The sequence below is a fragment of the Ischnura elegans genome, chromosome 4, assembly GCF_921293095.1.
Source record: "Ischnura elegans chromosome 4, ioIscEleg1.1, whole genome shotgun sequence".
Taxonomy (NCBI): Eukaryota; Metazoa; Arthropoda; class Insecta; order Odonata; family Coenagrionidae; genus Ischnura; species Ischnura elegans.
In genome coordinates this window covers 118,694,867-118,766,955 of record NC_060249.1, presented here as the reverse complement: position 1 = coordinate 118,766,955, position 72,089 = coordinate 118,694,867, and the positions used below count along the sequence as shown (strand labels likewise).

The following is a 72,089-nucleotide window of genomic DNA, read 5'->3' as shown; positions in this document are numbered from 1 at the left end:
GACAAAATGTTTTTAATTGAATTTCAAACTTTTGCTAAGTTGCTATAGAGTTACAACGCTAAGAGGTTATGTGTATTTGTCAAATATAAATTCATTTTTATTCCATATAAATGTTTTTCAATGTAAGTGTAAAGCATGCATTAATATGTATAAGTGTAATAGGGTAGTTTCCTTCATCAAAGAAAACGAAATGCATAAATTGCGATTAGTGTATTCATAATACACAAATTATTTTATTTTAGAAATCATTGAGAAAGATTATGTTGATGTTCAGAACATCTCCTATAAAAAGTGAAAAAATATTATTACAAATACGGATTCGAACCCTACCAGAACCTTACCGAGTTATGGGAGGGACTGAGTTATGAGCCATCCTCACAAGTTTTCACCACCCGGCCCCATCAGTTAACTGGGACTCCTGGGTGTCTACATACATTTGGAAACGATAGTACATCATATCGGGCAAAGTTTTTGTTTGAGTAGAGTAGGGCTCGCGAATGGACACAGGAGACTTCGTACCGCATTTGCTTTCCTTCTACACCTGAATTGTACATGTAGCACGATTATGCCCGTTCGTTGTGCACGCGAGTATCATAATGGGAGAAATCGTTCTTTGGATGGTCATTGCATTTCATTGATAATCAAATGCCATCCGATAATTGTATTTAATTTTACCTGAAAACAATTTTACCTGGCGCGTAGTTGCGGCAAGTGGGAGCTGACGTGTGTACGAAGGCGCAGTCAAAATCAGTGGCGGCTCGGTAGCCAAATGCTGGGAGGGGCTCACTCCACCGGGGGGACAACATTTTTGAAAATTTTGCGTATTTTAGTGAGTTTTTCAGGCAATCTAGAGACCACTAACACACAAAACAATCTCTAACTTGATTAACTCAACTACAACTAGGCCTATTCACATTTAAACAATTTACACATAATAAGTCAATTGGTCACCAATACCAGGTATTCTGCAACACCAAGATTATACGGCCTCCGGGCGGCGCGGCGATGTCAACTCACTAGATACGTCGTTCTGCGCATGCTCGGGCGGCGTCCCAAGACTTCCATAAGGCACAATCTTAGACGCGTCATAGCACAAGCAGCACCCACCACTACCACTCTTCACATAAATGCATGGTGAAGAATCGGGACGTTCTGGCCAGCGCCACGCGGCTACAAATGCGAAATTCTCGCGCTATTTTTGCGTGTTTTTCCTACATTTTCGATGTAAGCGATTGAAAAAACACCTTGGTTAAAAGATGTATGATTATTATTGAATGAGTACTTAATTTTTTCCTTTTTCAAATCTTTGGGATGGGCGGCGGCGTCCGAGAGTCCATATGGGCAAGCCGCCACTGTGGTTCGCGCGGGGAAATGAAAATAGTAATGATGCTCATAAGACATCAAAAAGGGATAAAAAATAGGACGTTCAGGAAGCGAAACGTTTTGGGCTATTTCTGGGTACCGTCTATTATAGGAGTTCGTGATTCGTTGATTGATCGATAAGTTAAAATTACGGTACCATGATTAACAAAATTTAATAATGCCAATCCTACATTTCCGACGACGACAACTCTCCAGACAGAGTATAATGACTGCAGCACCTCCCGGCGAGAATTAGCATAATAGATTACGTTATCAAACATCGAAAAGTAATACAACACTTTCCCCATAACTTCACCGTAATACGAGTACTTTATCATAATATTACCTATTGGCGAAGTGAAGTACTTAGCCTTGAACTGCCTCCATTTTATATTTTAGTTGTTTGTTATTGTTATTTCAAAGACTCCGCAGACGACGCATTCTCGGACAGAGATGTGTCGAAGGATTTCTTTGGCTCTTCAGATTTCTCAGTGATACCAACCACGCGCGCTCGTGCCTATATGATTCGCACGATGACGGTGGCTTACATGATCGCATGATAGAGCGGAATGTGATAGGAGAACGTGAAGGTCATCTATCGCCGTCGTCGCTGTCACATTTACATAATCGAGGTGCAGATGTCGTTCCTACATTACGTTGAGTAGCGCCGGCTCTCCTCTCCCCGGATGGCTCGGCCCGGAGCCCGTAGTCTCCCACCACGCACTGTAGAAACGCCAAAGACTTAATTTGCAGTCTGGTCTAGATAAGCGACATTCACCCCTAGTGTAGACCAAATGTAGACGTATGCATTTGATGAATGGGAAACAATTAGGTTTGCTGTGTACTGGATATAGACACCTACATTTGGTTTTAATTAGGTATAATGCTAACTTAGTGCTCTCAGGGGCGGTTATTATATGCATGGTAAAATACTCACTTCCGACTAGATACAGTTAAGGAAGATCGAAGAATATCTTAAAAAGTAGATTCCAACAAAATATTTAAAAAAACGCTCATTTGGAATGACTGTTTCGCGGCTTTAATATAGGTGTACTTTTAGTGGAATACTCATGTCACATTAGCGACAAAATTGTGTTGCAGAAGTCAACTTAAATATTACCTCTCAACAACACATGAATTGGGCATAATCGCCGTATAAATCCTACAATGAAACATCGTACGTTAAAGTCGGTCCGAAGCTTCCTGTGTCCATTCGCGAGCCCCCCCCCCCCCTAAAAACGGAATGGCTTCTAAATGTCCGAACTGACGTACGTCCAGTGAATTCTGCATGGTACCTCTTCTGCATGGAGGCAACTACGACCGTCATTTTGAGTCAAACTACTCTTCATATATCCAAGGTAATTTTCGAGGGAATTAACCCATTTTACCTTTTATCTTGTAATGTACTCCGACAGAAATACTATTTATTTTGAGAAATTTCAATGATGAAAAGCTTATGAATTTAAAAATTTATTATTGATTGCATTGCAAATTTTCACACGAAAAGGTTAACATTTTTTCAATTGCTATTTGTTGTAATTGGTCCGTAACATTTTTTGTGCAGTTTTTTAAGCATTGGTGAAAAATTATAAACCATATTTTTAAGCACAATTTAAAAAATAATGTTACTCTTATATTTTATGATCATTTTAAACGGTATCTTCTGCAATTCTTGAAAGTCTTTTAGATATCCACCGATTTTTTTTTCTGGTTATAGGGGGCGCCCTAGCGTTTGAATTTTCCAATTTAACGGCTCACGAAGGCCTCTAGCCGCAGCGCCGGGATATGGAGACGGAAGCCGAAGCGCCTCGAGGGAGAGAAAGAGGGGGGGGGAAGGCAACTACCCTCCCAACTTCACCCGCGACGACTCCGAGGAGAAATTTGATACTCAGGATAAACTTGATACGGGTCGTTGGAACAGGGTTCGCAGTCGGAGTTGATATGTGACACCTAAGTGGCGGCGAGCCAATTAAAAATATTAGAAGCCAACTTCTGGTTCCTCTCTCATGAGCTGAAAAAATAGGCCTGTGAATGCGAAGGTCCTTTTGAGTTAGCGCCTTTTCCGAAATTGTTGGCGATGTTATCTTCATTACGTGAACAGGCATGTCGTCAACGTAACACCGCCGACCTCGGTGTCGGCTGGGTAATGGCCTGCCAAACAAGAAATCGCGGGTTCGAGTCCCGCCTGGGTAGGCTTCCCCTATCCAGGGCTTGGTTGTTCGTGTAAATAATTGTTAAACTTTTTGAATACTCAATACAAAATGGCTCAATTTGAGCTATATTCGGTGGTTTTGGAATAAAAAAATTAAAAAAAAATAAAATTTCAACATTGAATTGTGGTTTATGATGTTATTTTAACGAAATGTAGAGTCATTTTACGTAATGAAGACATCATCGCTCGCAGTTTTCGAAACGGAAAGGAAATACGGTGGCAAACGAAAAGTGGAGAGGTTTCTCATTTGATATATACTTATGTGAAATATATTCAACTAACATAAACAATTATTAATAAAATGTAACAATATATGTCAGATAGCTTGCTTGAAAATCACACTTGGATGCGAAAAGCAATGGTTAATTAAGTTCGAGCTAGAAATATTTTTTTATTAACACCGATGAAAAGAAGCAATAAAACAGAACATGATGAAAAAAACTCGGTGGGAGAGCCGAAACCTGCATTTCAAGACAAAAGTAGTACTTAAACAATAGTTGAACTTTGTGTCATCCTTTTTTTCTGATATAGCATTCATTAGAAATCACCTCGCAAACATTTTATATTTTGAAAATGCAATGGAAAACATGAAATTATATATCAGCCATTATAAATTAACAAAAGTATTTAAATCATAAGAAAACATGAAGAATAAGTTCACCAGCTCCACAACTAGTTTTCATTTGCATTCAAGGGAAAAGTTGACCCCGTAATCATAACTGAATTTTGGCATTGATGCTATGATGGGCGAGCCTGTGTGGTTCAGAAGCCCTTGAAGGTCCACTTTAAATTTTTTTCTTCCACTGATGTCCCCTCTGGGTATGAAGATTTTTTTTCGTCTAACCCTTACATAACTAGGATAAAGCTGATACCCACGGATCTTGGCAGTCTTACGAATAATTTTGGATAGAAATTTAGTCAAATTGCCATCAACAGTCAGCGAAATAGCTTCTTCTGTCGTCAGTTCATTTTGAATTATAGGTATTTACCTCCATTCCTGTAATATCCGTTTCCCTTGGGTGGGGGTGGTCGTGATCATTTCCGTGATTATCTTCGCTGCCGCATCATACCCTTGCGAGCGCAGTGTCACAGATGTGGCTAGCGATAGCTCAGCTGCTGTTGCTTTCTCAAACCAGTCACTTTTCTGCTCTTATTGTTAGACCTATCACTAGACCTCTTAAAGTCTTTCTTAGGCCTTTCTTTGCTGCTTTACCCATAAAAACCAGGATTTAGATATCAATAGTGACATAAAACCGCCTAGGAGGAAAGTAAAGCCAATACGAATATGTTAAACGATAATAGGTTACAAACTGTGCAAGGAGTTTCAAGGAGATTATTATGCATGTCAGGTGAGTATACCCTTCTCTAACCAACATCGACGTTTTATTTCAAACCTGTCGCTGGTTCTCTTGCATTCGTCCCATTTCTGGAAATACGTATTGAAAAAGTATTTGTTCATGACATTCTGCATTACTTCCTTCGTCTTCACTTCCTGCTCCCAGTTAAACTTATTGAGAAGATATTGAACGGCAAATTTACGTTTTGAGGACAACGAATTTCCACTTCCATTAACAATAAGTAACGTCATGTATTTCTTTCCGTGTTACTTTAATTCGCTCAATTTTTCGTATCCGAAATATCAACAATCTGAATCATCAAAGATGAAAATCGAAATTAGAATATTATACCCTGCATAATACAACACACGAAATCAGTGAGATATTTATCTTGGAAAACATAGCAACCTTTTTATCGTTGCGAGATATCCTCCAGTAGTGGTAGTTCGTCCTCAATGCTGAAATCTCACGCTCTAGGGAAAATAGACCTTGGCCCCTCGCTTCCATAGCACAAGCAGTGGCGGATACAGAAAAAACTCAAGGGGGGGGGCGCAACATATCTTGAATTGTCTTTAATTTAATCGTAATAAAAGATGATCAAGTCACAGGCAGAGTATATGAAAATTTTATTTAAAGTGATTATAAACATGTAAAAGACAATGCCATCTTATGATATAAAAAAGTTACAATTGTGGTTTTGCAATTTTCGGCAATACATGTGGACCCGCAAGGGGGTGGGGGGGGGCCCCTGCGCCCCCATCTGTATCCGCCACTGAGCACAAGCACTGATATCCTTTGACACATACTAGTAACAGTTGACTAATTTGCTCGGTAAAATAGCAAAAGGAATGTTTTTTAATCAATGGGGAAGAAGCATTTGTGGAAAACTCCGGGCTAGCCACCTCGTAGAAATCACCTGTATCGAAGATAAGCGGTCCTAAAAATGGCAAAAACCCTTCATATCACGAGGCAATGAAGCAGTTAGCGGCATTTCTACAAACGGAGAGCTATGCTTTTAGTAGAAAACTTTTTAAATGCTAGATAAAAATTGTAAGACTGAGGTAGGGTTTACGGTCACAATAGGGGTTACCGCGTTGGCCCGCCGCCACTCTTGAGCCCTTTCCAATGTTTGAGCTGATGGGAGCTATGAAAGACCCAGGAGAATGTGGTTAGCAAAATGCGGGAGCATTGCGGTAAGATATGGGTTCTCCAAGAATAAGAAACTATTTCCTTGCAGCCGCTCCCAATCCGAGACAAGCTTCTGACTTGCCAGCGCAATCGTCGAGTTCGTAACATATATCTCATGAATAAAATCGTAATTTGTACATTAAAAAATCAAAAAATAACACATATGGAATTTATAATGTATGCAAGTGTAGAAAACTGTAATGTAGTCTCATCTTTAGCGAAATATCCTCAACTATAACTAATGCTGAACAAATTTCCGCATCTAATCATCGGGTCTGGTGGTTTGGATACTCAGACACATAACTTGATAGGAGAGGTGGGGTGGCAGGTTGGTGCAAGATTTCTCTTTTGAGAATCAAAGTTGATAATTTTTTTGTTATGCGGTGTAAGATTTTATGCGTAGCAATGTGAATAAACATGAAGTTTTTCTCTCACCATGTTATCACGACGTAAAAAATAAACCAATTTCATCGTTTCATACAAAATAATAGAAACTATCAATAGAACAGAAATTTTCACTACTACGGAATCTAACCATATTCATACTTGCTATGGCATTCTTAAAAATTACTCATTTTTAAACAAAACGCAACTGTAGACTTACACTTCTGATAATTTTATCAAAAGATAAGAAAACATTATTGAGATCCATTAATGTGAATTTGACAGAAGTCTCTGTTTCCTCCTTTTCCAAGGCTTCCATTCTTTTCGACGGCATCGTTTCCCTTGGGGCTTGCTAGACACTTCCATCGCTCCACAAAAAGAAATACGCAAAACGAAAGAACGACGATGCGACCTCAAAATCAAGCAGCTAAGAAAACGGGCCGCCTGCCGGTGTTGCTGTTGAGGGGAGGGCCTGCGCGCCTCGGAAGGGAGGGCCAGGAGGGGAGGCAAAGAAGTGAAGGATGACTCGCGGAAGGAGGAAAGGTGTTTAGGATGACTCGAAACGACTGCGCGTTATCGAAAAACTGGCTGCAAGGTCTCACAATTTCCCAAATTGTAGCTTTGATCTACGACGTGTGGCGTACGTGCAGTCCTTGCTTGTAGTTGAAGGATTATATTATGCTTTGGGTGGTTGAATTTTCTTTACGCGATTTAGCGACGTGGTGATAGTCATTAAAAAAATCGAAATTCGTGAAATTAAGCGTCAATTATCTCCAGTAGGAAACCTGGTAAAAGACCCGTCTTTGTCTCAAGGCACAGATTTAAGCTTTGAAATATTCTGAGTCGATAAACCGCTATGTACCTATAATGAGCGAAGCACAAACTGGTTAATAGAAAGGGTCTGCATCGTCTTCCGCGACCGTGCTAGGGCGCCCCCTTAAGTAGCTGGCACAAATCTGAAAAAATAGTTTGTTTTTTTTAATCTCATTGCCATTTATTCCAAATAAAGATTTTCTTTGGTCTTAAATTTTTTTTATACTTTCTTTGACATATATTATTATTATTATTATTATTTTCATTTTTCCCTCTTGCTATCTTACAAGGATTTTTCACAGTGAACGGACCAAGTCAAGTTCAGCTGTGTTTTGTTATTACTTCCGTAATTATTCTATTGAAAGGAACCGTCGGACAATATGACAGGTGTCCAGGATGACTGACTTTTGTATTTTTGGTAGAGTTTTCTCCAAGTTTAGCTTTTTTAGCTGGTGTAGAACTTCGCACGGTGTGATTCCTGTTGTTGTTATCACTATTGGGCATATATCTACTGACTGCATCTTCCACAAGGCTTTGATCTCTGCTGCAAGTTCTGCATATTTGTTAATTTTGGTGGATTGTGCTTTCTGTACATTATGGTTTAAGGAAATTGTCACGTCTATGAGGGTAGTGTGCCGTTTTATTTTGTCTATTATAACTATGTCCGGTCTATTGCTTTTAATTGCTCGGTCAGTTTTTATTTCATCATTCCAGTATAGTTTGCACTCATTGTTTTCCAAAACATCAGGTGGATGGTATTTGTAGTATGGTTCATTGGTGTCCAGGATTCTATTTTTTCTTGCCAGTTCTTGGTGCATGATTTTAGCTACATTGTCATGTCTACTGGTATATTCATTTGCTGCTAGAGCCGTGCAACTTCCCATTATATGCTCTATTGTCTCAGATTGGTTCTTGCATCTTCTGCACTGATCGCTGTTTATGTTTTCTTTTAATATGAACTTTCTGTAGTTCCTCGTCAATATTATGCGATCTTGAATGGCCCTCATAAATCCGATTGTTTCCCCATATATATTCCCTTGTTTCAACCATATATTTGAAGCCTCTTTATCTATGTGTGGCATGTTTAACTGATGAGGATGGTGCCCATGAAGCTCTTTACTTTTCCATTGATTGATTAGTTGTTCTGTAGTTTGATTCGGGATGTCTAGTTCACGGTTGCTTAGATGTAGTGGTGTGTAGTGAGTGTCTGTTTTACATACTATTTCGAAAAGTTTGCATTTGACTCCTTTGCCATAGAAGTATTGTCTTAGATCAGCAATTTGCTTATAGTGAAGCTGTACAGCATCAAGAATACCAAGTCCTCCTTCATGTGTGGGAAGTATTACTCTTTCTGTGGAGCTCTTTGGGTGGTGTAAACGGTGTTTTGTAAGAAGGGTTCTCACAATTCTGTTTATTTCATTAAGATCGGTCAAGGTCCATTTGATAATTCCAAAGGTATAGAGAAGGATTGGTATTGCAAAAGTATTGATGGCTTTTACTTTATTCCGCCCGTGAAGTTCCGTTTTCAGGATATTTTCTATTCTGCTGCTAAGTTCTTTCTTTATGTTGTCTTTTAACTGTGTATGGGGTATGCCCATTAGTTGGGCAATGCCTAGATATCGGTAACTTTCGGTTTTTTTAAGGTTTTCTATTAAAGTGTTTTCATCGAGGGTATAACCATCTGTGGCTGTTAGTTTTCCCCTCTGTAGATGAATGGATTTGCATTTGTCTATACCGAATTCCATTCTGACGCCTTTAGTAAAATTGTTAGTTATGGTTAGCAGTTTTTGTAACTGCATGGGCGTGTTCCCGTACAGCTTCAAGTCATCCATGTATAACAGATGATTTAGGGTGTAGTTGTTGTTTTTCGGGCTTGTGGCTATCTTAAACCCATAACCTGTATGGTTCAGTGTTTTACTTAGAGGGTTTAGACACATACAAAACCATAGAGCACTGAGGGAGTCGCCTTGGAATATCCCTTTGCGGAAGTATATTGTTCTAGACTGCTGCGTTCCATTTGTTGTGTTCAATTTAATTGTTGTTGACCATTTTTGCATTATCAGTTCAAGGAAGGCTAATATATTTGGGGCAATTTTATATATTTTAAGTACCTCCTGTAAGTAAGAGTGAGGTATCGAGTCAAAAGCTTTTTTATAGTCTATGTAAGTTATGCTTAAGTTTCGCTGTTTCTTCAGGGCCTGTTGCGTTACTATGGAGTCTATTATTAATTGGTCTTTGCATCCTTTTGAAAATTTGTAGCAGCCTTTTTGCTCTTCTGTCATTATTTTTTGCGCATCGAGGTGAGCTTGGATTTTATTGGTGAGTATTGAAGTAAGTAGTTTGTACATGGTTGGTAGGCAGGTTATTGGTCGGTAGTTTGCAGGATCTGTATTTGCATCGTTTTTGGGAAGGAGAAAAGTGCATCCTCTAACCAAAAACTCAGGAGTATCTATTGGTTTCTGTAATATATGGCAAAATATTCTTGCTATGGTGGCATGCAAAGCAGTGAATTTTTTAATCCAGAAGTTCTGAAGTTTGTCCGGGCCAGGTGATTTCCAGTTTAGTGTTTTTCTAATGGCCTCCTGAACGTCGTGTTCTGTTATTCTGACTGATGGCATATCTTTTACATCAGCGACCCTGTTTCGTTCTTCACAGAGTGTCTCGGTGTTGTTGTCGTGTGTATCTGTTTTTTCCCATAAATTAGACCAATATTCTGTTAAGTGTGCTATGGGGGGATATTCGGTTTGCGTTTTACTTTTTGCGTTCATTAAATTTCTATAGAATTGCTTTTCGTTCTTTTGGAAGAGATTATTTTGGCGCTTCCGCTCTGTACATTTTTTGTATCTCCTTAGCCTTTTAGAGTAGACGGCCAGTTGCTGCGAGTACTTATCAATTACCTCTGTGATCTTCTGAGCAGAAAGATCTTCCTCACGAGCAGGATAAATTATCTGTTTGACTTTTTTGAGCAGTTTTCTTGTATGTGTTCCTCTTTTATATTGTGTTAGCTGGCCCAGTATCTTCCGTATGTTTTCAATCCGATTCGTTAATCTTTTCTCCCATGGGGGAGCTGACTCAGTCTTCGGCTTACGTCTTCCATTGAAAGTGTCCACCTTCATGTTTAGTGATGTGACTGTGCATATTGCAGCACAGTACAAAAGCAGTTGAAGTTCTTCTATGCTATTGCAGTTCGAAGCTTGATTTGGAAGTATGTTATTATTGATGTATTCCATTATTCGAATCGCTTTATTAGATGTTGTGATCTTTGGAATGTAGGGTCTAAGTGTGGGATCGGTTCCAAAGTATTTCTCCTTTGTTTCATAAAAATTGCGCAAGATAATTTTTTCTTCCTCATTATCACTTCCCTTATCCTGTAATGTAACTGGATCCATCTCTGGAGTTATTTCTCTTTCTTGTTCGATCAAGGTGTTGATACCTTCTGTTGTGCTCACGTTTTCCTGGTTCGCGTTATCACTTTCGATTTGTGCTTCGATTCTATTCAGCTCAAGATTGGAGAGAAGGTTGCGCGTGACTATTGCTCTTCTCCCATCTGCAAGGTTCTGTTCCGAGATTCTACCGGCCAATTCAGAGTGTGCATTTATAAATAACTGTAGCATCCTGGGTCTATATCTTATCAAATCGGTCTCCATTTTAGTACTGATGTAGTAGCAACGCATGACTTCTTCATTGAGGCTAGTAGTCCATTCAATACGTTGCCTCGGTCTACCTGCTTTTGTGGTTGCTTGAGTTCTATCAGGCAAAGCACGTTCAGCAGGAGAGGTAAGTGGTTGTTGGTTTCCCTCAATTTCGGTGGCAGTAGTATTTTCGGGTGTCCCGATGAGTGCCTGCCACAGCGCATTCTCATCACTGGTGGTCCGTATGCTGTCAGGTCCAGCACCAGCTCCAGACCTGCCCTGGCGATCCCCAGGCAGCGACCCTTTCCGAGGCAAATTAATATTCTCCATATCCAAAATGTATGGGTGTAGCTTTTTATACCTACAGCCAGGTTTATAATGCAGCCGGTCCTCACATGGACAACAGACGCTGACCAGGACGCCGCCCAATGTGGGAACAGACACGCCTGGATTTTGGGTTCCGTTTTGGTCCGCGGGTGGTATTTTATTTCCCACCTACCCTGCATATCTGCCGAGCATTCCCCTATCCGCCACCTGGGGACGCGCCCGATGGGGGACGGAAAACCCCACACGGGTTATTATTATTATTTTCATTTTTCCCTCTTGCTATCTTACAAGGATTTTTCACAGTGAACGGACCAAGTCAAGTTCAGCTGTGTTTTGTTATTACTTCCGTAATTATTCTATTGAAAGGAACCGTCGGACAATATGACAGGTGTCCAGGATGACTGACTTTTGTATTTTTGGTAGAGTTTTCTCCAAGTTTAGCTTTTTTAGCTGGTGTAGAACTTCGCACGGTGTGATTCCTGTTGTTGTTATCACTATTGGGCATATATCTACTGACTGCATCTTCCACAAGGCTTTGATCTCTGCTGCAAGTTCTGCATATTTGTTAATTTTGGTGGATTGTGCTTTCTGTACATTATGGTTTAAGGGAATTGTCACGTCTATGAGGGTAGTGTGCCGTTTTATTTTGTCTATTATAACTATGTCCGGTCTATTGTTTTTAATTGCTCGGTCAGTTTTTATTTCTGCATTCCAGTATAGTTTGCACTCATTGTTTTCCATAACATCAGGTGGATGGTATTTGTAGTATGGTTCCTCGGTGTCCAGGATTCTATTTTTTCTTGCCAGTTCTTGGTGCATGATTTTAGCTACATTGTCATGTCTACTGGTATATTCATTTGCTGCTAGAGCCGTGCAACTTCCCATTATATGCTCTATTGTCTCAGATTGGTTCTTGCATCTTCTGCACTGATCGCTGTTTATGTTTTCTTTTAATATGAACTTTCTGTAGTTCCTCGTCAATATTATGCGATCTTGAATGGCCCTCATAAATCCGATTGTTTCCCCATATATATTCCCTTGTTTCAACCATATATTTGAAGCCTCTTTATCTATGTGCGGCATGTTTAACTGATGAGGATGGTTCCCATGAAGCTCTTTACTTTTCCATTGATTGATAAGTTGTTCTGTAGTTTGATTCGGGATGTCTAGTTCACGGTTGCTTAGATGTAGTGGTGTGTAGTGACTGTCTGTTTTACATACTATTTCGAAAAGTTTGCATTTGACTCCTTTGCCATAGAAGTATTGTCTTAGATCAGCAATTTGCTTATAGTGAAGCTGTACAGCATCAAGAATACCAAGTCCTCCTTCATGTGTGGGAAGTATTACTCTTTCTGTGGAGCTCTTTGGGTGGTGTAAACGGTGTTTTGTAAGAAGGGTTCTCACAATTCTGTTTATTTCATTAAGATCGGTCAAGGTCCATTTGATAATTCCAAAGGTATAGAGAAGGATTGGTATTGCAAAAGTATTGATGGCTTTTACTTTATTCCGCCCGTGAAGTTCCGTTTTCAGGATATTTTCTATTCTGCTGCTAAGTTCTTTCTTTATGTTGTCTTTTAACTGTGTATGGGGTATGCCCATTAGTTGGGCAATGCCTAGATATCGGTAACTTTCGGTTTTTTTAAGGTTTTCTATTAAAGTGTTTTCATCGAGGGTATAACCATCTGTGGCTGTTAGTTTTCCCCTCTGTAGATGAATGGATTTGCATTTGTCTATACCGAATTCCATTCTGACGCCTTTAGTAAAATTGTTAGTTATGGTTAGCAGTTTTTGTAACTGCATGGGCGTGTTCCCGTACAGCTTCAAGTCATCCATGTATAACAGATGATTTAGGGTGTAGTTGTTGTTTTTCGGGCTTGTGGCTATCTTAAACCCATAACCTGTATGGTTCAGTGTTTTACTTAGAGGGTTTAGACACATACAAAACCATAGAGCACTGAGGGAGTCGCCTTGGAATATCCCTTTGCGGAAGTATATTGTTCTAGACTGCTGCGTTCCATTTGTTGTGTTCAATTTAATTGTTGTTGACCATTTTTGCATTATCAGTTCAAGGAAGGCTAATATATTTGGGGCAATTTTATATATTTTAAGTACCTCCAGTAAGTAAGAGTGAGGTATCGAGTCAAAAGCTTTTTTATAGTCTATGTAAGTTATGCTTAAGTTTCGCTGTTTCTTCAGGGCCTGTTGCGTTACTATGGAGTCTATTATTAATTGGTCTTTGCATCCTTTTGAAAATTTGTAGCAGCCTTTTTGCTCTTCTGTCATTATTTTTTGCGCATCGAGGTGAGCTTGGATTTTATTGGTGAGTATTGAAGTAAGTAGTTTGTACATGGTTGGTAGGCAGGTTATTGGTCGGTAGTTTGCAGGATCTGTATTTGCATCGTTTTTGGGAAGGAGAAAAGTGCATCCTCTAACCAAAAACTCAGGAGTATCTATTGGTTTCTGTAATATATGGCAAAATATTCTTGCTATGGTGGCATGCAAAGCAGTGAATTTTTTAATCCAGAAGTTCTGAAGTTTGTCCGGGCCAGGTGATTTCCAGTTTAGTGTTTTTCTAATGGCCTCCTGAACGTCGTGTTCTGTTATTCTGACTGATGGCATATCTTTTACATCAGCGACCCTGTTTCGTTCTTCACAGAGTGTCTCGGTGTTGTTGTCGTGTGTATCTGTTTTTTCCCATAAATTAGACCAATATTCTGTTAAGTGTGCTATGGGGGGATATTCGGTTTGCGTTTTACTTTTTGCGTTCATTAAATTTCTATAGAATTGCTTTTCGTTCTTTTGGAAGAGATTATTTTGGCGCTTCCGCTCTGTACATTTTTTGTATCTCCTTAGCCTTTTAGAGTAGACGGCCAGTTGCTGCGAGTACTTATCAATTACCTCTGTGATCTTCTGAGCAGAAAGATCTTCCTCACGAGCAGGATAAATTATCTGTTTGACTTTTTTGAGCAGTTTTCTTGTATGTGTTCCTCTTTTATATTGTGTTAGCTGGCCCAGTATCTTCCGTATGTTTTCAATCCGATTCGTTAATCTTTTCTCCCATGGGGGAGCTGACTCAGTCTTCGGCTTACGTCTTCCATTGAAAGTGTCCACCTTCATGTTTAGTGATGTGACTGTGCATATTGCAGCACAGTACAAAAGCAGTTGAAGTTCTTCTATGCTATTGCAGTTCGAAGCTTGATTTGGAAGTATGTTATTATTGATGTATTCCATTATTCGAATCGCTTTATTAGATGTTGTGATCTTTGGAATGTAGGGTCTAAGTGTGGGATCGGTTCCAAAGTATTTCTCCTTTGTTTCATAAAAATTGCGCAAGATAATTTTTTCTTCCTCATTATCACTTCCCTTATCCTGTAATGTAACTGGATCCATCTCTGGAGTTATTTCTCTTTCTTGTTCGATCAAGGTGTTGATACCTTCTGTTGTGCTCACGTTTTCCTGGTTCGCGTTATCACTTTCGATTTGTGCTTCGATTCTATTCAGCTCAAGATTGGAGAGAAGGTTGCGCGTGACTATTGCTCTTCTCCCATCTGCAAGGTTCTGTTCCGAGATTCTACCGGCCAATTCAGAGTGTGCATTTATAAATAACTGTAGCATCCTGGGTCTATATCTTATCAAATCGGTCTCCATTTTAGTACTGATGTAGTAGCAACGCATGACTTCTTCATTGAGGCTAGTAGTCCATTCAATACGTTGCCTCGGTCTACCTGCTTTTGTGGTTGCTTGAGTTCTATCAGGCAAAGCACGTTCAGCAGGAGAGGTAAGTGGTTGTTGGTTTCCCTCAATTTCGGTGGCAGTAGTATTTTCGGGTGTCCCGATGAGTGCCTGCCACAGCGCATTCTCATCACTGGTGGTCCGTATGCTGTCAGGTCCAGCACCAGCTCCAGACCTGCCCTGGCGATCCCCAGGCAGCGACCCTTTCCGAGGCAAATTAATATTCTCCATATCCAAAATGTATGGGTGTAGCTTTTTATACCTACAGCCAGGTTTATAATGCAGCCGGTCCTCACATGGACAACAGACGCTGACCAGGACGCCGCCCAATGTGGGAACAGACACGCCTGGATTTTGGGTTCCGTTTTGGTCCGCGGGTGGTATTTTATTTCCCACCTACCCTGCATATCTGCCGAGCATTCCCCTATCCGCCACCTGGGGACGCGCCCGATGGGGGACGGAAAACCCCACACGGGGTTATTATTATTATTATTATTATTATTTTCTTCTTTATTCCACAAGATTTACTTGGAGGTCTGCCAGCGTCGGGCCTTGCCAAGACGCTGCCTCAAGTTACAATTCATTTAAATACAATCTAACTGTTCTACATGTATCCAGTATTACAGATTTTTGAATGTTATATATTGTGTTTCTTTTAATTTTTAATTGTTCAATTCCAAAATTTAGTGATGAATGTATTATTCCTGTTGATGATATTACTATGGGGATGATGGTGACCACGTCCTGTTTCCAGATAGTTTTTATTTGCCTTGCGAGGTCTTGATATTTTTGTTTCTTTTCCTCGTATTTCTTCTTAAGGTTGTGGTCAGCCGGAACTGCTATTTCAATTATAAAGGTCTGCTTTTCTTTTTTTTTAATCCATATTATATTATTATTATTATTATTATTATTATTATTAAAATCTAACAGCATCTTTATACCGGTTTAAAAAAAAATTATTAACACTAGTTTAGAAAATTCCATTGTTCCTGTTGAATTGAAAACAGCTATTGTTCGTCCGATTTACAAAAGTGGAAATCACCTTCAAACACAGAACTATAGGCCCATATCTATCTTACCTTGTATGAGTAAAACATTAGAAAAATATGTGGCAGATATGCTGTTAAATTTTTTGGACAAAAATAGAGCAATTTTTGAGCATCAATACGGTTTTCAACAAAAGAAAGGATCAAAGGATGCCTTAGAATACTTTTCAGAGAATATTCGAAATAATTTAGATAGAGGAAAGAATGTTGTAATAACTTACATTGATTATAAAAAGGCTTTCGATATGGTTGATCACACATTGTTGCTTAAAAAGTTATTCAATATTGGAGTGAGAGGGTTGTTGCTTGATTGGTTTAAAGATTATTTATTCAATAGAAAGATGGTAGTGAAAGTTCAAAACGTTGTTAGTGATATTACCAGCATAAAAATGGGAGTGCCCCAAGGATCGATTCTGGGGCCAATTTTGTATTTAATTTATGTTAATGATATGCTTGAATGTATTAAAAAATGTAATTTACTTTTGTATGCTGACGACACAGTCTTGATATCTAGTCATGTCAAATTCAAAAATACCGTCAATAATATGCAGAATGATATCAATAATATGTTAAAATGGTCCCATGACAATAATTTAATTTTAAATGAAAAAAATTTAAAACAATGCACATCACTTATCTTGCTTCTAATATTAAATCAATACATATTAAATCTCACGGTCATGAATGTCTACATTCCAACATGATAACTTGTAACTGTAATATTTTAGAACAAGTGAACGAATATAAATATTTGGGTTTGATAGTTGATTGTAATTTCACTTTTAATTCTCATGTATCAAAATTGAACCAAAAGCTCAGATGCATTATGTACAAATTTTATTATCTGAAGGACAGCGTCACGAAAAATGTACTCAAAATGATGTATCACGGTCTTTTTGAGAGCCTTCTCAAATATGGCCTTACTGTGTGGGGATCATGTGGTGTGACTAATATGAAAAGATTGAAGTCCAACCAAAAAAGGATTTTTAAAATGATTCATCAAACAAACTTTGAGGAAGATGGTGGATATTCAGGTGACTCGTATTTTAAAGACATTGGTACATTACCACTTGATAAATTGTATCATTAGGTACATATTAATAATTGATAATTATTTTAATAATAGATACAAAAGGAAAAGAAATAATTATAGTAATATCGATTTGAGGGCTTTAGGAAACTATGAGATTCCGCGATGTTATACGCATAAGGGTTGCAGGCAAATGAAAGTTGTTGTACCTCAACTGTTTAATAATTTGAAGAGTTAAAAACGTTGAGTGAAGTAAAAAGAAAAATTAAGACTTGGTTATTGACTGGTTGTTTATAATGGAATGTAAAAGTATTTTATATAATGATATGCTTATTTGCTATTAAGAATGTTTTTGTTGAAATGTTTAATTTGTTTGTTAATGAAATTGTTAATTTAGTAATTTTTACAAGACACAAATTGTAATGCTTAAGTTGGCACCTGCTGACAAGCCAATTTCGGCTTAGCGGGACCAGAATGTTTGTTTTCATTTGAAAATTTAAACTGTTGAATAAACATTATTTCTTGTATGTACATACTTATAAAATGAATAAATGAGTAAAAAAATTATTGTTATTATTATTAATATTATCATTATTTGAGTTTATGCACTTTCTCAGCTGATTAAAACCAGCTGGAAATATTCACCTATCCCAAGGTCAATTTAGGATTAGGCTCGGATGCTAAGGAAGAGAATTCACCCTATCCTACACTGTCCGATCATGCCCGACCCAGGAATCTTCTCACGATCTGGCAGGTCTGTTGTAAAACAGCTTTTTGCCCGAGGTTAATCAGTTGTTTTTTAATTCCCAGGTCTTCGACTTCTTTTTTGAATCTTTTAGACAAGACTCCCTCCGCAGAGATTATCAGTGGGTGTATGCTGACGTCTTTCAACTTCCAAATATTTTTTATTTCACCGGCCAAATTCTGATATTTTTGCATTTTCTCTCTTTCCGTAGACTCAACATTGTGATTTAGTGACACTGCTACATCAACTATGTATGCTCTTTGCTGTAATTTGTGGATCAATAAAATATCAGGCCTATTGTAATCTATGGTTTTATCTGTAAGTATCGGTCTATCCCAGTATAAAATGTGCGTATCTGTCTCTAGTACGGCGGGTGGATGGTATTTGTAATATGGTGGAGTATTTTTTTAAAGTCCATAAGTAGTTGCTAGGTTTTGGTGGATAATTTTGGCCAACTGGTTGTGCCTATTGAGATAGTCACTACCAGCAAGAGCTGAGCACCCCGAAGTTGTGTGTTCAATGGATTCACCCGTTTTCCCACATTTTCTACATTTATCTGCAATTTCAAGTTTAAATATATTTTTTTCATAGTTGTGAGTTCGTATAACTCTGTCTTGAATTGCCATCACAAACCCTTCAATCTCCGGGTATATATAGCCATCTTGGAGCCATTTCAGAGAGGCGTTTCTGTCAACCCAATCCTCCTGTATGACTATTGGGAACTTTCCATGCAAGATTTTAGACTTCCATTCCTGCTTTTGTTGGTTTAGGTCTGGTATTTGAATCCAATCTTGGTTCTCTCCAAAATTCAACGGTGTGTATCCCACGTCAGCCTTTATTACCTCTTTCATTAATGCATCTTTTGACGATTTTAAGGAGGATTTCATTGACTGTTCCTGAGATCGGCATTGTCGGAGAATATTTATTAGGCCTCTACCTCCTTCCTTTCTTGGGATATATAACCTGATTACCGAAGCCTTATCATGTAAACATCGGAATTTATTCAAAAGTCGTCTAGTCAGTCGGTCCAGCTCATTTAGATCCGTGTCAGACCATTTTAAAATTCCGAAGGAGTAAGCCAGCACAGGCACTGCCCAGGTATTTATAGCCGTTATCATGTTCCTTCCAGATAGCTTTGTGTTCAGGATCTTCGTCACCCGACTTTTATATGCATTTGCTCGGGCTTTCTTTAATTCAGTATGGTCTATCCGATGATTTTGATAAAAGCCTAAGTATTTATATGACCCATCTACTGGAAGTATCTCTATATCGTCTATACATTCCAGTGGTGTCTGAGGTTTTCCTTTATTTAAGTGAACACTGGCACATTTATCCAGTCCAAATTCCATACATATATCCTCACTAAACGTTTTCGCAGTTCTGATGAGTACCTGAAGTTTTACTTTGGATTCGGCGTACAGTTTCAGATCATCCATGAACATTAAATGATTGACTCTAGTATCATTGCTACGATTTAACCAATATCCGTTGTTACATTTCTTTAGTAGAGTTGACAGTGGGTTTATTGCTAAACAGAACCATAGTGGTGACAGTGAGTCACCTTGAAACATTCCCCTTCGGATGTTTAGGATGTTTTGTTTGTAACACATTTTCTGGTTTTGGAGGTGCAAATTGATTCTCCAGGTTTTCATCATCTCAGCCAGTAGTTCCCGTACTTTCGGATCTATTTTATGTATTTCCATTGTTTTTAACAGCCAATCATGGGGTACTGAGTCGAAAGCCTTTGCATAGTCAATATATCCTACATGGAGGTTTCTATGGTTTCGCTGAGCTTGCTTCAGAATTACAGCATCTATTGTTAATTGATGCTTGCAACCAAGTGAATCTCTTATACATCCTTTCTGTTCTTCTCCTATGAGGTGGTTGGTATCACAGTGTAGGTAGATACTTTCAGAGATTAATGCAGTTAAAAGTTTATAAATAACAGACAAGCATGTAATGGGTCTGTAGTTTTTTGGATGACATGGATCTCCTTTTTTAAATAAGGTATATGTGTTTCCTTCAGTTTTATTATTATTATTATCACTATTACTGCTATTTGAAATTTTATGACAATATATTACAGATGCAAATTATTTATGAAAAAATAGTGAAATTCACTAATAAATAGCGCTGATTTCGTATGGTGGAGTTTGAAGCAGTCTGGTAGGCGAAAGGCGACAATGTATTCTTCACACTCCCACCTGGTTTCGCCCTTCATTTCTTTGGATTCACACCGTAAACGTTTACGTGATGGTTTTTTTATTACTAGATTTGGCGGGATATGAATCGGGAAAGGACCCCAGTTCATGAGAGGTCTGGCCTAGTCGGTTCGGCGATCGCCGAGAGCCCCGGACTCAAGAGGCCCCCCGCAACGCTCGCATCTATCGTGAAGCGTACATGATAATGTTACAACAAAAAATATAATTTTTATGAAAAACGTATTCCCGGCCCAACATTATCGTTCTCCACTGCACTTCCCTCCTCCTAAGTCAATGGGGAACTTGCATGGGTCGTCGATTGCTTTAGAAACTATTTTGAACAGGTAAAACGGATATATTACTTCGCAAAAGTACCTAAAGTTTCCCCATTCATCATGGAAAGAAATAAAAGGCAAGCAAAATTTCTCAGAGCCCACCACTACGCGAAGACACCCGAGCTCTGCCGAAGCGAAACGTGACGTCTTACTGCCGTCGCATAGAGGGCTGTAATCGAAAAAAGCTGGCCAAAACTCGCTCTAGTCTTAATTATTGCTAAATAAAGGAAACTTTTGGTGAATTGGGAATTTTATGGACGCAATGAAACTTATTTATGATGATTAGTCCAGGAAATTGTTTAGAAGGCCACTAAAAATTAAAATAGGGAAAGGTTATGCGGGAACCATAGTTACCAGGGGCAAGTTGAAATTTGGAAGTATCAAGGGGAATACCAAGTGAAAAACAGATTTTCTTCCATTTTAATTATGGTTAAGTTATCTAGTAGCTTCTCATAGAGTATGTGATGATATAAAATTGCTATTGAGTCTTTTAAACCAGAACTTTTGATCATTGTTGCGTAATAATAAAAATGAATACCATTGACAAATATTTTTTATTGCAAATTTCTCAAAACAAAGATGTGCTACATAAAATTTTATTCTGAGACAGAGGATGAAGACTCCTAATTTTGTAAAATATGTTCCCTATTTACCAGAAGATTTTTCACCTCCTTTGGTATTTTTTTAATTTACGGGGAACCCCCGCAGAACAAGAAATTAGAGGATCTAACGTAAGCAGAAGCCTATGGAAAACGTCATAGTTTGTGGCAATTCTAGAAACTTTCTTGGTGTATTTTTCGGGATATCTTCTTTTATCCTGGTGTCGGGCTTCCAACGCCTCTTCGGAAAGCTGTCCAACGGGAACAATGGCATTTTTCACAATTTACGCTCCATGCAGTAAAACTTTGTGAAGAGTTGGCAGCATGGATAGAGTTTTACATAGATTTTAGCTGTTTTAAGGCACTAAGCTGAGAAAATATTATCATTAATCGGATTCCAATCGAGACAGCTATCAAAATTACCGAGAAGCGGGTAATGAGGTCTTCATAAATTCCTGGAAGAGAATCAAAGATGGTGCTCTATTGTGACTGTCAATTACTAATAATTTACAAACTCACGCAATAATAACATCCTAACTGATTAACAACTAAGAAAACCCATTAAGTCGACACAGTGAATTCCCTGAAGTAAAAATACTATTTCCACTTCCATAATATTTTTTGGCATTTACAATCAATTCAAATTTCGACAATTTTCAATTTAAACTTCCAATTGCGTACATCAGAACAGTGGCGCAGCGAGGGGGGTTTTGGGGGATATAAGCCCAAGAGCTCAGAGAAATTTTAAAGTTCAATCCATTTTACTTATTTGGATCAGTATTCCTTATAGAATAGTGTTAGGTTTTATCAAATATCCCTTATAAAACCTTAAAACTTGCCATTTTGAGCCATTATTTTAAAACTTTTTCTGGAGGAGGGCCCCCGCAACTCCTTCTTATCCTGTTGGGTATGCAATACCCCCACACTCCTGAGTATTAGTTACCCTAAACCCCCTAGCCTTAATTCTTACCCGCGCCCCTGCATTAGAATATATTTGGAATAAAATGCTTCGTGTATCTCGTATCATATCACTGAAGGAACTATTACAATTTACCATTTGGAAAGCATTCGCTTCTCTCTTGCTGGGGTTGTAGTTGTGACCTCTTTCACAATATTAGCTGCTGCATTGTCTCCTGTGGAACTCATATTCCTTGTATCTTATTACTTTATGATTCTAAAATAGGCACCAATATAATTATATGTTTTGTCACATTTAAGGAATAAATTTTGATGTTTGGTTGTGTAGTGAACCGGAAATGGAAGATTTCCATTTCCAAAATATGTATAAATATATTGTTGTGTGACGTCTCAGAATAGGCAGTTATGACAAACTATGCCTCGGGATTTGTACCTTTTCACTTTCAAGAACGCCTAACCTTCCTCTTGCCCTTCCTCCCCCCTTCCTCTTTGATAAAAACATCCTGCTTCCACTTCCCTATTTAATGGCACGGTGGAGATGCTATCAGCACTCAGTAACACACACTCACTTACTTGACTCGGTTACTCAGTCACCAGTAGACTCGCTAGTGGTCAGTCGGCAATGTAGCCGTCGGTTGGAGTCGAAGCGCGTGCCGTATGGCCCGTGCGACCGAAGCGCCTGGCTATCCACCCGTGCCATCACCAGCAGCTCCTCTCCTCCCCGGGACATTGGTAAAATCCTATATTTTGTCTATTCTAGACGCATAAATCCATAATTACTTTATGTTTATTCATTGAATTGATTGGGTGACTGGGATTTTAAATGGAAATAAACTTTGGATTAAAAAATTTAAATACTTGTGTGTGATTATTCGCTTCCCGACACCAAGAGCAAGAACCCACAACATTCAAAGCGAGCGACCCGCGTCTTTGAGGTGGCGGGCCTTACCCTTGCAGTTGTTTTTGGAGTCCGGTAGATGCCACACGACAACATGAGTTCCAATTCTTTTCATGGCAATAGCTTCGTGATATTCATCGCAAAATTTTTAAATACGTTTATTATGTAAATTAACAACGATTGAAAACATTAAAAAGTGGATTTGCGTCTTGTTGCAACGATTTTTTCGTTGTAATCAATTGGGTATAATTTCGAGGAAAGAAAAACTGTAAAGGCTGCTATACACGGTGAATGATCATGCAGAATGATCATGTGATCATTCACAGGGTCATGCGAGCAAAATAGAACATGTTCTAATTTTCACTGAATGATCATGCGCATGAAGGTTCATTCGCGAATTGTTCCGTCATACACGGTGAATGATCATGCGCATGATCATGCTGAATGATCATGCGAATGAATCGTTCGCCGAGTATAGCGGCCTTTAGAAACGTAAAAATAGGTAGTATTCAGTCTTTTATTAATTAAAATATCTCCATCATTAGTATGCATAAATTTGTAGTCCATTCATGAAAATAAAACTCTTTGAATGCCACCCGCTAATTTTAAAGCCCAGCTGAAAACTCCAGCCATTTTTACTCAATTCGCAATTTTTTTTTAAACATCAGCATCAAAAATGTAATTATATCGATGTGTATTTCGTTGAAAACGGACTTTGCTCTTCTTTATGAATGAGTTTAATAAAATTTATTGCTAACTGTTAAATATATATTTTAATAATGAAAACCTACAGTTTTTGAAAAATAAAAAGTTGCAACAAATGATGAACCGCCATAAAATGCATATTATTTTTATTACGCTCAATTTGAACTATTTAAACCATGGAAATCATGCAAAAGCATTGCTCCAAGCAAATCATTCAAAATCGTGGATGACAAAAAGGGTCAGTGAACCCTCAAGGAACGGTTCTTTCCTCCAAAGAATTTTCGCACAAAGTAGGCTGAGATAAGGGTGCCGGTAGTTACAGAGGACTTTTCGTCCTCGAGACATTAAAAGAACACTTTTTCCATCGAAAATTAAATTGAAAATCCATTTTTGAAATAACAGAACCACTAAGCAGTAAACTGTAAAAGTACCATGGGCGAAATATTACAGCTTCACGCAAACAAAGTCAATAAAATAGAAAGACGTAATATTACGTCCATGGGAATCCTCACAAGGATTAGCACGACGTAATATTACGCCCATGGAACGCAAAGTGTTAAGTATTCAATGAATGATTTATTGCAGTTAAAGGAAGTTATTTCTACTTTCGTGCATTTTATTTGACCATTCCAAAATGGTGTCTGTGAGACGCCGCGCGACAAATAACCTTGCAAAATGTGTCGCGACTGACGGAGGATGATAATAGGTTAAGGATGATAATGTGTTAGGGATGATAATGGGTTAAGGATGATAATGTTTCGTTTGCAAAGATAGTAGCCCGGTCAAAATAGACATTGACCCTTGCATAAATTCCCAACAAGATGAAAATTTACAGGAACGTTGGAAATGCCTCTCTTATGAAATCCTTGAAAGTTCCCATTGATCCCGTCTGCATGGGCGTACCCAGCGAGGGGCAGGGGGGGGGACAGCTGCCCCCCCCCCCCCCCATTGAAGCAAAATTCTTAAAGCAAAATCAGTACTGAATTAAAACTAAAGCATTCGACAAATTTTCTTTAAACCCACGAAAAATGATATGTATTAGTTTAAGATATGTAACTTAAATAAAACTATTTTTTCAAGGTCTAATAATCTCATAAAGTAATGTCACAACTTTGCTCCCCCCCCCCTCTAAATATGATCCTGGGTACGCCATTGCCCGTTTGTGCGAAAAATTTTATTCGAGGTCAAAGGTCACAAAAATAGTTTTTTTTACATTTTCTGGCCAAACGGTTACTTTTAGAATAAAAATTACTCAGACCAAAATTGTAGACCAGGATTGTATCTTTAAAATTTCTATTGTACTTTTTTTCTAAGAGATACCATTCTGAGAAACAACCATTCGATAGGTTAGCTGCAACTATATTTTCCATGTGTATGACTATATTGTTGCGCTCTCCGGATATTATTAGACAGTTCCTGCTAATTTTCGATTGAATTTTTCTCAGAAATAGTAAATCTGAGAGAAAAAACACCATTAAAATTTAATAGGTCCTGATCATAAAGTTTGGTCTCGGCAAATTTTATCGTATAACTAACCGTTAGGCCAAAGAATGCGAAAAAATCCTTTTTTGTGGCTTTGACCTTGAATAATTTTGTTTGCACATGCAGGATCGATGCGAACTTTTCAGGATTTCATTAAAGTGGTATTCATTACGTATCTGTAAATTTTCAGCTTGTTGGAAGTTCATGCAAGGGTATCCCTATTTTTGTAGGGATGATCGGATCGGAAACCTCGGATCCAAATATCCGCGGATATTGCCCTTCAGGGGCGCAGCTAGTAATTGAGGCAGGGGGGGGTTAGGTGCAACTAATACCGGGGTGTGGAATACCCACCAGGATAAGCGGTAGGTGCGAGATTAATAAATTGCGGAATTTTAAGATAAATGGTTTAAAATGGTGAGTTTTACTGCTTACGGGATATTTTATTAATCCTTACACTATTCTATGAGTAATATCAATTCAATTAAGTAAAATGGATTAACCTTAGGCATTTCCCTGAGCTCTAAGGGGGGGGGGGGGTTTAACCCCCAAAACCCCCCTCGCTACGCCACTGTTGCCCTTCATCGGATACATCGGATCCAAAGTCGCGGAAGACATCGGATCTAGATAAGAAATTTTAAACAATAACTTCAGTGAATGCAACGCCCCATAAGGGTAGAAAGAGTTCCAATTCCATCTTCGAATGCGCCGTCGCATGCGATTCTTGTCCTACTCATGAACTGTTTCATTTGAAAGCTCTCGCAGAGGTTACGTAGGAGTATTTCAGCCGTGGGAAATAAAAAAGGCAAAATACGACTGGCGTATAGTGTGACTCTTCCCCAGAGATTGAACGATCATCGGGAGAATCTCAGCGTCAAGAATATGAAAATGCATTTGGATCCGAAAAAATCCGATCCGAAAGATCTGGCTCCGAAAATCACGGATCCGATCCGAATCCGGATCCGAAAAAAATCCTGGATCCGTCCATCCCTACTTATTAGTGATGAACAGGGTAGTCACCAACTTATGTACAAAGTTGGAGTAGGTATACTGTCTACCATGAAATTTTGACACCCAATTTTTTTCTCGATATATCCATTTATCTTCATCATTCCTCTGTAACGCCACGAATGATTCCACACTTGATCTTACTGCTGCCAACGTCCATGCCTCGCTCCGTGTGAGAAACAAACTTCATACGTACGATATAATGGTTTAAGGGGTAACTATGCGAAATTTTTCTATAATGGATTGGTTTATTTCCACCTATAATATGATGAATTGACTCCTTACTTCTATTCTTGCATTCTCATGTTAGAATTGATTTTTATTAGAGATGCGTGAAAATTGCAAATGCGATATAGATGCGATGTGCGCAAATAAATGCGACATAGATGCGATGACTGGAATTTCATGATATTTTTACGCAAATTTGCCTTTTCGACGGCAAAATTCGTACATTTTGTGCCGAGCGCAGTTTAAATGCTCCTATTCCTGTATATTTTCAGCTTGCTGGGAGTTTATGCAAGGGTAGCCCTATTTTTTGGGCCAATTTGACCGGCTATAGGGAAAAGCTTAAGGTTTAATATGAAGATGATGAAGAGTCTGAGAGTACCATCTTTTCACAAAATGTGTCAAATTTATTCCAAATTCGGAATTTCTCATTTTATGTTTCGCAAGTCATGCGAAGCGAAGCGTATGACGAAGTCGCTCCCATCCCCCGTGGGGCCATCGATTAGATGTGCGGGCCTTGAGAGACGCCCCATGAAGGGAGAAGAGGCAGGGGTTGGGACACCCTGGCGCCCTGGCGCTTCAACGAGAAGCACAGCCAATCGCTGGCCCCCGTTTGCACCCCACACCCCCGTCTTGTGATGTCACTAGGAAACGAATCCCCAGAAATCCTCTTGAATGGGGGAATTTCCCACTTTCAGCCATGACCTAACCTTCTTCTTCCAAGGAGCCTTTGTTTACTCCTGGCGGTGGGCGTTTATTTGCCTTTACGACGCGTCACCCTTGCCTCCGCCCTTAACTCAGGCCTTCTGCCTAGAATTGGGAATTTCGGTTCATTTGATACATTCGGTTCATGGGATTTGATTCATGACAATGAACCGGTTATTTAAATCGTTCATAATGAAAAGAATGAATCAAATCCACGTGAATATCGAATCCATGTGACTATCAAATTCATGATACTGACATATTATGCCTCGTTCAGATTACGATTGTTCCAGCAATCGCCGGAACAATCGTGCATTCACACAACTATGGTTAAAACCTGTGCTGCCCTCTAGTGCTGACATCTAAAGTGAACGAGTATGCGAGGACAAGATATTACTGTGTTCAACGTGTATTTACCGAATAATTTTCTTCCGCCCTTATTCTTCCTTCCTAGGACAATTCCATGATATAAAATAGAGCGATTCACGAACTTTTCCTCTTTATCTTGTCGCTTCCGTTTCCGGTCTCCCAGCGCCTAACCATCGTAAAGTGGCAACGTTCGTAACTACGTGAACTATTGTCAGGACATGAATTCACACGGCTAATTCGGCCAACTATCGTTGGGACGATCGTTCGGACAATCGTGATGTGAACGAGGCAATCGGTAGGTGTGGCGCAACTCGGTCACATATCGATACTCGCGGGTTTCGATTGTGTGACGTAGTGGGGGGCCAAAGTGGCCGTTAAGAAAGCGTTTGAGAGCAGATGACTGTGTGAATAGTAGGAGTTCTATAGTAGTGAAGGCAGCGATTCTTGTACCCAAATGTGTTTCTGTTCTGTTTTTGGATGCAACAATAGCCACTGAAATTCAAGTTTTTTTCGTTTTCCTAGAGATAGCAACGTGAGGATGAAGTGGGTGATTGCATGCCGGCGAAGTGACTTTCATAAAAATTTTTCACTTGAATGATGCCTTACTCTACAAACTGCCTACCTGATATGTTATTACCATGATCGAATCCATGTGAATATCGAATCCATCTGAATCTCGAATCTGATTCTAGTGAATCTTGATTCCATGGAGAATACATTACATGTATGTGTAATGTATTAATCACGCTTGAATCCATGAGAATCTGTTAGCCTACTGATTTTCAAACATTATGACGAATAGCAATTCACAGTGAATATTAATTTTCATTTCAAAGGCATCTCTAATAAATTGCTTTCAGATTTTAAAACCTCTTTGATTTTTTTAAAATTTATCACATCCCCCGTAAACAGCACATAACGGCCTTTTACAACGAGGGTTTCCAATATGAACAAAGTACAACACAAACATCCATGCCCTGGATAGGGATCACCTACCCAGGCGGGATTCGAACTAACGACCTACGGTTTGGCAGGCGAGGACTCTACCCCACCGCCACCGTTGTCTGAAATTTATGATTTATAAAATTAGTAGGTCACGTTAAATTAATTGTGAAATGCAATAACTCTTAATGTAAATAACTCTTGAACTAAGTTCAATCCGTCCGATTACAGACATTTTTTTCTGATCCATTGCACTAGACCATTTCTCAAAGACTTTCATACTTATTAAAACATTTAATTGTGAAAGTGAAGAATGCATTTAAATTCCACCTAAAAAATTCCCGTGCCTCAAGAATTTTCATTTCACTGTTATAGTCAGAAGAATACTTGTAGCACTGATTTCTCCGTGAAGAAGCTCTTATGACATTCTACGAAATCAGTGTATATTAAGTTCCGTCACTCTATAATACACACCGCGTATTCCTACGAGTCAAAACAATAGAAATTATGGTGAACAGTGGCGGATAAAGATGGGGGGCGCGCCCGCCCCCCTTGTGGGGCCCCCGTATTGCCAAACATTGCAGAAGCACAATTTGAACTTTTTTGTATCATAAGATGGCATTGTCTTGTATTTTTACATAATCGCTTTAATTAAAACTTCTTAAACTTTGCATATGGCTTGATAATTTTTTATTACGATAGAAGTAAAGGTAACTCGAGGTATCGTTTGCGCCCCCCCAATTGAGTTTTTTCTGCATCAACTACTGATGGTGAAGAGTTTATTTTTATTGCCAACCTGTGTGGCCATTCGTGAGGATCTAATGAGGATTCATCGCCTTTCATAGGTAGTATCAAAGCAGTCAAGCCGATTTCAATTTGGAGGATTTTAATTCTAAGTCGTTCATTTTGAATGAATTGGATTCCATGGATTTGATTCTTCCATCGTTCATTTCATTGGCGTAGCCAGAATTTTGATCGGGGGGGTCCAAAACCAGGAGGGAAAATTTTTGAAAAACAGGGTATTTATTAATGGGTTTTTAACTAATTTTAACATCTTTCATAATCGGAAAAACATATTTGTTTAAGAAATTTTTGTAAATTAATGATTTTTCGATATTTTTAAAAACATTTTTATATTATTTTAGAAAACAACTGTGTTTTTTTTATTTCGGGGGTGGTCCGGACCCCCTGAGTGGCCTATTGGGCGACTTCTCCCCCCCACCCCCCCAAGCAATCGGGGTCCGAGAAAACTTTTTAAAAAATGACATGCCTGCAAATGCATTTTACATCATTTTGGTACTTAAAATTTAACTTTGGGGATCGGGTTGGTGTGGTGGCTAGGGTGTTGGCTTTCCACCCGGTGGGCCCGGGTTAAAATCCCGGCAGCGGCAGAGAATTTTCAGAGACTGCCCGATCCCTGCTTGAATGTTGTGTGGAGGATATTTCAAGCGCAACACTCCGTCCGTCGGATGGGACGTTAAGCCGTGGTCCCCCTGGCGCCTTTCGTTAAGAGCAGGCTAATGCCGACGCCGGGTTTCTCTCCACCCTTCCTTGTCTACCACTGCCTTCACGGCGCAAATGACCTCAGCTGTCGGTCGCCTCCTCCAAATACCATACCATACCAAATTTAACTTTAAGTAAATGAAATTATTATGCGTCAAAACCAGGCTATAGTTTTATAATATTATTTTTTTCTTTGTTTTGGGGGGGGGGATCTATTCCCCCTCATCCCCCCCCCATAGTTACGCCACTGTCTATCCCTATAAAGAAGAGTTTGTTGGATTATTGGAGACCTGCCTCAATCGCAGTTTTACCGATTCTTTTTAGTCGCCTCGAAAAATTAAGAAGCTCTATGGAAGTGAATTGGAAATTGTTTACGAGAAAATTGTGACGAGTGAAAAACTTACTGCTATCAAAGAGAAGCAAAATTGTTGTTGTGGGATTGAAGTTATCTTCGATAAAAGAGAACTTTTGGGCGAAATTAATAGAATTTGTGAAGAAGAAAGTGTCATTTACAGCAGGGGCGCATGTAGGAATCAAGGCTGGGGGTGGGGGTTTCGGTACAACTAATACCGCGGTGTGTGGGGGTATGGAATACCCACCACGATAGGCGGTAGGTGCGTGATTAATAAATTGCTTCGGAATTTTAAGGTAAATGGTTGAAATTGGCGAGTTTTACGGCTTTCTGAGGGATATTTTATTAATCCTTACCCTATTATATTTGTAACATCAATCCAATTACGTAACATGGATTTAACTTAAAATTTCTCTGAGATCTGAGGCTTTATCCCCCAAAACCCCCCCTCGCTGCGCCACTGATTTATAGCACTCTTTGTGACACCTCTGTGACATCAAATACGGATACAGTGATATTACCAGCATCAAATGAAAAGGAAGTTAACCCCGTCAGTGTAATTGATTATTCTGGCGTTCCCCTTTAAATCGCATACCAAAGACCTAACCAGTGTGAGATGTAATGAAATCGTTCACTTTGAACGATTCTAGTGGAAAACGCAGATTAATTTCATTCGGTTAGTGCCCTTGAATCGTTCATTGTGAACGATTCATTCATGAATGACATAGCTCTACTTCTGCGTGCCATCAGACAGCTCTCGGCGGCTGGGTTGGACGGCTGGACCGTTCGGCAGATATCGGAGTTAAGCGGTACTTCGCTCGAAACTGTTGCACATATTGACTCGTTGTCGGATAAAGAGAGGTATTAAATCGTCTTTGTTTATATTAAGCTATGTATAACTGTGTAATATTTGTTTGTGCCACAATGGGATAGCAGCCTTTTCGTTTTCCTTGCTTCCTCGAACAAGGGCGTGCCTTTATTAAAACTAGACGTAGGCAAGCCGTGGTCTTTCAAGTTGGTGCACAGAAAAGGTTAAGGAAAACAAAATTTCAAGGAAATCATGACAGCGATGTATTATTTTTTAAATTATCTGCTCGAAAATAAAATATTTTTTATTATATTTACATTTTTTGTACTAATATCACTTTACTTAGCTTTAAATAAAATGTGTTCAAAACTGGCGTAAATTTACCTTTGCTTCTGGGGGGGGGGGAGCTTCCCCCCCTCCCCCACGCCCTGATGGGTACGCCCATGTCCTCGTAGGCTTCTAATGTATTTTATTTTTATGCTGTGCCTCTAGGAAAAATAATCTGTATCCTCATGTGCATTCTTTTTTTCAGAATCTGGTAATATATATGGGAAAAAAATATATTTGAAAGACATGTCAACTTCGCAGCAACCACCTGTAGGTCTTGTTGGATTTCACAATCCACCCCAAGGTAGCTCCTTGCAGCAACCACCTGTAGAACTTGTTGGATTTCACACTACGCCACAAGGTAGCTACTTAATTCATATTGTCAGTGTTTAGTAAATAATTTGGTAATAATAGTCTAGGATACCCCGCACTTTGGCTTGCAATTTTTTCAAACTGGATGGATTTACTTGAAAATTTGACAGCAAGTAGGGAGTAGACCAAGGATCAAAATCTATATCGTGCCGACGCGTCGGGCGCTTTTACCCAGGGGGTGGTTTCCACCCCATCTCGGGGGTGGAAATTTTGTATTAAATTTTGACCATAGAAATATATGAAAGAACAAATTGTAATAAGGAAATGTTCCTTGAATTTTTTTCGTGACAGTAATATTTTTTGATTCATTCGCGTCTGAAAGCTGCAGTTTTTCATCGAAAAAAATCAACATTTTTATTGGTTTTTCGCATATAACTTGAAAAATATGCATTTATCAAGAAAACTATAAATTATAAACTTTTAGCTGAGGAAACAACAAAGAAAATTCTTTCTGTAAGTTTCCTTGGCAACCAGTTCGAATCGAGACACGGCTTGTTAATGACTAGTTTTTGTTTGTAAAACGCCATATTTTAGATATTCGATGTCAAATAGCGGGAAAACTACGCATTTTTTCGTGAAAATTTTTAAAATATGTTTTCATCTATTTCACTACCTTTCTTAAGAAACATAAAAGAATTTTTTAGCATGAAATTTGAGAGAGTTATGTTAAAAATAAAGTCAGTCTTTACTTTTTTCTACGAAAATATCAGTGAAAACAGCAACCGAAATACCACCCTAACTAAAATTGATCGCATTCCTGTTGTTCTCTTTTTATACATGCTATCAATAAAACATCATATTTTCACCGATTTACAATCACTTGTTTTGAAAAAAGTTGTTTCTAATAGTGAAAAACAATTTCGTAAAAAATGTTCTTTTTTTCAAAATAACTCCGAAGATTATGGAGGTACGAAAACTTTCCGATTAACAAATTGTAGCTATTATAATTTCATACTTATATGGATGTGCTTAAAGGGTCTAACGGGTTAATATGGTGAAAAGTTCCCCCCGATATTTTGATAAATAAAAATTACACACTTAAAGTGCATCCAAAATTATGTATTTATCCAGAGTTTCAGGTCTCAACAATGGAAAACAACCCCAGAAAAAATTGAAACACGATTTTTAGTTTTTTAACCATATCTCCAGTTTTTATTTTTATAAAATCGTTTTCTTGATTTTAAATAATGTATACTATTATGGTCTACCATCCTGATTTTTTTTTCAAAATATTTTAACCAAAAACTAAACTTTCACATAAGTTTGAAATTTTCAAAATCAAATTAAAAATTTTAGGAAACAATAGACACTCCGAAAAAATATTTTATAACCCCTACCTTGAAGTATAATCCTAATTTTTTTCAGATTAGCTTTCAGTAATTATTGTTTATAACCAAACTGTTAAACTTTAGCCTTCCGCCGGGCGCAATGGATCTGACAGGCTAAGCGCAAGTGTTTTTTCACTTCTCCATGCCAATAGAACCCTTAGAACCCTTTATACTCATAGTAGCTGTTTATTTTGGCACGATATAGGTAGCCTTTCGCTTTTCGCATTTATGCCAACATATCAGTGGCGGATTATTGAGCAAAATTAAGCAAAATAATGGTAAAATAAAGCGAAATAAAAGCACTAGTGGATATATAATGTAGCAAAATAAAAAGCCCTAATCATATAGAATTCACATGCTAAAGTACATTACATACATACAATACTTAATTGCCTAGAGTGTAGATTAAATCGCACCTTGCTGGATCGGTCTGGGGCAGGATGACGGTGTGTATAGGGGTACATACATAGCAAATAAGATATAATTTTTGTGTTAGACTACACTACTAATGGTGCTAAGTTGAAAGGTACAGAGCCGTGATAAGAGTTAATTATGTTATTTTACATCTGTTCCTTTTAGGCACATTGCGCCTGAACTCAGCAATTCCAATATTGTGTCTGACCTGAGATTAAGTTAGTTTTCAAGCTTCGAGAAATAAAAAGTCTGCCGAAAATGATTTTTTTCATATCTCCTGACTCCAATTAACCATGAAGTTATCCACAGCATTTGAGCCAATTCCCTAATAATGCGAGTATATGACTGATTTTTCGGGGACAAGTTTTCGACGAGGCGAAGATGATCATTGTTGATGCCAGCAATAGGCATTCTCTGATGCTTCATTTTAATCGGTGAATGTAAAACAATACAGACGAGTCAGGTGCAACACAGAGAGAGAAAATTATTCGGAGAGAATTGCTAAATGAGAGGCTGGTTTCCATGAATGTTATAATTTCCATGAATGTTCCGATGCATATAAAAGGGCGTGTACATTGTAAAGGTTAGTCCAATTCAGTGGAAATAAGTGGGACATCCGAAGGATCTCGTCCGTTGACACCTGGTATTCGCTGAGATGGAAAAGGAACCAGAGACAACACATTCGGAAGGAGTATTGGTAGCATTTGAGCAATTATCGTGTTCCAAATGAACCAGGCCGCTCCCCTTAGCCACACGAAGTTGAGTTATAGAGGGTTCCATTTCCAACTTGAGGAATGCGAAGAATTATGATTTCCTATAGTAAATAACTGACATAGAGACTGTAATGCTAACGATAGTATAATGAAACTTTTATAGTAACAATATAAGTATTTGGAGAGTTTTTTCGATTGAAAACTTGCTCTTTTCTGTGAATGATTATGACTTGCTCTTTTCTATGAATTATATAATGGAGATATTGTTTAAAATTATTTTGCGATAAAGCTTACCTACTGCAATATATGAATTCTTTTTTAAGTTGCATACCCATTCTATTTCACGGTTTTTCACATATGGACCGTTTTTAACTTCGTCAGTAGAGTATAACATTAATGCCAATATATGTTCTAATGGACAATTATATCAACAAGGAGACAGAATATGGAAATAATGTGTTAGGCGTGGCATTCACTGCAAGGAAATAATCGGACTTGCTTAGTTGCTTGACACAGCTTAGTTTATGAAGGAATTTCTAAGGAAATTAATGACATGGTCTTGCCTAATGATATTTTGTGCGTAAATTCTATACTAGTGTGACTTAGACCGTTTTACTCGGGATGCATCATCGCGCAATCTTACTTTTGTACGAAGGCGCAGTCAAAATTGCGTCGAGTAAAGGAGTGAATTGCTACAACGCACGAGAGAATGCACTGCTGCTAGAGGGGAAAATAGCCCCTGCTCAAATTGCAGGCTCGGATTCTTGCAATTTCAACAAATTTTTTCAATGCTAACCTGCGGAATGATTTTCCCCGTGTATAAAGGCCTTTATGTATATTCGAAAAGACGATTCAATTATCACCGCTTCTACCATTTTCACGCATTAAATTGGAAATTACAGCTTAACAGTATGGTTATAAACAATAATTACGATTTATTTAAGTGTGATAGGCATTGTTTATACTAATATTTATTCTTAATCAATAATATTAGAAACTGATCAACAATCGTTGCTCTCAACAATGAAATCAAATATCCTCCTGGAATACATAGATGCAAATGGCAGAAAGCAGTTATTCGTCATTTTGCCCCTGTTTCACCAATTTTAAAAATCTGAAAAAAATTAGGATTATACTCCAAGGTAGGGGTAATAAAATATATTTTTCGGCGTGTCTATTGTTTCCTAAAATGTTTAATTTAATTTTGAAAATTTCAAACTTATGTTTAAGTTTAGTTTTCGGTTCAAATATATTGAAAAAAATCAGGATGGTAGACCATAATAATATACATAATTTAAAATCAAGAAAACGATTTTACAAAAATAAAAACTGGACATATGGTTAAAAAAATAAAAATCGTATTTCAATTTTTTCTGGGGTTATTTTCCATTGTTGAGGCCTGAAACTCTGAGTAAACACATAATTTTGAATGCACTTAAAGTGCATATTTTTTGTTTCTCAAAATATCGAGGGGCACTTTTCACCATGTTAACCTGCTAGACCCTTTCCTATATAATAAATATTTTGCGAAATATGGCCGTTTAAAGTCTCCATTTGCAAGCAAGCATTAGTTTATTTAAGCTCTTTAAACTCACCCCCTTTCAAAAATGAGGCATTAAAGGAATTTATTTTACATGGCCTATTAGCCCTTAAAACAAGCTATAAAATAATTTTCATATAAATTTTTTATCATCACCTAAGGAACTATGTTTAAAAAACCAATCAACTTTTTTTCGGAAAACTTCGAAAAGCACAATTTTGAGCATCATAATCCACATTACCAGTGTATAATTTGTGTGCTACACGTTCGGCACTGAGATAAACACTCAAATTTACACCAAATTAAACACCCATATCCATAATATGTCCATAAACAAATTTATTTTTGCATGTGCTTGCATAAGTTTTTCTTATGTCTGTGTATATAAATACTTAGTGTATTTTTGTGTAAATTAATTTTTTGGTGTAATTTTAGTTTTTTCCTATTCATAACTATGAAAGTAGTATGTAAGCATTGCAATGTTAAATGGGGTGGTTTTGAAGAGTTGAAAAGTTGCAAAATAAAATTAGTACCTATCTGAGGAAATATTCCTAAATTAAAACACTGTAATGAATAATTATTATTTGGGTAAATATTTTTTTGCATTAAGTCCCAGTAAGGGTTAAGTTTTAATGGTTGAAATATTCTGAAATTATGTTCCAAAGCATAAAACAATCATTATTCAACTAATCCAAACTAAATTTTACCTATATAAAACTTTAAATGTAGTTTTTTTTTACTTTTTGGCATTTAGGGGTAGTTTTCACCCTTAAAAAAATAAAAAGCCCCCATCGGCATAATATAGATTTTGAAGTAGAGGGTAGAATTAGTGTAATCCCAAATTTTTATGAAAATCGATTCAGTTTGAAAAAAAATTCAAGGTTTTGTACTTTTATGAGCTTCATGTCCTGGACTAATAATGCGGTTTCATCTCACGATGAATCAATATAATTACCTATTATTTATCATCATAATTACCTTTTTTGTAGCATCCAAGGATCTGTAAAAACTCGTAATGATGTGTGTAGCGAGTATCCGGGGCGCAGCTAGGAATTAAGGCTAGGGGGGGGGGGGGGAGTTTTAGGCACAACTAATACTGGGGTGTCTAGGGGCGTGGAATACCCGCCAGGGTAAGCGGGAGGTGCGGGGGCACTCCTTCGGAAATTTTTCAAGATAAATAGTTCAAAATGGTGAGTTTTGAGGCTTTCGAAGGGATATTTTATCAACACTTACACTTTTCTGTAAGTAATATTAATCCAATAAAATAAAACGAGCGTGCTGCGCCCGCTCCCAGCGGGCTTCCCCCGCTCTTTTCAATGCAGGTCCACAGAGGGATAGGCGCGTTTCTAATTTTAAATGTAGAAAAAAAAAGGCAGGGTCTTATGTACAAATTTAATTGGAATGTTCATGTACAAATTAAGGTCAGTGGACCTCTTTAAACACAACATTGGAAGCAATTACAATATCCTCTGTTAAACGCACATGATGACTCATACTTACGTATCAACAAGGAACTTGAATGTGGAATCAGCCGCATTTTGATAATAGTTATTTAAAGAATGCGATATATTGTTGCAAATGAACCAAATGTATCAGTTTGTGCGCCGTTAACGTCAGGAATATTTACATGTTTTTGTTTTTGTTTTTTTTTTGTTTTTTCTTTCATTATTTAAAAACCAATTTTAGGAAACAATAGCAATATTTAGGAAGTAAGATATGCCCTTGCATGTTCTCTGATAAATTCTGTGCATTTTGGTACCTCATTTGTAGAGTTTGGTTGCGTATAAGTTGAAAAAAAGGTATCTATACAGTAGAAATAATATAGAAGATGGATTAAACTTAAAAACGTTTCTGAGCTCTGGGGGGGGGTTTATCCTCCAAAACGCTTTCCTCCCCTCGGTCCGCCACTGGCAAGTATTATTGGTAGTATCTTCGAGTGTTGTAGGCGTTTTATAGTTTAGAGAGTTGGAGAGAGTGTAGCGTTCATGTGGGGATGGTAAATCATGGGGTGAGAGGTTCCGTTCACACTGTAATAACGAGTTCAAAACTTCAGAAAGGCACCGTGAAAATAGTGATATTACGGCAGAAAAATCTGATAAATTGTGCACTGAGAAACTTTAATTATCAGGAAATGCCAAAAAAAACTGTGCACAAAAGCTTCATTGGTATTATAGTAAATTGCCTTAGTATTAAGAACAAAGTTGTTGATTTCCACCATCTAATTCTAAAAACAGAAGCTGATGTAATAGTAGGAACTGAAACTTGGTTACCCGATGAAATTCATAACAGGGACATCTTCCAGAATTCATTTATGCACAGGAAGGACCGAATAGCGAGAGTAGGAGGAGAATTCATCGCAGTCATTGATGAGATGACAGGCAGAGCCGAGAATTTTACAGATAGTGAATTGGAAAGTGTTCGGTGCTCAATCAAGTTCTCAGCTAAGAGATTCATGGGCGTACCCAGCGAGGGGCAGGAGGGGGCAGCAGCCCCCCCTTGAAGCAAAAATCGCAAATGTCTTTAAGGAAAATAATATTTTTTCAAGCAAATAATTTTAAAAACTAATAAGAGCTGTTACAGGTTCCTTAAAAATGTTGGTTTCATTCACCTTTTCCATTCTTAAATCTTACCCATAACTTGAAAAACCATGTCTTCCCCCTCCCCCCCCCCCCCCTAGCTCCGCCTTGGCTACGCCCTTGAAGAGATTCTTTACCCCTCAACGCAGTCATGCGTTCCCGTACGCGCCCTTTAAATTTCGTATGACGCCATCATGCGTACCCAGTACGCTTCCTGACCGTCTGTATCTAATATTTTTTCTCAGTTAGATTTTGCATTTTAAATTAAAACTAGTTACTCTGCTTTTTGAAGAATTTTTTTCCAATAAAATATTTATAACGATTTTATACCTTCAGATTAAATAAAATGTTTCGATGAAATTCCGTTTTAAACCAGCGAGTTGACGAAGTTGGTCTCAAAAATCAACGCCTTCCTTCAACTGTACTAACTTGAAAACTGTCACCTAATCTGCTTATGAGACGTAAAGAAGGGTCAGCTACTTCAGCTTGAGATACGACATCTGCCTTATAAGCTCACTGCCTTCTCTCTGTCTTCTCCTTGAGTGTCATCACCTCGAGCTCGAAGTGTGTTTGGTCCGCCTCGTTAGCCCTAAGCGTCCTAAGCGAAGGGGCCATGTGCTTCGCTCTGCATTTATTTTTTTCTTCTTCTGTGGACAGTAATCAACGAAGATAAGATTCCTTCTAAACAGTCAGCGTATATCAGGACCCCTTCGAAATATTTTCTCGTCTCCTGCTGGAGCCTCAAAACTACGCGCTTCAGTCCACTAGAACTGCTTTGTGGTGTTCTCTCAGGCTATGTGTAGAAGTTTTCGTCGGGTGTACTTCCTGTGTGTGGTTATTTTCATTTTTAATTGGGGATCCTACGAAATGGGAACAGTATTGTAAGGCAAAAAAGAGACTCGGAAGTTCAGAGAGCAGTTAGTGCCAAGCATGGGAAAAGAAACGACGTGTGGTGTGAACAATGTGCAGTGGGCTTATGCTTGGATTGCTTCAAATCGTGTCACGCAAAGCAGAAATACTAAGGTAAAGTCATTTTAATATTTACAAATTGACGTTTTAAACAACAGAATATGAGTACCTATATGAAATTATTCGGTAGTAATAGAATTAATTCAAATAAATTGTCATGACGGGAAAATTTTGAAAATTTTAAGATGTTTTGAATTAGCTGATGAATACGGCTGTAAATTTCTAAGATTACCGCCATATTATTGAGAATTAAATACAATTGAGATAGTTTGGGCGCAAGTGAAACATCACGTAAGCATGAAGAATTCAACGTTCAAGAAGACTGAAAGCTTTGATACTATTACTTCGGAGAACTGGAAAAACTATGTTGAGCACGTCAAGAAAGTGGAAGAAGGCATGTGGCATGCAGACAATTTGCGGGATTATATAGAGGAGTTGATTGTTCGTGTGATATCGTCTTCATCATCTCAGTCGACACCGTCTTCAAACGAGGAGCCAGGGCCACAGCCGAGCGCATCCCGCTACATGGAGGGAGTGGAAAGTCTGTCGGACTCCTAAGCGAGAATGTAGGGAGGGACTATTACCATTTATTACATTTTTTGTGTTTCTGCTGATCAGGCAAGGAGTATTTATTGAGATTTGAAAGATTATTACTATTCATAATTTACCTGCGTCACAAATTGCATCATAACGCTGGCCAAACGATAGCCAATAAATTGAAGAAGAGAACTAAGCTTAAAAAACATTAGCACTAGCCCTAATAGGTGCGTGTGTAGGCAATGGGTTAAAATAATTGTATTAAAGGTTGTCAGTAATGTTCTTCACTTACCTCGTCCTAAAAGCTTGCTGGTTGAAAATAATTCTGGTGATAGTGAATTATTTTACTAAAATAGTTACGCATACATTTATTATCGTTTCGTTTTCATCGAGGTTATTGCGTTTTATCTCCTTACATGAGTCGATAATGTTTGGATCCACACTGATATGAGAGAAAATTTCAAATAGATTATGGATGGTTTTTCAAGTTGGACGTTCCATGGTTGATCTTTGGAATAAAGGAGAAGGGTGGTAATGAGAACCGGCCACTATTTATTCTTGACGGTCTATTCGATTTACCCTCGAGTTTTTTATTGATGCTCCCCGCAAAATTAAGGCACGTATGAATTCTTAGAAGCAAGGTATCAATAAGGTCATCTTTCTTACGGCAAACATCTTACAGCTTACGTCAGTGGAAATAGACGTTTCCCTTACAGTAAATTTTCATGATAACATTAAAAACCCAATTATCCGTCTGATATAACCGTCGTTCTGTTATACAACATCGTCTTTCATGTAATACTAGCCAGAGCCAAAAAATATTAAATAATATGGAAGGAATAGAAATTTTGTCGCATTCATAAGTGGCGATAAATTTTATTATCCTTCACTTTATTGTTATTTTTTACTTCACAGATTATTCGTTATTCAACTTGTGCATTGAATATTTTCATACATAGAATAACAAAAGACTTTTCCTTCCATATTGCAGCAAAGGTATTTTAGTTCACGCAAAAATTTCTTAATTTACGCCGTCTTTCGTGCGATCCCAAACTCCTTTTTGAACTTCACCATTTTGGCGCTCTATTATGTGTGGTTGCATACGATGTCAGGATTCCTGCCGGCGGAGCGGAAGCTTGGCAACACTGTTCTCCACAAGGCCCGTACTGTCAATTAAATGTGGAACGCTCTATAGACACGTCTTAATTCACCAGGCGGTTGTGATGGTTCACATTGGCTGGCTGGCGCCGGCGAGGAGATCACGTGACTGCCAGCGGAGGATAGGCAGCGCTAAACACTATAATTTGTTCACTTTATGTCTGCGGGTGAGCTTTCGTGAGACCCCGGACACTCTCGAAAGGTTTCGCTGATAGGGGAGGGTTATTACCGAGAGAGAGAGAGAGAGGAGGAGCGAACATAACGTTGCCAAATGTACGTGGCCGCCCTACTTTGTCACTTAAAACGTGTGAGTCACTATTTCCTAAACGAATAAAAGAATACCAGAGACCATCCTATTTTATAATAAAAACAAAGCGGGAGTAAATATGATGCATAGCATATATAAATTTATTTACACGTCTCAAAATCCAACAGCCATAGCTCCACGGGCACAAAAAAGAAAAAGGTGCCAAATACCATCAAATTGAATCATTGCACCAATTTCCTTTCCATTTTCCAAATTCCTTTTCATGTGCAAATGGCTGGTGTCCTAACACCCCCTGCCACACGCTTTTAAGCGGCTTGCGAGTTAGTGTGTAGATTATGATGCAGATGAATAAATCGTCCAAATGACGCATTCAGCTCAATAAAATATATTGTGGAAATTGCACTGGAAAAATACTGTCTGTCTGAGATTTACAACAAAGTAATGAGTTTAAAAAATTTTAATGCAAATTTTGTAAACCCAGTACGCCTATTGCTTAAACATGTAACACAACTTTTGCATTGAATGAATCTATTTTCATTATTTGATTTGCAATCGACTACTACATACGGTTTAATTCATGATTCTTTAAAATAATTGTTATTAACTTTTGACGATGGAAATAACATTTAATAATGTTAAATAGTGTTTTTAATGAACTGATTCAACAATTAATACGATTAAACTGAATATTGGATGAAAATTAGGCATTTTAATCCAAAATACATTTTAGGGGTCAAATGACCCCTAACTGTCCTTCTAGGTAGCGTGAAACTCCCGTCCTCCTAGTGTTAATAATGTGGCTTAAAATGTTTTGTGTAGCAATGTGAAAACAATAAAGTTTTCTTCTATACTATGCTAAAAATTGAACATCTTAATTGCTTAATGAAAAGTAATTAAAACTGTAATTAGAATCAAAATTTTCACTACATCGGATCCTTAAAATGTTCATTTTTATTATGATATGCTTTGAATATAAGCTATTTTAAAGAAACTGTATGCGACTGCAGCAAAATACTTCCGTCAATTTTATCAGAAAATGGCAAAAAGTTGAAATAATTTTATATTATCTTGAGAGACCTCTCCTGCCCCAAAAGTTCGATTTTTATTTTATAACTATAAAATATAATCATTTTTTTCCGTATTAAAAGTGAAAATAATCAATCATTTTTCAATAAAAGCTTGATTAACATTTGATATGTTTATACACTCAGTTCAAGATGCATCTTATTTACTGATGATTTCTTTCTTTTAATATCCATTAGGTCAGCAACAGTTTTATCCTCCAGATACTGCAGGCAATCCTTCAAAGCCATGGGGGTATCCCCCACAACCAGGAACATACCCTTCACAACCAGGAACGTACCCTTCACAGCCAGGAGTGAATCCACCTCCATACCCTGGAGCTGTTGCTGTGGATATGACGGGTGGTACAGATAAACCATATAATGCAGTGTATGCAGATCCAGATAAGAGTTTGCTTTGCACTGAAAACTTTGCTTTCAGTTCAACAACTATTCGACATGCATTTATCAGGTTGGTGCTTTAACTTATACGAATTCCGTGTTATAGCCTATGTAGATGGGTCATTCCATCCAAATTTTACCAGAAAATTGGCTTAATTGACCGAAACGAAAAATTTTCATATAAAAGAAAGCGTAATTTGTAATTTTTTAAAAAGTTTTGATTTCTATCGCGGGGCGATTTCATGAAAAAAGAGTCTAAACATGAGGGAGTTATGTCCATAGTGCTCCGACTCTTTTTCATGAAATCACAGAATATATAAATAAAAAATATAATTATAAATTACGCTTATCTTTAAGTGATGATTTTTCAGAGTGGAGTGCGATTCGTAACTCACTTTAACAAACGTGGTCTACCAGACGCCGGCTATTGTATGGCGGACAGAGAGTAAGCAGATTAAGTGCATTAATCTCTTACCCTCCTTCCGCATTTGGACAGACTATTAAGATGGACAGAGTCGATATATTTTCGAATCCAGATCCAGATCGTACTCTTGATTCCAGGAGTTGGTTCTTTGGATATTTTTGGACCCAAATGCATTTTTAATTGCCTGCTAAATAACATGATAATCATTCAAGTTCCTTCTGGGTCCATTAAGTCAAAGGAATCCTATTTTAGTCTTCATACTCATTTTAATATTTTTAGTGATGAAAATCATTTTAAAAAGTTTACAAGTTTTTTTTTTAAACACTAAAATCTTTACACACTCAGGATCTAAACTGTTACGCTTTTGTTTGGAAATGAAAATGGGTCTTCAGATATGCCCTGCTCGCACATGGCATACATTGGTTCATCTCAATCTCCAGTGGCGTAGCCAGGAATTTCAGGAAACCAGGGAAAAACCAGGGAAAATTTTTTTTAAAACGGAGTACTAAATAATGGGGTTTAAACTACTTTTAACACTATCCATAATCGAAAAACTTCATTTGTTAGAGAAATATTTTGAAAATTCATAATTTTTCAATATTTTGTTTTCTTTTACGAAGGAAAATAATTGTTTTTATATTTTGGGGGGGTGTCCGGAACCCCCCTGGCTATGTCACCGTCTATCTCAATAAAACTCATCAGTATATCATTAAATTAAATTGAATTGCAACTGCACAATCTGCAACACAATTAACAATGATTTGAACAAAATTGACGTCACGTTCGGATAGGTGCAGGAACCAAGGAGGTTGTAAATACCTGGGGGGGGTGTCACCACCGGTTTCGAGCGTGGAGCGAAGTGTGGCTGTAAAGGAGGTGCTTGGGTAGGACTAGTGATGAGCGGAACTGTGATTCTCCAATCACTTTGTTACCTGTGACTGCTACTCATCAGTAACGGTGATTCGTAACTATGATTGCAATTGTTTGGACCTTAGGGTTGGGGTGAGTGGGGGTCGATGATGGATCTATGAGTGGAGGACTGGGTTTGGGGCCTTCGGTGGGGTCGGGGGTGGCGGCCCTAGGGTGACATGATTTAGTGCGAGGGCTGCACCCTCAGAGACAGAGACAAGGGCAGTGTTCGGCGTGACATCAACCGAGAACCATCTATCCTGTGATGTGAACCTTTTCCAATTGTTAATACAGTCCACTAAGTATCTTTACGCGTTTTTCATTTCATTAAAGTTACCACCCTTGGACAAGTCGGTTTGAAGACGCGTACTAGTATCGAACATTTTTTGGTCCTTCGGGCCGGATAGATGTGATCGGTTTGTGCATAATATCAGTGTTATGTGCATTAGTGTTGTATCGTTAATCCACGCGTCGAATACTCCAGTGAACGTTGCTTCCAGAACAGTCCCGAGTTCGATTCTGATGACAGTACAGTGGTGATACCGGGAGATCCCTTCAACAGTGCACGTTCATAAGGGATAATTCTGGCGTCATTGCTTCCGTCAACATATCACGGCGGGCGGCAAGCGTCGAGAATAGCCTCTCACCAGGGGATGCACCCTACTAGTGATGGGTCGGTCGTGAACGATCGAATCATGTGACCAGGGTCATCTCCGAGATTGATCGGTGAACGGGATCATTCAGATGACCGAGAGGGTCATTGGGTGCATTCAGGGGGAGTGATCGCTCCCTGATCAGTGAGCGGACTGTGACGTCAGCGCTCACTGAGCGATCACATCCCTCCCTGGATGGTGAATGCTCAGTGAGCGCTTTGGTGGGGAACTTGAAATGCAAAACATTCAATATGGCGCCCAGCGCTTGTGTTTACTTTCGTGTAGCGGCTGCGAAATATCCTTTAATTCCTGTGATAAGTTCATACCTTGTGACTCTGTCCCGAATATATATCACTCTTAATGTACGGGCCTTAAGGATTTATCGCTAACAGTTCTTTGCGAGTCGCGTGATATTTATTGGAAATGCCTTTTGTGTCAATCGTCCAAATATTTCGTTGGGAATCTGGCGCCTGACATTGAAGTCTTGAAAAAAGAGGTCTTTGCACTAAAATGGACGTCTTTCCCATGTTTAGAAAGCAATAGTTTCACATTTGCTAATTCCGTGAAATCCTCTTCGTCTTATAGTTTCTTGAATGAGATTTAATAATTGATCAAGGACAGCAGTAGACGTTATTATCACAACAAACTGTTTGTGAACATCGGGTGACTAATGATGAAGTTATATCTCAGCATTACGGGACGTAGTGTGGCGGATGTTTTGAGGAAGTGCTGGTAAACCGGTCAAATTAAAAAAATGCTGGTGTTATCGTACTAACCAAATCTGACATTACTTTTGAAGTGAGCTATGTGCCACATGAGCTTCTAATTGAGGAATGGACTTTGAATGTGCTCGGGTTAATGTTCATGTTCCTGCTGATGACAAACAAATTCTTGTTATATCTTCTTGTCGTTCGCCAGCGAGTAGTTTTAAGGGTTTTTAAAATCGCTGAACAACTTGCTTGATGCCAACTTTTTATTGACATAATAGATTTAGCCTCTAACATTCAACATTTCTAGTTCTGTCTACTTTATGTATGCCACTCACTTTGTCAAAGGTCACATGAAAGGTTGTACTCTTAACCCTGATATCACTGTAATATATGTTTCTCTACCAGAAGACCAATATTTATAAAGGTACCTTGGTATTTATAAAGGTAAAGGACGCAAATTTGACCGTGGGACATCGGCTTTATGTACGATCATTCTCGCGTGTGTTATAGAAATTCACCGCTTTACACGATGCAATTTTGATTTTAACTTCATACATACTTCAGCTATTGCGCAATGACGTCCCCCGTGTAAAACGGCCTGAAGGCAATGTTGAAGCCATGGTCCTTAATTACTTAGTTAACCCGGGAGAAAAATTACTCACGCCTTATTTTTTGACTAAGCGGACAAGTAATACCCCGCGATTTACGTATATAGATATATTTCAATTTATCTGAAGCGTATTAAATATAAATAAAGAATTAAAAACACATTTCAACTCGAAAATCCATTTTTCAGCGAAGGCTACATCTGAACTTTACCTGGCTTACGACAAAATTCCACCGCAGAATAATATTTTGGCCACCTAATTTAGTAAATAAATACGTAACAAAAGGCCTTCTGCCAATCGCATTTAATATGCCTACATTACGTATAAGTCATCCAGCGTTCGATACGTTACAATGTATAATTAATACGGCTGCTCGACTCGACAGTTCTTCGGCACTATTTTGAACTCGCGCCGCCGCTCACTGGCCGGTGAGCGAGGTGATCATACTCGGAGTACGCTCACAAATATGGCGGCCGCTCACTAGTGATCGGATGGTGAGCGGTCGCATCCAGGGGGAGAGCGGTGGTTCGCTCACCTTCCGCTCAGTGAGCGGAGCTCCCCCTGGATGCACCCATTTCCTCCCGTCCTTCGGTCGTTCGTGACCGTGGACCGCCGTGGACGTTCTCCATCAGTCGCGATCGTCGGTCATTCATGATTGTTCTAGACACAGGTCATTCATGATTGTTCTAGACACAGGTCATTCATGATTGTTCTAGACGCAGGTCATTCGTGATCGTGGTCGTTCTCCGTCAATCGCAGGCCATTAGGTCATTCGTGATTGCTCATTGCATAGGTCATTCTCAAGCACAGTCCAATCGCTATCATTCTTCGAAGATGTCGCGGTTGATGATCGTCACTCGCGACCTGAATTGACCGTTTTTGACTGCTCTTTCACTCGTGGTGATGAATGGCATGGTATTGCAATCACTTTTAGGGGCAATGTTCGTAATAATTGTAAAGTTTTCTATATTCGACATTTCAGGGTACCTATGGCCTTCATATCTCAGGTGATATGCCGAAAATCTTGAGACAGCCCAGTTTTCTCTCATGCCTCTCAATCAGTTCCATTATTTATATTAACTTTCCATAATAAAATATTGATCACTAACCCTATGCCCCACGAATGATTGGAAATTATCGTTGATTCTGTATCTTGAAAAACAATAAAAGGAGTGTAATAAACAACATTTAAGGAACATTCTGCATTTGTAAATGTTTAAGAAGTAATTAAAATAAGAATGAACTAGTTTCTGGTTTTATCAAATGAAAAACTTTATAGATTAATAATAATAACAACTCATCTCTCGTTTAACAAGCTACATAGATATTGCCCTTAAGAAGAAAGCGATAAGCGGGTCATGATTGACAACAGAGTAGTGATTGTCCCCTCGGTCGTGATTGTCTACGCGGTCGTGATTGTCTATGCGGTCGTGATTGCCTACTCGGTCGTGATTGCCGTCCATTTTCCACATTCATGACCTCCCGTTCATGACAGAGTCACTCAAATGAATGGTCACCGTGATTGGGATCACGAGAATGACCGACTAAGTCCATCACTACACCCTATTCCGCGCTAGCATCTACGACGCATTTTTCTGGACCATCGGGGGACAAAGGGGAGGACTTCGGCGGGAGCACAGCTGACGCAGATAAGGTCGTCGGAAGCCTCTCACGCCGCAAGGAGCTCATCGCAACGTCACAGTCACTGCACGGCGAGCTAGCCAACTAAGATAAGTATTGCTTCGGTCTGGTTTATTTCTCCTTTCTTGCATTGTATTTATCCCTAAATTACCTACCCATACCTTTATCATGCCATCCAAAGGCGTGCTTATTAGAAAAAGGGATTTAGCAAAGAAAAAATTAACACGAGCGAAAACTTTCCTCGATAATTTCGTAGAAGAATCGGATAACACTCAAGTTCAAGTACGATTGGATAAAATGCCTAGCATATGGCAAGAATATGACGAAGTTCAGTTACAACTTGAATTAGAAGAGGAAGGAGAGGTCCACGAAGCGGACAGAGAGGAATTTGAAAACACCTACTATGCAGTGGTAGGAAAAATGACAAGCATCATAGAAAAGGATCAACAAACGCAGTCTTCACACTCACAAGAGTCGCTCTCCAGGCAAAGCAGTGGTCAAGATAACCAACGGGCATTAAAACTCCCAACCATCACATTACCCAGTTTTAGTGGAAAGGTAATAGAATTCAAACATTTTTATGATACTTTCAATAGTTTGGTCATCGAAAACAATTCGGTGGATGATATCCAACGGTATCATTATTTGCTGTCAGCGCTCACTGGAGAAGCGCGTCAATTGATTGAAAATTTGCCCATTACGTCAGAGAACTTCAAGGTCGCATGGGAAATAATTTGCAAACGTTACTACAATCTGAAACTTATAGCAACCGCACACATGAAGGCATTATTTTCATTGCCATCGATGAAGCGGGAGTCTGTTAATGAATTAAGAATGGTGCTTAATCAGCTAGTTAGCAACTACAATGCGATCGAGGCATTAAAGCTTGACACGCCATTGCATGAAGTGCTGCTATCTCAACTTCTGCTCGAGAAGATTGACGAACAGACTTGCAAGGAATGGGAGGTGAAGGCTAACAACCAACAGTTCCCAAGATTGAATGAACTAATTGAGTTTTTAGAAGCTAAGTGTCAGGCATTGGAGGTAGTCAAATCCAATCAAACACAAAAGGAAAAATCAATCACCAGCAAACAACGTGAAACATGCATTCGATTCCAATCTACTAGCCATAGTTATGTCACAACAAATCATGAGTGTCCAGTTTGCCAATGTGATCATGCAATTTATAAATGTCCAACATTTACCCAGCAAAGTGTTTCGCAGAGGAAGGAACTTGTAAAGAAAAAGGGCCTTTGCTTCAACTGTTTGCACCCAAATCACCGCATCAAAGAGTGTAGAGCAGGAAGGTGTCATATTTGCAAGCAGAAACACCACACTCTACTTCACATTGAATTCAAGAAGAATCTCTATTCGCGTGAGAAACAGTGTGGCAGTTCTCAGCAGGCTGCACAGTCAGAAGTGAACGCTCCCGGAGACAACGTCTCTCCCTCCAACAATGCGATGACATACTGTTCCGTGAAAGGCAAACCACATTCTCAGGTTTTGCTTTCTACTGCATTAGTGCAGATACAAGGTAGTGACGGAAGGTTACACGAATGCAGAGCATTACTAGATTCTTGTTCACAAGCTCACTTCGTCACTGAGGCACTAGCTCAACGTCTTAAACTGAAGAAGGTGCGCAGCTTTGTGCCAATACAAGGAATTAATAGTACCAAATCAACCATCAAGTATAGTACTACCGTGCAAATGCACTCACGGGTCAGTAACTACCACGCTCAGCTTGAATGTTTAGTACTTCCTAGTATATCAGGGCACATTCCAGCGTCGTTTGTCGCAACTCAAGACTGGAACATTCCAAGAGAACTTACCTTAGCAGATCCTAAGTTCAAAACTCCAGGACCAATTGATATGCTGATTGGGGCAGAAGTGTTCTTCAGTGTTCTCAAACAAGGTAAACAAGAGAGACCTGGACCTTATCCGATTTTGCAGGACACAGAATTCGGCTGGATCTTAGGTGGAAGGTTTGAAACACCTGACGATAGGTGTGCAGAGCATCAACCATTGGAAACATTCATAGTGAGAGAGTACAGCAATCTAGAAGAGCAGCTGCGACGATTTTGGGAATTAGAAGACATGAGCCAGAAGCCTTCAACAGTCGAGGAAAGGGAATGCGAAGATCACTTTGTCAAAAATACAAGGAGAGACCATACAGGTCGATTCATTGTACGACTTCCGTTCCGAAAGAACCCCACAGAACTAGGAGACTCTCTAGAGGCAGCCAAGTCAAGGCTGCAGCAACTTGAAAGGCGATTCAAAGGGGACTCGAACATAAAAAGGGAATATATTGGATTTATGGATGAGTATGAAAGATTAGGTCATATGAAACTCGTCACAAAGCCATCAAAGTCACATTTAACATGTTATTTACCTCATCATCCAGTAGTGAAGCAATTTAGTTCTACAACTAAGACTATAGGGTTGTATTTGATGCGTCAGCAAGAACTACGAATAGAAATCACTAAATGACATCCTCATGGTAGGACCTACAGTACAAGACGACTTACAATCCATTGTTCTTGGGTTCCGCTTGCATCGGATAGCCTTCACTGCCGATATAGAGAAAATGTACAGGCAAATCAAGGTTGACAATCACGATTGCAGAGTCCAACGAATACTTTGGAGACAGTCAGAGGATCAGCCAGTGAAGACGTATGAGCTACAAACAGTAACGTACGGGACTGCGTCAGCTCCATTTCTCGCCACTAGATACTTACAACAACTAGCAAGGGAAGAAGCAGAAGAGTACCCCAAGGCAGCTGAAATCCTATCACGAGATTTCTATGTAGATGATTGTATTTCCGGCTGTCAGAGCTTAAACGAAGCGCTCGAGATCCAAGGTCAACTTCAACAATTACTATTCAAAGGTGGATTCCAGCTTAGAAAATGGTGTTCAAATAACCCTGCACTGCTCAATGCTATTCCCACAGATATAAGAGGAACGCAGTTTCCTTTGAACTTGGATGGCAGTGACGGTGTAAGAACCTTAGGCCTCTTGTGGCATCCAGGGACAGACAAACTTCAAATTCTAAAGGGTAATCAAGATGATTCAAGGGTTGCCAATCACCCAACAAAGAGGCAGGTACTAGCCACAATAGCATCAATTTTCGATCCACTAGGACTGATAAGCCCTATTGTCATCCTAGGCAAGATCTTCCTGCAGCGAACTTGGTTAGCCAAGTTGAACTGGGATGAACCACTTCCAAAGGATCTGCTACAACAGTGGATGAATTGGTATGGAAAATTGCATTTCATTGACAACATCAGGATAGATAGACAAGTCACTATTATTTAAGTAAATGAAAGGTCGTAGCACTTTTCCACAAGAATTTTTAATTCGTACAACGCGTTTCGGCTCACTGAGCCATCATCTGGTACAAGACGCTTGAACACATGTGAAGATCCCTTTTATACCCTTGAGAGAGGAGAGTATTGGAGAAGGAAAAAAAAAAGAAAAAAAAATTCTTGTGGAAAAGTGCTACGACCTTTCATTTACTTAAATATGTCTAACTTCCACCAATTGAAGCCTGAATCTGTTGAACTTAAGTCACTATTAATAACAACCTCAAAGAACTGCAACTGCATGGCTTCTCAGATGCGTCCGAGGAAGCCTATGGAGCATGCATATACCTAAGGTCATCTGACACTGACGGAAACATCAATGTCAAACTTCTATGCGCCAAATCTAAGGTAGCACCTGTGAAAAGGATTTCCATTCCGAGATTGGAGTTGTGCGGTGCACTTCTACTTTCACGCCTGTACAAGAAGGTGATAAATTCATTAAGGGTAGAGATTTCGGAATGTTTTTTGTGGACTGACTCCACGATTGTGCTGCATTGGATCGCAACAAGCCCAACAAGATGGAAAACATTTGTAGCAAACAGGGTCTCTGAAATTCAGGAGAATGTATCCGGATGCAAATGGAAGCATATCTCATCCGGTGAGAATCCAGCAGACTTGATTTCTAGGGGAAATACTGGAGATGCCCTCATTAATTGCAGCTTATGGTGGCATGGGCCGGCATGGATGGTGAATTCACCTGCAAGTTGGCCATCGAAACACGAGGAATTTACCGAGAACATTCATAACGAAGAGAGAAAGATAAACACTGTTTGTCTCGCAGTAACTCAGGAGGATATCACACTTCGATTCTCTAGTTTACATAGATTGCAACGAGTAGTATCTTACATGCTGAGGTTTATCTTCAACGTGCGTCGTGAACGGTCGCTACGGAGAAGCGGATCACTTACAAGTCCAGAGTTGCAAGAAGCCCTAACGGTATGCATTAAGTCAGTGCAACCATCGGAGTATTCTGGCGAGATAACTGATCTCTTGACCAAGTCAGCAGTCTCAAACAAGAGCAAGCTGAAGTCATTGCACCCATTTATTTGTCAAAATCAAATTCTCAGAGTCGGCGGAAGGCTCCAAGCTTCTCAACTGCCATTTGAACAAAAACATCAAGTGATTCTTCCCACTAAGCATCATCTTACGAAGTTAATTATTGAGGAAGAACACAGAAGATTGTTGCATGCTGGTTGTCAGTCAGTACATTCATCCCTGAGACAAAGGTACTGGATCATCAATGGAAAGAATGTGATAAAGAAAATTATTCATCACTGCTTGACATGCTTTAAGTTGAAGGCAGAGGCAGCAAAACAACTTATGGAAAAACTTCCACAATATAGGGTTACGGCTGAAAGACCATTTTTAAACACAGGAGTGGATTGTGCTGGGCCTTTGCTCATCAAGTCTGGTTCACGGAGAACTAAAACAAAGGTAAAATGTTACGTCACCATATTTGTTTGTTTGGCATCCAAGGCGATTCACTTAGAAGTTGTGAGTGATATGACAAGCCAAGCTTTCCTCGCCGCATTGCGAAGATTTATTGCAAGACGAGGAAGGTGTTCCCATATATACAGCGATAATGGTTCAAACTTTGTAGGTGCTGCTAGAGAACTACAAGAATTAGCTGAGTCTTTCTTAGCAGTTCAACAATCAAGCATCACACAGGATTATAGTGCTCAAGAAGGCATCCAATGGCACTTTATCCCTGCGAGAGCTCCACACTTTGGAGGCATCTGGGAGGCAGGAGTAAAATCAGTGAAACATCACTTGAGAAGGGTTATGGGAACCAACTTTTTAACATTCGAAGAGCTAACAACCCTTTTTACTCAAATAGAGGCATGCCTTAATTCCCGACCAATAACACCTTTGTCAAACGATCCCAATGATCCCTTGCCCTTAACACCTGGTCACTTTCTCATCGGAGCTCCCTTGACTTCCCTTCCTGAGCCAGATCTGAGCGATACTCGTGTTGGTTTGCTTTCCAGGTGGCAATTACTCCAAGCAAAACTTAAGCAATTTTGGCGGAGCTGGTCAAATGATTATTTGACACATCTGCAACAGCGAGCAAAGTGGTCAAGGGAATCCAGCAACGTTCGCCCTGGCATGGTGGTGTTACTCAAGGAAGACAATACACCCCCATTAACCTGGAAGCTTGCGGTTATCGACGAGGTGCATCCTGGGGCTGATGGACTTGTTAGGGTGGCCACAGTGCGGAACTCACAAGGAAAATTTAAACGTCCCATCACAAAACTGTGTCCCCTCCCTTCACAAAATGAGAAAAGGGAATTTTAGTCCCTTTTGGCGGGCGGTATGTTTGGACCTTAGGGTTGGGGTGAGTGGGGGTCGATGATGGATCTATGAGTGGAGGACTGGGTTTGGGGCCTTCGGTGGGGTCGGGGGTGGCGGCCCTAGGGTGACATGATTTAGTGCGAGGGCTGCACCCTCAGAGACAGAGACAAGGGCAGTGTTCGGCGTGACATCAACCGAGAACCATCTATCCTGTGATGTGAACCTTTTCCAATTGTTAATACAGTCCACTAAGTATCTTTACGCGTTTTTCATTTCATTAAGTTACCACCCTTGGACAAGTCGGTTTGAAGACGCGTACTAGTATCGAACAGCAATCACTTAGGAGAATCACTCTTAAACGTCATCGGTGATTTGTGGGGCTGCGATTCCTGCTACTTTGTCCAATTCCAATGAATGAGTTCTCCGCAAAATAAGCGAATAAACTTATTGAAAATTGGAAAATCAGGACAAAAATTTTTTTAAGAGAGATTTTTTTCTGATTCTTTGTTCATATTACGATAATTAAGTAAAGTTGATTTGATTGAAAGGCATTTTTTTAACATATTATATATTCAAACCATCATGATTCAAACCGGTAGCTATATATATTTCGTAAAGAATATCTTATTCATCATAAAAGATGAATAAGACATCCTTTACTATACTGTTGGTAGCAGTGGTAGCAGGCGAAGGTATATTCACCGTATCCACAGTCGCAGTGATTTCGAGATTTAGTCACCGACAGTGATCGGCTACTTCCCTTTTATCACAGGTAGTGATACATCACTGATCACTAGGTAACAGCCTATCACCAGCAGGTATAACTTCACCGAATCGCAGTCACAGTGATTTCGAGCATTCAATCACCGACGGTGATTGCTACTTTTCAGTGACGGTGATTCAATCACAGTTAGCGATATATCGCTCATCACTAGGTAGGACAAGCCACGCCCACTTTGACCAAAAACATCGAAAATCCCAAAAGGGTCAATGTTTTCTATTTTAGTAATAACTCATTAATACATTAAAATGAACTATGGAGAGCACAATTTAAACCACTTTATCTTTCTTCATAGGCAGGCGTAGCAGAGTTATGACTCAAACAGCTTTTCCTAGGGAAAAATTATTATCAATCAATACGGCCATATTCTCCAGTAAGCTTAGCTAAAATAAAAAATTTTACGAGAGTAATCTAGTCATTTACTAGCTCATGTACACTGGTATCTAATTTTATTATATTCAGCGGAAATGTAAAAATTAATGCAATAAATTATATTTTCATGGATATATATATATATTCAATGTTTTGCAGAAATGCGATGCAACGTGAAGTTTTCGTACCTAAATACGAAGGTGGACAATCAAGATACAAAAATCGCGCTTAGGAAGTTACTTAGAAGGTTTTGTTTCTTTATTTCCTTTAATGACGAAAAAAGATGCAAGAGGACTGGCAAATTCATATGCATCGATAAAATTGTATCTCATCGATAAAACTGTATTCGGTCTGGGACTATTTTCTTTCGCGGGTGGTGCCATCTGGTGCCATCGTGCCATATCCTCCTAGAAAGATCACATGCCTTCACAAGCCGTTGGAGATGGCATGGTTTACGTCACGTCTCACCACATTTCAGGGATTTTTGTGGTTAAGTTTGTGAAAAATAGAGTGTCTGGTAATGGTGAAGTTTCCCTTATTCTTTAATTTCATTCTCTGGGCTTCAGAAACGTGTTTGTGAGATATTTTTGTTAAAAATGCCTTCCGTGTGTGTAATTTCGAGATGTAATGGAAACTCCGGGACATGGTTCAAGATTTTAGCTTTCCAAAAGATCCTGAGTTGAAGAAGAAGTGCATTTGGGCGATAAGAAGAAAACATTTCACCCCTACGAAAAACTGTGAGGTATGTACTCTTTCTCGCTGTAATTATTTGGATGTAATTTTAAGTTAGAAGTGGCTTCGGGATGTTGATACATCAACATCCCGAACTATTCAGTACTATAGTACTATTCAGTACTAAAAATGGTGATTGAAAATATTGTAGCAGCAATTCTTTTGAAAATTCTTGCATTTTAGTTGTCTTTTTTGTATTAATTCATTCGGTAAACGTGTGGTTAAAGGAGAAACTAGTGTCGCGACCCGACCCCGGATAAGCCGGGACTCGAATCCGAACTATTTTAACGTGGGCTCTTGCCCTTGGCGTCGGGTATCAATGATAGTACATGGATTGCATTTCAATAAAAGAAAAAGGAACTCTACCTTTATTTCCGGCGACGGCACGAATCACCCTGGGAGGCTGGAGGCAGGAGAAGGCGGCAGCACGCTGTGGCGACAGGCGATAGACTGGCAAATACTGGTCTAGCGATGGATAGGGCGCGAGGAATTTCCCAAGTTCCCGGAGGGGGAAGGGATTATGAAGTCTAAATTTCACAAGTAACGGAAGCTGATGGCGAAACTGGCCCACCAGAGAGGGCCTAAAAGCAAGGTATGAAGAGAGTGAAAGCAAAAATACCAGATCCCGGGAAGCGGGTATCGACGAGCCAAGCAGGCGCAAGACAAGAGTTTACAATAATCAAGGCGTGCACGATCACGCCTTTCGCGGTCAAAACTTCACCCCGAAGTAGTCGAAGACTCGAAGTAGAAGACCACAAGTATCTCCCGGTTTACCTTTATATAGTGTCTCTCGAATGACGTAGAGACGTTCAAAAAGCCCAGGTGGGGGTATTCCGCGAAAACATATCTTTTAAACTAGACCCCCCCCTTCGAAAAGTTAGAACCCGTGAGCGTTCCATTAATGGTGTTTATTCCTATTTGCCAGTCTTTCGGTCATTGCCTTTCCTTCTCCTCCTCCCGGATCTCCCATTTTATGAAAAACAGGGCTGTTTGTGCATCGTCCTCTGCCTCGCAAACAGCCCTGTCCTCCGCGAAATAATTTGCAAATGGCCCCCGAATTTCGGGCCATTACAATACTCCCTCCTTTCGCGAAATCGAGCAGCCTCCGTCGAGGCTACTCGCATTTTTTACGTGCCTGTAAATGCCGTTTTAGTTCTTAGGTAGGTTTCCTCTTTCTTCACTTTATTAACACTCATTAGTCAATTTGGAAAGTAGAAAAAAAAGAATGTTTGTATATATAACCACACATTAGTCCCTATCCCGTGAAAAGTTTGTGACACTGATCACACAAAAAAAAACGAACGACGAGAAAACAGAAAAAAAATGAGTTTAGTCTATAGGGGTCGGGGTATTCTTCCCCGTTGAAGAAGGGGGCTCTCTGGATCCGGGGGCGTTTTCGTCTCTTCTTCTTCCGCTGGGGTCGGGGGGGCGGTGGGCGGTGCGCGCGTGTGTCGCCACACCGTCTCCTCAGTCGCCGCTGGGATGAGCCTTGGGGTAGGCGCCGAATGGAGTTGCAGCCATTCCGTTTCTTCTCGCGCCGCTGGCACTGGTGCCGGCTTCGTCGCCCTCCTCCTCCATCGGCGGATGATCAGGCCGCCTACGATGAGTAGGATGACGAGTAGTAGCAGTGCCCCTCCAATGTAAGGGAGAAATGATGCGGTGCCGCCTATCCCCGTTGTCTCCTCCAGGTCCTCAGCCTCCGACAGCATCCTCTCCACCTGCGCCGTCGGGATGTCAGTTCCTCCGCCGGGCGCTGCTGCCGCTGCCGCGATGATGTTTGCGAGCCGTTGCTGACGTTCGATGGTGGGGGTGTTGATGTAGTCGCGAAGTCTTGCCGGCAAAATCCGGTGGATGTCCGGCATAGCGACCTCCTCTGCTCTTGGCGAGACGCGTTGGCTGCGGTGCTGATATGCCGTTAGCACCTGCCCCTCGCTGTAGGCCGAGCAACCTTCGTTCAGGTCCACGACGCCCGTCCCGGCGAGAAAGGTCTCGGTCACGTTGAGCGACTCCTTTCCCGCGGGGCATCGCTGCAGGAGGCGGCTGCGGTGCGGTACGCTGAAGACCCAGCGGTTGGTGCCTTTGCTTCGGAAGAAGCGGGGATTGGGGTGGGTGATAATCCGGGTGTCACAGTCAAGGGGTTTGTCCTCTCCCGTGTAAATTCCATACAGGCAAGATGAGTATGGATACTCTGTCACTTGTTGCCTAGGGGGGCATATGGTCAAGGGGCCATAAGTACATGCATACAGGTCTCCATCATACAGCAGCATGTGCCTTAACCTATTTTCTGAAACGGCTAGATAAGGCGCCTCCGGAACTATTTCAATTGATGCGTTCAAGTTTGGCAATCTGACGGGGAGTGGCACTACTTTGAAAAGCCGAAATAATTGGTTACCCGATTGCATCGGGATCTCCGCCATAATTCTGATTTTCCCTCCTACGATGGCGTAGGATACGCGTGCCAACGCGTAATATTTGTAAATCTCTGAAGGAGTGAGGGGGAAGGGGAATTTCATTCCAGTCGCAAGGTGTGGCTGGATTTGTTTTAAAGAGCTTAATAGGTCAGCGGGGTTAATAAAATAAGGGCTAAGCTGATTATGAATTGTGCTCTCCCAGGCGTGTTCAAGGAGGATGAGGTCTTCCCTGATTTCAGCCAGTACTGCTTCTAATTGACGGAAGCAAGAGGAAATCGCGAAAGTACTCGCCAGGCGGTGAGCCATAACTCGCAAATCTTCGCCCAAATCAATGTTAATGAGATTAACTTCCTTTGCGAGTCGTTCTGTTACCCTCGCGATTTTCTCGACGATTGCTTTATTTTTCTTGGCCATGGTGTACGTGGAATTTATAAGTGACGCCTGTAGTTGAATTACGTGGATGTTTTTATTGATGGCGGAATGGAGAGTGCCATCTTCCTTTATTAATTTTGCGAAATCTGCCTCTGTCGCGGTCCCGAATAAAAATTTCATAATCTCGCCGCCAACGTTAATAAGGCCTCTCCTTTGTCTTTTCAAGGAATCCTCAAATTTCCAAAGTTTAATTAACATTTTATTTATGGCCGTTTCTAATCTACTACCCTCCGTTATGAGGATATCCTGGACAATGGATTTGAAATCGGCTGTCAAAAGGGTTTGGTTTCCAACGTCAGTCGGTGTGGTCCCCTTACCCTTCGCTAATAACGTCTGCACCTCCGTCATGAGGTGGCTTGTCACGTCAATGTAGTGGTCGATGTCGATATTAAATCCCAATACCCAGGTTTCACCCCCTAGGAGGAACTCTCCTTCCTCCAAAAAGGCTACGCCCTTCCCTACATATTCCGTCTTCTCCTGTTTTGCGCTGGTCACCGCGCAAACGGCCAGGACCACCATCCACCAGGTAGTCATCCTTGGTGTTGGCTGAAACATGTTTTCAAAAAAAACATTGCCATTATTTTGTTATTAATTTATATATTCTAATCGTACCCATAAATGAATGAAACAAAAAAAAAGGAATTTCAAAGCAGAGTTTACCTGAGCGTTACGAAACCAATATGCTCAAAGCCGTATATTTAAATTATTAAGAGGACATTGCATTGCAGATCTATATATTTTAAATTTACGTGAGGGAGAGCAACGACACCTAACTATCAGCGTGATTTGAATTAATCCTCTTCTTCCTTTAATCACTAAATATGCATCTGTAATTGCTGCCTTAGTTGATTTAGTTTTTTCGTTATGCCCCCTGAGAAGACAAATTTGATTCAACTGTGACACCGGAAAGAGAAAGGCATAGGTTTATCTCTGCGGTTGATCAGGAAAAGAAACTTTTAGTTCTGTAAGATAAGCATTGAGAATCAACCACAATTGGAAATAAACACACTGTAAAACCAATCATAAACAAGGATTAAAATAAGTTGCTATACAAAAGAGCAAACACCAAAAAAAAATATTGTGTATGATATCTTGTTTTGTCAGTTTTTGTTCATAGCTTGATGACATAGCGACAAGATATCTTAACTGGTCATGCCATAAAGCAAGTCTTTTGATTGTCAAAACATCACAAAACCCAGGAATCAGAAAATAAAACAAAAGGACAATCAAATATTTAAAATATTTCAATAATCACTTCCTCTGAATTGGAGGATAAAAGAAAACAAAATCAAAATTCTAGTCATTTCCATCACCCATGCCGGAACTGATGTCACCACTGCGGAGGAAGAGATCCTCGGCTGCGTAGGGCGTACGGCGGTGCCGGGGGAGGGTGCGGTGCTGGTTGAGGGGAGGGGACTCCTGTCACTTCACTAGGGAATACACAGGGAGGGGGGACGGGAGGGGAAGACTTCTTAGCGTTGTCTTCTTTCACTTTCACTATTTCCCGTCGTCGGAGGGGAGTGTTTAGAGGGGTATCACCAATCTCGGGCTCTCTACACACCTTCAAACGGTTCACATGCACTAATTGTTTATCCCTAGGGTCTATAGTACTGTGAATCCTATAGTTCACCGGGCTAGTCTGTTCCGTCACTTTATACGGACCTACCCAATGCTTATCGAGTTTCCGAGTCGTCCCTGGACGTACCACCTCTTTCTTTAAATACACCAAATCCCCTATTTGAAATTGTGCTTCCGCGGCACGTTTATTATATTCCTTCGCCTGCGCTACTTGACCTGCGCGTAATCGTTCCGTCACTGCCTGAAACGCGAGTTTTAAACGCGCCTGAAGTTCGGCCGCGTAGTTATGGTCCGTAGCGTAATTTACTTCATAAGGCGAGGTAATATCATCAAACGGCAACTCAATACGGCGTCCATGCATTAAGAAATAAGGGGTTTCTTGAGTAACGGCGTGCGGGGAGCTCCGATATGCCAAAAGGGCGAATGGCAACCAAATATCCCATGTCCTTTGATATTTATCCACAAAATGGGATAGAATATCCATCAATGTTCTGTGGCTCCGCTCAATTAAACCGTTTCCCGCTGCGTGATACGCAGTAGTCTGTAGTTTCTTTATTCCTAAAATGCGACATATCTCGCGCATGAGTTGCGACGTGAAATTAGCACCTCGATCCGTCAGCAATTGCCGAGGGACTCCATGACGCGTAATAATTGTCTCTACGAAGGCCCTAGCCACGGTCTCTGCCTTTTGATCGGGGATTGCAATGGCTTCTGGGTACTTCGTAAATGCGTCTTGAAAAGTGAGTATGTACTTATTTCCTCTATCTGTCCGCGGAAGGGGACCCACTATATCCATGGCGGCCCTCTGTAGGGGTCCATTTACCTCTGGTAAGGGTTGTAATGGGGCCCTATTTAATTTCTGAGGATCTTTCCTCAGCTGGCATGACCGGCATTGCGTGCAAAACTTAACTACGTCCTGACGCATTTTCGGCCACCAAAACCTCGCGCGGATCGTACCGAGTGTACGCTTAATCCCCATATGTCCTGCCCATGGTGAGTCATGATAGGCTCTCAAAATTCTATCCTTCATGCTCGCAGGAGCTACTAATTGACCTTCCCCCCGAAGGTTCTTTCTGTATAGGAGCTCATTCTCCACAAAAAAATTACTCTCTCTCTCATTCACTCTCTCTCTCTCTCTTTTACACCTCTGATCATTCGCTTGTTCGTCCCTAATTAATTGACGATCCCATACGGGTTCGAACGGGGGCTGAATGGCTCCCACAGGGTTTCGAGACAAAGCGTCTGCGTTTTGGTGTGTTTTTCCGGGCCGGTGCTGTATCTCGAAATCGTACTCGCTTAGGAGTAACGACCATCGCGTAAGGCGCGATGAAGCGTCTTTTAATGAAAATAACCATTTAAGTGGGCGGTGATCCGTGACCACTGTAAACGCTCTTCCATACAGATAACACCTAAAATACTTAATAGCCCATACTACGGCGAGACATTCCCTTTCAGTGGCGCTATAATTTCGCTCCGCTCTATTCAATTGTCGGCTAGCGTACGCGACCACGTATTCGCCGGTGGCATCTTTCTGTGCCAATACCGCGCCTAAAGCCTCTCCGGATGCATCTGTGTGCAAGACAAAAGGTTTTGTAAATTCAGGATACCGCAAAACCGGCTCCTGACATAAAATATTCTTAAGCGTCCCGAAAGCAATATTAACCTCCGGCGCCCAATCAAATTTTACTCCTTTTCTCGTTAATTCCGTGAGAGGTTTGGCTATTTGCGCGAAATTTGGAATGAATCGGCGATAATATCCCACCAACCCCAAAAATCCTCTGAGGGTTTTCAAATTATGTGGTGGGGGAAAATTTTTAATTGCCACAATCTTACTCGGATCGGGCTCTACTCCCTCGGATGAAATAATATGACCCAAATATTTCACTGAGCGCTGCAAAAACGTGCATTTGGCAGGTTTTAACGTCAATCCCGAATCTCTTAACCGTCCGAAGACGTCACTCAAATGAGCGAGGTGCTCGTTAACATTACGCCCGAAAACAATTATATCGTCTAGATATACAAGGCATTCATTACCTTTTAATCCCGATAATACCGTATCCATTAGGCGCTGAAATGTACTAGGGCTATTTGCAAGACCGAAAGGCATTCTCTGATATTCATAATGTCCATCGGGTGTAGAGAAAGCGGTTTTTTCAATGTCCCGTGGCTCTACTTCGATCTGCCAATACCCACTAGCCATATCAAGAGTGGAAAAATACTTGGCACCTCCTAACTGGTCGAGGGTCTCCTGTATATTAGGCAAAGGATACTCATCCCTCCGCGTAATTTTATTAAGGGCCCTAAAATCAGTGCAAAAACGGAGTTTTTCCTCTCCGCTTTCTGATTTCTTCGCGACCAGTACTACCGGCGCGCTCCATGGTGACGTGGAGTCGCGAATAATCCCCTGCGCTAGCATTTCTGCGACATGTTCTCTGACCGTTTCTCTCTGAGTCTGAGGGACTCGATACGGGGGTCGAAATATCGGGGGTTGATCTCCGGTATTAATAGCGTGTTTAACTCGCGCCGTTTTTCCTAACGGAACGTCTTCCGAATGAAATACATCGGCATATTCGAGCAAAACGCGTCGTAACTGCTTTCCTTCGTCCTCCGGCAAAGCAGAACAGCTATTTTCTAATTCTATCGGGAGGCGCTTTCCCTTATTCCCGTTACCTACGAGTGACTGAGGCTTTATAACGAAATTGGGCGTGATCGCTCCTACGATGGTATTAGCGGAGAGTTCAATTTTTTCCCGAGAAACGTTAATTAATTTTACTGGGATCCGCTGGTTTTCATCACACATTACGATCCCTCTTCCCACCATAATTCCGTGATTAAAAATTTGCGCGGGTTCCATTAACATTTCTCCGGGCGCATGCCCCTCAAGTCCGAACACGCTACCTTCGACAAGAGTTTCGCTCCGCGGTGAGAGAATAAGTCTTTCTTTCACTTTTACTAGTCCACTAATGTCTTTACGCGGTTCGACACGTCTTGCCTCTTCCGTCGGAGGTGAAGCCTCCGGCGATTCCTTTGTCTCTTTCTTCATCGTCACCTTTCTGCGTCTTCTCCTCCTAGGCTTTGTATTTCGTTTACCCTTCACTCGCGTGCACACACCGGTCCCTGCATTAAATGTCACTGATTTCAGGCGGAGGACCTGGCTACCCACTTGCAATGTCTCGGCTTTTAAGTCCAGGCTCGCCCCAATGTTTTTAAGGAGATCGAGTCCAATTATACCGTCTGTGGATAACTTAAAGTCCGGTCCTACGACTTGAAAATCATGCACAAAAATTGCGTTACCTATACGCACCGGAAGGGTGACGGAGCCCAGGAGGGCGAGAGGATGTCCAGTTACGCCACAAAGTTGTGTCGTAGGAGGCATAAGGGGTCGGTAGGGGTGGGCAATTGCTTCGGTAATGATGGATAATGTGGCGCCCGTGTCCACAAGAAGAGTTTTACGAGTCTCATTAATCCGAACCGTAACTGCGTAACCCACTCCCATTGGTGACCCACAGTTTTGCGTTATTTTCCCCCGCTCCGCTTTCACCATTGGGAATTCCTCTCCGCGCGGTGGGGAAAATGCCCGGAGGGACTGCCGTTTGGGGAAGGTTGAGGTCCACCTGGCGCCTGTCCTCGACGTCTGTTCATCGCATCCCTGGCCGGAGGGGGTTGAGGTCGTCTTTCGCGCGGGAGGGGTGGTGGAGGGGTGTTCCTGGTTTCCCAATTTCGTCCGGTCCCTCGTCGCTGGGGTGGTATGTAGGTTTCGTGGGTGGGGGGTGGTCGCCGCGGGGCAAGAGTTTCTCGGCAATCTCGAACCATATGTCCATTTCCATTACAGCGAAAACAACGCACTGTTTTTCGTCCACAATCACGTGAAATATGTCCCAACTGTCCGCACGAAAAACACATCGGAGGTTGCGCTGAAGGCGCCAATGTTTGTCTCCGCGGATTTTCCGGGGCTTGCTCGGAAGGAGCATGGCCGGTGGCTAAACATAGCCCATGCCTATTTTGTTCATCGTTCGTCTCCTCCATCTTGGCTAATCGTACCGCCTCCGCGAGAGTCGCGGGCTCCCGAATCATGACAAAACGTCTAATTCCTTCCCGTAACCCTTGCAGAAATTGCATTAAAACCATTTCGTCCCTTGCTTTATCCTTCCACTTCCGTTCTTGTGGATCGGTCACGGCGTCCTGAGGGGATTCGCCGAGAGCCTGAACCCTTTCCGCGAAATCTCTAACTGATTCGCGCGGCCCTTGCTTGCAATCAAGTAACCGGCGTAATTTAATTGCGGGTGTTTCGCGCTCGGAAAACCTATCCGTCATCGCCCGTCTCCATTTAGCCCAATCTAAACCTCCCTCGAGTGCAAAAGTATTCGCGAATTGCCGCGCCTTCCCTTTTACACGAAGTTTTAATACCATTACCCTATGCGCGTCCTCCCATTGGCCCAAAGTGGCCGCGGTTTCAATTGATAACAGAAAATCTTCTATATTACCCTCACCCTCGTAGGTGTCTATCGCGTACAATAAACCCGTTACGTTTGGGGGGGCAGCCGCGGTTGTTTCCGTCATTTTCGGTTGAGTTTAAAGTACTTTAAATAACTGAGCCGACATATAAAATTTTATTCCGGCTAGTATACCGTTAAGAAATCAATGAAACCACTAACAAAAGAAAAAATATTCGACACGGAACTATCAAAACAAAAGAAATCTAGCATATGTAACACGTACACGGCCAACACGCGATCGGGAAAAAGGAAACGAAAAAAACAAGGGGGAACACTTCTAAGCTTTACAAAAAAGATAGAGCCATTAAAACACAATCCACACACATATCACGATCCCGACATCTGTAAGGGGTCCCAATATTGGGGTCTTACAGTACCTAGGCTGCTCGTGGGCCTACTTCCCTCGTGGAAGAGGTCCTTAAGGGGGGAACATTACAAAGCGTAAGCTCACGCGGAATATTCCCGCAAATATACAAGAGAAAAGGGGGATTGAAGAAGTAAAACCCACACACAGATAAATTCTGCGAAAGTTACGTTACTTTCCCCGTGATCAAAAAAATAAATTACGAAGTAAAACTTAACACCAGTTTAAAAGAAAAAACTCTGAGACATTCTCACGAATTATGTCTTGTTATTCGCGATCCCTTTCTTTTAACAGAAGAAACCCACGGTAGCGGTAGTTATTTGAAAATTTATTGACCGAGCAAAAGGCAAAAAGTTAATCACTGGCAAGCAAATCGGAGGCAAATAAAATAGTAAATTAACTTGATTCTTCCCCACAAACAGAATTATCCCACCCCTTATGAGCGTTTCAAAAGAAAATCCCACCGCAAGCCACCATTGTCGCGACCCGACCCCGGATAAGCCGGGACTCGAATCCGAACTATTTTAACGTGGGCTCTTGCCCTTGGCGTCGGGTATCAATGATAGTACATGGATTGCATTTCAATAAAAGAAAAAGGAACTCTACCTTTATTTCCGGCGACGGCACGAATCACCCTGGGAGGCTGGAGGCAGGAGAAGGCGGCAGCACGCTGTGGCGACAGGCGATAGACTGGCAAATACTGGTCTAGCGATGGATAGGGCGCGAGGAATTTCCCAAGTTCCCGGAGGGGGAAGGGATTATGAAGTCTAAATTTCACAAGTAACGGAAGCTGATGGCGAAACTGGCCCACCAGAGAGGGCCTAAAAGCAAGGTATGAAGAGAGTGAAAGCAAAAATACCAGATCCCGGGAAGCGGGTATCGACGAGCCAAGCAGGCGCAAGACAAGAGTTTACAATAATCAAGGCGTGCACGATCACGCCTTTCGCGGTCAAAACTTCACCCCGAAGTAGTCGAAGACTCGAAGTAGAAGACCACAAGTATCTCCCGGTTTACCTTTATATAGTGTCTCTCGAATGACGTAGAGACGTTCAAAAAGCCCAGGTGGGGGTATTCCGCGAAAACATATCTTTTAAACTAGACCCCCCCCTTCGAAAAGTTAGAACCCGTGAGCGTTCCATTAATGGTGTTTATTCCTATTTGCCAGTCTTTCGGTCATTGCCTTTCCTTCTCCTCCTCCCGGATCTCCCATTTTATGAAAAACAGGGCTGTTTGTGCATCGTCCTCTGCCTCGCAAACAGCCCTGTCCTCCGCGAAATAATTTGCAAATGGCCCCCGAATTTCGGGCCATTACACTAGGAATAAGCTGCCAAGTTTATAGGATCGAATATTGCTTCTTAGCTTGCCCTATGGTGTATTACACGTCGGCTTTCATCATTTCAAATTATCTTATGCTATAGTTTAAAACAATAAAAATATCAGGCATACAAATATTTACTATATTTACGAGCCTAGTAATTTGATTTCTCATGCAGAAATACCAAGAATTGGAAATGATTTGACCTAATAAGTTACATGGTATTTTATTATTTATTAATTTTAGGTGTGTGAGCTTCACATCGCACCTTGTGATATCAGAAAATAATCTGTGGCCTTGGACGAGAAGACGAGGAGAAAATTCTTGCTGAATTGAAGGTGCCCAGATTGGAGGAAGGTACCATTGCTTCACTGTTACCTGTCGCCAAGAAGACAGACATTGTGGCAGAAGTGACATATTTGTGGATGTGGATTTGATTTGTGCAAGTTGGTGCAGTGATAGTGGACGTTCATCGGAGAAAGTATTGACGATAGTTCGTATGTATCGACCAGTCCTCTTTTAAATAATTTTCTATTCGAAAGAGAATAAGAGTAATTGTTTCGCTAAATTAGATGTGGGATAGAAGAGAAAATTGGAAATATTATTGTGGTTGACAATAGAAAATACATAATTTATGTATTGTATTTCTGTGGGTTTTTTCTTTCCTGCCTCTTTAAAATTTCTTGCGGTGGTGACTTCATGCAAAGTAAGTATAAAATCGGAGGTGTGATCTAAGAGATAACATGTTTTATTTTACAAGTGTTTATGCTGGTGATTTGGCAGGACTTTCATATTTTTAATAGGTTGATACATTTACTGCAGTGACCTAGGGACTTTTACTCATCCCAAATAATTTTTCAAATACTTTAGCGCCTGATATGGGTAAGTTTTAGTAGCTGAGACTGAAATATACGTTAATTTTTGCTTGCATTTTGATGAATTCGATCATACTAATAGCAGATGTGTCAGCAATCCTGTTTCATCGGCAATTTTTATTTAAAAATTATATTTCGTCAGGCTTTAGGGTAAGCTTTTTAATGCTCGTGGGCTATGTGATGTCTTATTTAGTGTCAAAATTAATAAGAATTTACTCTCATTAACATCTCAAGGTTTCCAAGTAAGTACGAGCCACTTAACAATGCTGGATGCTGGGGGTGCGTGAATTAGCCATGAGAATCTCATTTTTCGCAGAGTTATTTAAGTGGCCGAGTAAGTTTTGTAAGTTCCCTAGTAGCACAAAAAGGATTATATCTAGATATAATACGTATCATTGTATACACTGTATACAGATTATATCTGTATAAAATCCATGCAAATGTCCTCTACCACGCATATAATATCTAGATATTATACGTATTATATCTGCTGCAATAATATGGATTTTATACAGATTAAATATGCGACATAATATAACCCTCCATAATAATATATATTCAAAATATAATCCTTAATATAATAAGATATTATATATTAACCCTCCATATACCTACGAGATAATAGAGAGAGACTATATACTTGCCACAAAGAACTATTAACAATGTGAATTCGCGAGAAAAATAATATTTTCAACTAAATATGTCTGAAAGGATTGTACTTCCATTATGCCAGCAAAAGCAAAGATCAATCTAAACCTCAACTACTAGTCCAACCTCAGCTACTAAAACGTACCAGTCCCAGGCGGATATGTATTTGAAATATTGTTTGGGATGAGCAAAAGTTTCAATGTCACTTCAGTAGATGTATCAATCTAATAAAAATTTGAATGTCCTGCCAAACAACCAGCATAAAAATATGTATAAAGAATATGATATCTCTTAAATCACATCTCAGCTCTTACCATGCATGAGGACATCACCATAATGAATTTTAGTGGCAGGAAAGAAAAAAAAACAATTAAAATACAGATATTTTTTATTTTCATTATTCAATCACAATAATAGCTGCAATCCTCTCTTGTTACCATGAAATACTTTGCTGAAACAAATACTGTCATTCTCTTTTGAACAAAAATTATTTTTAAGTGCATTGACAGAAGCCATACTATCTTCAATAGTTTCTCCAACGAATGTCTATTGTCACATCATCCACTTAAAAAAAATCCACATCCACCATAGTTCTATACGTCACTTATACCACTGTCTTTCTGTCTTCTGAATGATAGTTTGGTAACTGAAGAAATGGCACCTTCCTCCAGTCTCGGCACCTTTAATTCAACACGAATTATCTCCCCATCTTCTCGTGCAAGGCCACAGATTCTTTTCTGATATCAATCGATGTGAAGTGCAGCTCACACACCTAAAATTAATAAATAAGAAAATACCAAGTAAATTACTTAGTCATTTCATTTTCAATTTAAGGCATTTCTGAATGAGAAATATATCTAATGACTTGGCTGGTAAATACAGGAGATAACTATATATATACCTCAATGATTTTTTTATAAAAAACTAGATATAAGCATAAGATAATTTGAGATGATAAAAGCCGGACACAGTTAAATTCCGGTTCATTGCATCACTCACGATTGTAAGATAAAAACGCATATTTCCATTCACGGCGGTTCATACACACTTAGTATATAAGTTTCTGACGAGACTCAATGAATTTCTCAGCATTGCTTTCTGTGCAACTTATTAAGTGAGTATCGCTGGTCTTGCGAAATGATAAATAAGCTCAAATTAATTCGAAAGCATGAATACCTTATAAGGTATGTGCTTTCCCCCGTAATATACGGTACTACGCCAAAAATACAATGACTCAGGAAGCCTCATCGAAAATACCCTAGTATATAACTTAGGGCGTAAATAATTCAAACAGCTTTTCAAATCTAAGTTAAATAAGTATTTTTAACTGAGTACTGAGTTTCAGACGCATAACACACCAAAGGGTAAGCTAAGAAATAATATTCGATACCATAAACTTGGCTGCTAAATTATAATTCCCACTAACTCCTTCAACCACACGTTTACTGAACGAAATAATACAAAAAACAACTAAAATAAAAGAATTTTCAGTCGAATTGCCGCTACAATATTTTAAATCACCACTTTTAGTATTGGAGACATTCATCAACATCCCCAAGCCACATCTAGCTAGAAATTACATCCAAATAATTACAGCGTGAAAGGGTACATACCTTAATGTTTTTCGTGGAGGTGAAATTGTCTCTTCTGATCGCCCGAATCCACTTGATCTCCAACTCAAGATATTTTGGAAAGCTAAAAACAAACTTTGGGTCCACTCCTGGAGTTTTCTTCGCACCCCGGTACTGAACACATGATGTATCAGATTTGATACACGCCACCACTACACTGTGCGGTTCTCTAAGTAGTCATAAAGTGTTAAAGGTGATCATTCTCTCATTATGTAGAAGAAAGTCTGCTCTCTGCATGGAAACCTGGAGATTTTTCCGAGCAATCTGTAGAGTAATCAGTGACCTCTATGACCTTTGACCCCCATTATGACCCTCTGAGGGAAAAAAATCGACAAGGTTGCACAATGAACTGCAACGCTGACTTAGGCAACCTTTAAAATCTAGGGGTTCCACACGTTGGTTGTCATGATGGCCCGACGGTCGACTCTATGACCTTTGACCCCCCCCCCCATTATAACCGTCGGAGATTAAAAAAATCAACACTACAGATCCATGAACTGCAAAACTGACTTGGGCACCATTTAAAACCTATGGTTGCACACGTTGGTTGTCATGGTGACGTTTAACTCTATGACCTTTGACCCCCATTATGACCTTCAGAGGTAAAAAAATCAACAATACGGATCTATGAACTGCAAAACCGAATTTGGTACCCTTTAGCACGTTGCGTACCGGGATATTTAAATTCCTAGGAATTCTGGGTGGAGGAGTTGAGATTGGAAATATGTGCCTAATAGGGTGTAATGCCTTTGGTTTAAAAATGGTTTAAAACCTAATGTTTAGAATATAACTTTACCCGATCAAACATTTTGATGCATCAATTCATTATGAATAACGAACAACAACTGAAAACGTACTAACGAATACTAATTGTACGCTTTAAAATTGTTTAGGTTGACGCGCCTAAATGACGAGAATCTTCGTCATCTGTCCGGAGCGTTCGGGAATAAAAGACGAGAATTCTTGCCATCCCTACGAAACGTGTTAAAACCAATGGTTAGACAGGTTAGTTGTCACGATGGTCCGACGTTTACCTCTATGACCTTTGACCTCCGTATTAATCTTAGAGCTCAATTAGTTGATAAGACGGGTATTAGGACAATACCATTGGCTTGGGCACCCTTTAAAACCCATGGATCGACACCTTTGTCGGTATGCTAATCTTTTTGCCACCCTTATGACCTTGACTGTGACCTTACTGGGTCAATGGTTGAATTTTCGTTAATAAAAGTGTCATTTTCGGTTTTCTTGTGTCCGAAAACCTGAGAATAGACATCTTGGTCAATGAAAATTCAGACTTTTTTCTATCTCGATTTTTTTTAACACTGAAACCCCATAAGGCAAATTCAAATTTTTGGTTTGAACCCACATTTTTATGTCAAAAGGTCAAATTTGTGAAATTTTGCTTACACTCAACAAAACTTAGGACCTTTCCCCATAACTAAAGTTACTAAAATTAGAGTTCAAAAATGACACACAACCTGTGGGAGTCTGTATAATATTGTTATCATTAAAAGAAAGTTATTAGTAAAGGTGCTGGTGCCAATGAGAAGTTTTCAATGACCATGTGAGTCATATGTGATACATATACATACATTTAATTTATAAGTTGATTAAACCATTATTTTTTTTGCCCAAATTTTGGTCCCCTCCATTATGATGTTAAGAGGTTTTACTGTATTTTGAAAAATTTTCTGGTTAAATTTTCCATTTATCTCTGCCTCTACTTATAAATTAATTGGAATTGTTGAAATTTTCTACGGCCTGTCTTTAAAAATGGTTTCCTTTCTTTTTAACTCACCATAGGAAAGTATACGCTATTCTCACGAGCCAGTTGCTGGTGACAGTGGGCATCATTCTCTTCTTCATGTATCATCAGCCCACCAAAATGTTTGTTCAACATAATCCAGGTCTTCATATATCGGCCATTGGTGTATATATTGGCATTGTAATTGCTCTCAATTGCTGTGAAAGTGTACGCCGCAAATCTCCTGGCAATTACATATGCTTGCTGATGTTCACATTGGCTTTTAGTTACGTGACAGGGACTATAGCCACGTTCTATGATAAAGAAGCAGTACTAATAGCTGCAGGCAATGCCACTTTTATTTGTTTGTCACTCAGTATATTTGCCTTTCAAACCAAGTGGGATTTCACATTGCTTAGAGGTGCATTGTACGTGTCTGCGGTGACTTTTTCTGAATTTTGTGTCCATTGTATTCTGCATAAGGTAGATATCTCAACATCAGCGTTATGTTGCTTTGGAGTTCTCTTGTTTTCAGTTTTCCTTGTGTATGACACTCAACGTATGATGATTGGCAAACACAGGTTTACCATTTCACCAGAGGAATACGTATTTGCTTCTCTTAATCTTTATTTAGACATAATGAATATTTTCAAATATATTCTAAAATTTTTCAGAAAGTGATGTGATTCATCTGTCTTACCAAATGCTTGAAATTAATGCTTGGAGTGATCGAAAGTAATCAACATTTAGTAATGTTGAATGGCTTGCCTGAAGCCATCAGCTTCTTTCTTGTACATCGAGCAATTTTGTACCTTGCCCTTACAATAGTATTAGTGTCAAAGTAAAAGTATAACGTGAATGCTTTTGTATTAAAACAAGTAAATTTTTGTATTATTTTTACGCACTGACTGCAAATCCGGTCTTGACCTTTGACTGCGGTAATAGAGGCAAATATCTTTCAAGATTTTCATCCGTATACATGGATAAATTCAGGTATCTTGTCACATATTCAAGTTCACCTGAATGACACATTTCAAAGAAGTCTGTAATACAGTGAGTCCCAAAAAGAATGACCCAATTTTAACTTGTAATAATATTGAAACAAATGCCACTAGGCAAGCGAAACAGCGCCAGATGTGATCGGCCTTGTTTAGAGGTTTAGAAAAATCCGCTGAATGTCACTACGAGCGCTGATGTGGAGCATTCACCCTTTAGACCATTGGTCTAACAATTAGGTCTAACAATAAGGTGCAGCCAGTCTCGCTGAAGGTGACGTACAGGACTGCGAGAACAGGCTTTACACTCTTGGCCTCCTAGGTCCCCTGACATAACACCATGCGATTTTTTCATTTTCTGAAATGTTTAACAGCGTGTTTATGTTCCTCCCTTACCTTGTGACATTGATGAACAAAAAACATGAATATCAGCTGCTGTAGCTTCAGTGACAGAGGACACCTTACACTCAGTCTGGGATGAATTCAGCAATCAGCTAGATGTCGTTTGCGCAGTCAATGGAGGGCATATTGAGCATTTATGATGGTTTTTTATAAACTTTTGACATTTGTGAGTAATTTAGTATACACTATGTTG

General features: G+C 39.9%; 1 protein-coding gene across 1 annotated transcript; it reads left to right on the top strand.

Annotated features, from left to right (window-relative positions):
* The first annotated feature begins 31,428 nt into the window (after positions 1-31,428).
* Positions 31,429-71,600, top strand: LOC124158229 (protein lifeguard 2-like). Its single transcript, XM_046533417.1, has 3 exons — positions 31,429-31,543; positions 42,320-42,590; positions 70,559-71,600. Exons 1-3 carry the CDS (start codon positions 31,429-31,431, stop codon positions 71,178-71,180), a joined length of 1,008 nt encoding a protein of 335 aa, XP_046389373.1. The 3' UTR covers positions 71,181-71,600.
* Positions 71,601-72,089: the final 489 nt, after the last annotated feature.

Coding starts and splice junctions, on each gene's coding strand:
- LOC124158229 (XM_046533417.1), top strand. CDS start 31,429: ATGTCAACTTCGCAGCAACCACCTGTAGGTCTTGTTGGATTTCACAAT. Junction 31,544..42,319: donor ATTTCACACTACGCCACAAG/GTAGCTACTTAA, acceptor AATATCCATTAG/GTCAGCAACAGTTTTATCCT. Junction 42,591..70,558: donor ATTCGACATGCATTTATCAG/GTTGGTGCTTTA, acceptor AACTCACCATAG/GAAAGTATACGCTATTCTCA.